We start from the raw sequence: 72,089 nt of genomic DNA, 5'->3' as shown, positions 1-72,089 counted from the left end.
TTTTAAATTTCAGCACTCATTTGTGAAACTATAGGTATATGTATGTATATGTATCTACATACATTAAATATTTCACATATATTACATGTATTTATATTATATAAGGTTTGCATATAAATATATATTTATATTTAAGCTATATGAAGTAAATAATGTACAAATATGTATTAATAAGAATTATATATATTTAATCTCTACATAGCAGTATTTTAGAGCAGGTTTCTGTTATCATGGACGAGAAAGCCTCTCTGAGGATATTAATTATATTTATTTAGAAAATTGGAACTATCAAAGGGACATTTTATCCAGAGATGGACACAATAAAGGACAGAAATGGTAAGTCCTAATAGAAGTAGAAGAGATCTAGAAGAGATGGAAAGAGTAAACTGAAGAACTGTACAAAAAAGATCTTAATGATCCGGATAACCACAGTGGTGTAGTCTCTCACTCAGAGCCAGACATTCTGGAGTGTGAAGTCAAGTGGGCCTCAGGAAGCGCTACTGCCAGTAAAGCTAATGTAGCTGATGGAATTCCAGCTGAATTCTTTGAAATCCTTAAAAATGATGCTATTAAAGTGTTGCACTCAATATCTCAGCAAATTTGGAAACCCAGCAGTGGCCACAGGACTGGAAAAGGGTAGTCCTCATCCCAATTCCCAAGAAGGACAGTAGTAAAGAATACTCAAACCACTGGACAGTTGCACTCATCTTTCATGCTAGTAAGGTTATGCTCAGAATCCTCCAAGCTAGGCTTCAGTATTACGTGAACTGAGACCTTCCAGATGTTCAAGCTGGGTTTACAAAAGGCAGAGGAACATTGCCAACATTCTCTGAATCATAGAAAAAACAAGGAAACACCAGAAAAACATCTACCTCTGTTTCACTGACTGCTAAAGCCTTTGACTGTGTGGATCATAAACAAATTGTGGAAAACTCTTAAAGAGATGGGAATACCAGAACATCTTACCTATGTCCTGAGAAACCTGTATGCAGGTCAAGAAGCAACAGTTATAACTCTGTGTGGAAAAACTGACTGGTTCAGGATTGAGAAAGGAGTATGACAAGGCTGTTTATTGACTTATTCCAAAAGAACATCATGCGAAATGCTGGGCTGGATGAGTTACAAACTGGAATCAAGATTCCCGGGAGAAATATCAATAACCTCAGATATGCAAATGATACCATTCTAAAGGCAGAAAGCAAAGAGTAACTAAAGAACCTCTTGGTGAGAGTGAAGGAGGAGAGTGAAAAAGCTGGCTTGAAACTCAGTATTAAAAAAACTAAGATCTTGGCATCTAGTCCCATCACTGCATAGCAAATAGAAGGGGATAAGGTAGAAGCAGTGAGAGATTTCCTCTTCTTGGGCTCTAAAATCACTGCGGATGGTGACTGCAGCCACAAAATTAGAAGATGCTTTCTTCTTGGCAGAAAAGTTATGACAAACCTGCACAGTGTGTTAAAAAACAAAGACATCACTTTGCCAACAAAGGTCCATATATTCAAGGCTGTGGTCTTTCCAGTAGTCATACACAGATGAGAGAGCTGGACAGTAAAGAAAGCTGAGTGCCAAAGAATTGATGTTTTCGAACTGTGGTTCTGGAGAAGACTCTTGAGAGTCCCTTGGAAGGCAAGGATATCAAGCCAGTCAATCTTAAAGGAAAGCAACCCTGAATACTCTTTGGAAGGACTGATGCTGAAGCTGAAGCTCCAATACTTTGGCCACCTGATGCGAAGAGCTGACTCATTGGAAAAGACCCTTATGCTGGGAAAGATTGAAGGCAGAAGAAGAGGGCAACAAAAGATGAGATGGTCGGATGGCATCACCAATTCAATGCACATGAACTTGGGCAAACTCTGGGAGACGGTGAGGGACAGGGAAGCCTGGTTTGCTGTAGTCCATAGGGTCTGAAGGAATCGGACACAGCTTAACAACTGAATGACAGCAAAAACTTTTGTCCTGTTTTTCTCTATTGTTGTTTAGTCACTAAGTTGTGTCTGACTCTTTTGATCTCTGGTTCGTCTGCCTTTTCTAAATCCACCTTGTACATCTGGAAGTCCTTGGCTCAAGTACTGTTGAAACATAGCTTGAAGGATTTTGAGCATAATCTTGCTGGCATGTGAAATGAGTACAATTGTATGGTAATTTGAACATTCTTTGGTATTGCTGTTCTTTGGGATTGGAATGAAAACTGACTTTTTCCAGTCCTGTGGCCACTGCTGAGTTTTCCAAATTTGCTGGCATAATTACTGCAACTCTTTAACAGCATCATCTTTTAGAATTTGAAATAGCTCAGCTGGAATTCCATCACCTCCATTAGTTTTGTTGGTAGTAATGCTTCCTAAGGCCCACTTGTCTTCACACTCCAGGATGTCTGGCTCTAGTTGAGTGACCACACCATCGTGGTTATCTGGATTGCTGAGAACTTTTTTGTTGTACGTTTCTTCTGTGTATTCTTGTCACCTTTTCTTAATTTATTCTGCTCTTGTTAGGTCTTTGCCATTTTGGTCCTTTATTGTACCTATCTTGCATGAAATCTTCCCTTGGTATCTCCAATTTTCTTAAAATCTCTAGTCTTTCCCATTCTGTTGTTTTCCCCTGTTTCTTTGCATTGTTCACCTAAGAAGCCTTTTTTATTTCTCCTTGCTATCTCTGGAACTCTGCACTCAGTTGGGTATATTTTTCCCTTTCTTGTCTCTTCTTTTCTTAGCTGTTTGTAAGGCCTTTTCAGACAACCACTTTGCCTTCTTGCTTATCTTTTTCTAGTCTCTTTAAAGGCAAAAGGTGAGGGATGGGCATGGTAAGTTGTTGCAGACTTTTCCGCACTGTCAGATCCTTTGTTCTTGAGGTCAGTTCATGGTCAGGTAGCAATGTTCCTATACATCTCTACCAAAGGAATGTTATTCTCTGTCCTGACAAGAAAGAGCAAAGTCCCAAAGCACAGCTTTTACCCTCCAAGGTCCCAGTCCTGGCTAAGAGGAGGCAGATCTGTTGGCAGCTCCTTCGGGCCAGGTTCCCACATCCTGCCCAGCTGTCATCCCTGAGAGCCAGGCATCCTTCCCAGGTGGTCTTCAGTCTCCTCAGGCAGCCCAGATGGGGAGACCAGATCTCACAAACTGTGACCCAGACAGCCGGCCACTGCTAGTAGGTCTCAGAGACAGGGATAGGGGAGCGGTTCACCACTGCCTCAAGCCCAGGGCCCCGCCAGTGGGCGGTCTTGGTGAGGTCTCTGGAGCCCTGCAGGATGTAGTCCCCAGTCTGTTCCCAGGGCCCTCAAGCTCACCTGCCTGATCCAAGGCTGGGTAAGCTGGAGGGTCTCCAGGAGAAGACCTGAATCTGCCTCTTACCTCACTCTCCACCCGATGAGCACCACACCACCGACCCTTGACCGATTCTCTTCCCCAATTGTCCCTCATTGACAGTTGCCTGGGGGGCAGGGCCCACAGCAGTGCTGACCAGTAGCTGTCAGTGCTGGGAACGGAGTCTATTATGTCTGCTTAATTGTGATATTAATTTTATTGTAATTTAGATTTGGCAATTCTAGTGCCCTTCATTCCCACCAAGCTTTGTTGTCTTTTTCTGAATATCTGAAAATTCTTAGGAAGTCTAGACTGCAGGTTGAAAGGCAAGGAGCATGTCTTTGGTTTTCATGAGGGCCTCTGAGGCTTTGCAGTGGATGTTGCAGTGAAGGTTCTGACTATGTAGACGCATCTTTGCTGTGTGCTCAGGGTTAGAGTACTGGGGCAGGCGTAGCCTGTGAGTCACTTATCTTCAGGATACTTTCTCCCCGAAATGTGTTTGTGGCTGTAAGGTGCTTGGGACACTGCTCAGATTCATTGGCCCAGTCTGAGAGTGTATAGTGTGAAAATGTCCAGTTCACAGAGTTGTGCCCTTTGGTGTATTGCGGGTTGCCTGGGCAGTCCTTGGAGTCAGTTATTCGGACAGTAGAGAAATTAGTTCAGCCAAAATGTGCATTTCCCCCAGTGTCACTGGAGTCAAATATCTTTACGTGTATTCACTGAACACTAGGATCTACATTTTTATGAGTCATATGTTTACATCCTTTACCATACTCCATTGTTTGTATTGTGTTTGTTCTTAAATGATCCTAGGGAATATTATCGACTTTATATGTTTAAAATATTTCTTCCCACTTTATCACTCATATTTCACGAGTCATTTGCTTTTCACCCTTCAGAAGTTTCAAATTTTATTGAAGTTAAATGTGTCAGTAGTTCCCTTTGTGAATTTTTAATTTTCTAGCTTTTGCTTTTGAACATGTTTGAGACTTTCTTTCTTGCTAAGAGAGTAAATCATACAAGTTTTCATCACAGGAAAAAAATCTATAACTATATATGGTAACAGATGTTGTAGAAACTAGACCTATTGTGATCATTCTGCAATATATAAAAATATATATTTTAATATATATTTGAATCATTATTTTGTACATCTGAAAGTAATATTATATGTCAATTATACTCCAATAAAAAATAAATACAAATTTAGGACTTTAATCTTCCTGGAATTTAATTTGGTAAATGGAGTAACAAAGGAAACAGTAAACATTTTATTTTTCCAAATGGTAGTTGGCCAGACTTAATTTATTGACCAGTTCATAACTTTCCCAGTGTCTTCTAGTGTCATCTCTATCATAAACCATGTTTCTGTATAATCATAAGTCTTAATATTCTGGACTTGTCAGTTTGATTTTGTTTACCTATTATTTAAGCATCAAAAGTTCTCTGATTTTATAATTTTCTGCATGGATTTGTACTTAGTTTTATTCCTTGATATCCAAATGTTTGTAGCTATTTTGAACAGATTCATTTAAATTGTTTATTTTCTAATGTTTATTGCTGATATAAAGAGATGCAGTTGACTTTGTAAATTGACTTTTTTCCTAGAATCGCTTGATAATTCTAATAATTTGTCACCACTTATTAATTCTAATGATTTAACTTTAGCTTCTTTTTTAATTTTTGCATGTACAATTTTTTTCAAATAATTATTTTTTCTTTTTTTTCTTCTGGTTGCACTGAGTTGTAATTGACATACAGCTCTGTATAAGTTTACAAAGTACAGCAGATGATTTGACTTACATACATTATTATTACCACAATACATTTAGTTAACATCCATCATCTTGTATAGATACAAAATTAACTAGAAAAAATATTTTATCCTTGTGATAAGAACTCAGGATTTACTCTCTTTCATGGCTTTATGTATAACGTACAGCGGTACTGCTCGTATTTATCATGGTGTCCATTGCAGATCTAGTTCTCATTTATCTTATAATGAAGTTTGTACTTCATTCACTTCTCACTCTTCCAAACCCCCACATCTGGTAACCACAAATCTGTTCTCTTTTTTTTTATGTGTTTGTTGTTTGTTTCATTGTTTTTGAGGTACGATATACCTGTTATACTATATTAGTTCCTTGTATGTGATACGGTGATTCAGTATTTCTATACATTTCAAAATGATCACCACAATAAGTCTCGGGTCCATCTATCACCATACAAAGATACTACTTAGTTACTGACTGCACTATAAATGTACCATGTCCACTGTACATTTCATACCCATGAGTCATTTATTTTGCACCCAAAGGTTTGTACCTGTTAATCTCCCCCATCTATTTCTCTCCTTCCCCTCTCCCCTCTGGAAACCATCTGTTGACTCTCTGTATCTATGATTCTTTCTCTTTTGTTATGTTTATTCATTTTGTTTTTTAGATTCCTTGTATAAGTGAAAATATAAAATTTGTCCTTCTCTGTCTGACTTATTTCACTTATACCCTCTAGGTCTATCCATGTTTTCACAAATGGCAAGATTTCATTGTCTTTATGGATAATATTCTACTTTATACATATACCACACCTACTTTATTCATTTGTCTCTTGATGGACAAGGCTGCTTCCATTTCTTCTGTAAATAATGCTGCAGTGAACAGAGGGGTGCATATATCTTTTCAAATTAGTGTTTTCATTTTCTTCAAATAAATACCCAGACATGGATCTGTTGGATCATATGGTAGTTCTATTTTTAGTTTTCTGAGGAATCTCCGTACTGTTTTCCATAATGGCTGCACCAATTTACATTCCCACCAACAGCGTACAAGGATTCCTTTTTTCTCCACATCCTTTTCAAAATTTGTTATTTGTAGACTTTTTAATAAGTGAGACTGGATCCCACTATGCCTTGCTGAGGAGCTCAAGGTCTCCAAGCTGGTTTTGGCCTATTGGTGGACTGAACTGTAACCCTGGAGGATTCTGGGCCTGGTGTCAGCCTGCTGGGCCAGGGCCCAGGGGATCTTAGGCGTGGTGTCCTCCCCCTGGTGGCCTAGGCTGGGGCCCACAGGGTCCTAGGGCTAATGCTGGCTCACTGGTGGGTGGAGCCATGTCCCAGGGTCTGTGATTACAGCACCCTGAGGGTCCTAAAGCTGGAGCCATCTCCTGATGGGCAAGCTGAACTCTGACATAGCTGAGTCCTGAGATCATTAGCTTGCAGGGTTCCTGGGGCACCAAAGTTGAGGTCAGCCTGTTGGTGGGTGGGGCCAAGTCCCAGCTGCTGACTTCAGAGCCCAGGGCTCCTGAGGCTAGTGCTGGCCCACTGGTGGGTGGGACCAGGTCCTGAGTCCTCTGGTGGACAGTTAGGTCCTGGGAAAACTGAGGGGTCAGAGGGTGCTGAAGCAGCCAGCCTGCTGGGGGGCTGTGTCCCTGCCTGATGGCTGCTTGGTCTGTCATCCCAGTACTGATGCTGACAGGCTGGCAGGTGAGGCCAGGTTCTGGCACTAATAAGCTAGCGCGAGGATTCCAAAATGGCCCTTGCCAGCACCAGTGTCCTTGTGTAGAAAATGCTCCCCAAAGAGCTGCTGCCAGTGTCTGTGTCCAGAAGGTAAATCACAATTGCCTCCTGTCTTTCCAGGTGGCTCTCCAAGATCAACAAGTGGGCCTGACCCAGACTCCTTTCATTTTGTGTGTGTGTGTGTGTGTGTGTGTGTAATAAAGTTTTATTAAAGTATAAAGGAGATAGAGAAAGCTTCTGACATAGGCATCAGAAGGGGGCAGAAAGAGTACCCGCTTGCTAGTGTTAACAATAAGGTTATATAATCCAAAGAATGTCTGGAGGTTGCATAATTTACATCTTAAGGTAACACTGTCCTCAGGCAAGATAAAAATGACTGCTTCTTCCCTGGATCCTGGAGCATGTGAGAGTTTGTGTGCTCAATAGAGTCTCCACCACTCTCTGGCTCTGCCGAAACTAAGCCCTGCTAACCTTCATAGCCAAAAAAGTTCTAGGGAGCTTGTCTTCCCAAAGCAGGAACCCCAAGTTGGGGTGAACCCCATGTGGGACTTGAACCCCTCACTCCTTTGAGAATAACTTTTGCAATTGTAATTATCCTCCCATTTGTGAGTCATCCACAATAGGAGGGCTGTGTCTCTGCGCCTCCTATTCTGCCTGTTGTGATTCCTTCTTTCTATCTTTAGTTGTAGATGATTCTTTCTGCTAGTCTTCAGGTCATTTTAATAAATAGTTACTTTCTAAATAGTTGTAATTTTGGTGTACCCATAGGAGGTGAGCTTAGGGTCTTCCTACTCTACCATCTTTACTAGGTACTTCTATACATGCACAATTGAATTGCCTGTAAATGATAGCAATCATAGTTCTTTCTAATTCTTTTACATTTTATTTTTTATTGTCTTATTAAATTAACTGGGACTACCAGTACAATGATGATTTGGGGTATATTTGTCTCATTCCCAGTTTAGAGGGAAAGGTTTCAACATCACTGTTTTGAATGATATTCTCTGTAGATCTTTTAATAGATATCCTTTATCTAATAAAAGAAGCTGTTTATTTTTTAATGTATTGAATATATATATTAGAATATATGACATATTAGAATTGATATTGAGAAAATGTTTTTCTGCATCTAGTGATATTTTGATATTCTTCCTTGATTGTGGTGATGTGTATGAATGCACTGATAGACTTTAGGGGAGTAAGTCAACGTTGAGTGAGTAAAAGTCACTCAGTCATGTCCAACTCTTTGTGACCCCTTGGACAGTAGCCCAACAGGCTCCTCCTGTCCATGGGATTCTTCAGGCAAGACTACTGGAGTGGGTTGCCATTTCCTCCTCCAGGGGATCAAACTCTGGTCTCCTGAATTGTAGGCAGATTCCTTTCCATCTGAGAATAATCCCTATTTCATCATTGCATCCTGGCAGGAAAGCAATGATTCAATGAAATTGAGTGTTTTGAAGATAGATAAACAAAAGTGTGGTTTAAAAGGATATGGATTAAGAGAACGAGATAGCGGAGGAGTAGATGGATGTGAAATACATCTTTCTTCACAGATACGTCAGGAATACAACCTCAGACTCAGAAGTGCATGCAGAACACCAGCTGAGAGCGAACAGGAGTACCTGACCAGTGGAAAAGAATATATAGAATCACACAAAACTTGGTAGAAGAAGGAACTAGGGGGAGAGATAGGAGTGTTAGTAGGACTGGACCTGCCCTCAGCAGGTGGGGGAGCTGAAGCAGAGGTCCAATCTCCACATCGGGGCAACTGTCTGAGTCAGAGGAGAAACGTTTAAGGCTGAGAGTGAGACAGCTGATCCATGGCAGCCTAAATGGAATGAGAATCAGACAGTCCTTGCCACAGACATACATACCCCAGACATGGACACAGGTAGTCCCTGGAAGTGCAGCTGCTGGGAGCTGGAGTTTAGGGATTGTGGAGCAATCCCAGGGCGAGGGCTGCTGTTGACTGCGGAGAGAGGGACTGAGGGGATGTGAGGAGATTGTGGTGGGAACTGCCTGCAGAGGAAAGCAGGGCAGCCACGGAAGCAAAGCGATGCTGCTGAGTCACACATAGCGGGTAGAACCATCACCACAGCCTTTCTCAGCACACACGCCAGCATCAGCAGCTGAACAGTAGAGACTGGCCCATCAAACACATGACGCACTGAACTACAGAGTAGGACCCCACCCAGGGTGCTCCGTTAAGTGACTGATGTGCTGAACTTCAGAGTAGGACCCCACCCAGGGTGCCCCTTTAAGTACCTAACACACTGACCTACAGAGTAGGACCCCAGCCAGTGGGGCCCCTCTATGTGCCTGACGCTCCAAGCAACAGAGAAAGACCCCAGGCAAGGGAGCCCTTTAGTGCCTGAGTGGGCGGAGCTACAGAGAAAGACTGGCCAAAGAGGCCTTCTGACCGCCAGCTACAAGAGGCTCGAAAAAAGACTGTGATAGGGCCATAACTCCTGTGGTGGAGGCAGTCCCTGTCCCTGCACACATGGCGCTGCCAGGGTCCCTGCAAACCAAGTAGCTATACCACTTTCATGCACAACTCTCACTGGGGCGGAGCTGCCACAGGCAAAAGAAGTTTTGCATCTATGCACACAGGGTCGCTTCGGTCATGTCCAACTCTGTGGCCCTGTAGTCTGTGGCCTGCCAGGCTTGTCTGCCAGGGGGTTTCTCCAGGCAGGCATACTGGAGCGTATTGGCCAATACTGGTTGCCATACCCTTCTAGAGCACTAGACTTCCTGCTGCCCTGGCCACCAACTCCCCTGAGTACCTGGTGCTGCCAGAACCCCTGTAACCTAAGCAGTGCACCGCCTCCACAGTTGGCCCTCACAGGGTAAACCCAAGTCCTCCAGAGCAGCCTCAGAAGCAAACCCCAGTGGATGACCCACATGCAGAGGTGGAAATAAAACCACAACTGAAACCCAGGGGTGGTGTGACTAAGGAAGAAGACCAAAAACCTTCCCACCAGCTGTATAAGCTGCAGATTAAACCCACATGATCAACTAGGCAGACTCTGTCTATGGAATATATAAAAGATCATTGAGAGCTCCCACAAAAGAAAATGCACTAGTTCTGATAGCTGTGGACATTGGAGGCAAGAACACACAGGAATAGGACCAGGTTAGAATCTGAGCTGCCCCCACAGCAGGTCCAGAGATCAGCACAGTGCTGGGGGCATCCTAGGGAGGTGAGGTGGACTGTGACTCCCAGCGAGGGAAAGACTCTTGACAGCAGTGACTCAAGAAAAACATTTATTATTCTTATGTTTTGACTTGTTCTGTAGATTCTTTTGGATTTTTTTTTCCTTTTTTGCCCCCCTCTATTGTAGTTGTCAAATTTTATTGGCATCATGAAATCTAATTAAGCTTTTGAGCTTTTCTTTTCTCAGTCACATTTTTTTATTGTTGTTATAAACCTCTGGCCTCTACATTGGGCTTTTGCAGTTCTGTGGAGTTTTCCTTTTTTTTCCCCTCCCTTTTTTGATTTTGATTTTTTAATTTTTTAAACCTGTTATTATTTTTCCTGCATTTATTCCTTTGTTTGCTTTTTCTACTGTTCTTTTCCCCTTGCAGTTAATCTTTAATGTATATAAAACTTCTTTATCTACCTTTGTTTAACTTTGCATAACTATTCTTTCTTTCTTTCGTTTCCTCTCAACATATTTGTTAGTTTTATTTTCATTGCTTTATTCCCCACTTGGCACCTTGCTTTAGTTTTGTTTTCCAGTTTGTGCTTTAGTTAATTTTGTTCTTAACTGGTAGTTATAATTTTTTATTTCCTTTGTTTACCAGGTCAATCTCCTGTACTTTATTTTTATTGGACTGTTTTGATTTTTCTTATGGGTGTGTGTATATATATGTGTGTGTATATTCCATTATTTTAATTATTATTTGCCTGATTTGTAACTGCCATTTGTCTGGGGTTCATCTTTGGGGTCTGGCTTTTGGGTATTTGTTTTCATCTCACTTAATGCCATAACAGACTACTTGTGGATTCTTTGTTCCTGACAGGAGATCAACCCCTGAGCCTTTGGAGTGGGAGCATTGACTCCAAGACCCTAAACTACCAAAGAGCTAACCCTAAGGAGTACCAAATAGTGAGAACTCACTCAAAGGAAATCACTTGAATACAAGACTCGGCATCATCCAACCACCCAGGCACCCTGTGCAGGACACCTCATCTAAACAATAAACAAAGATACAAATGCAATGATCAGCAGACAGGATTACCACCTCACTAAGCCTTGCCCATCAGAGGAAAAACAAACAACAACAACAAAAAAAAACTCAGCACAAATCTCAACCTATATGAAGATTTCACAAACCACTGGACCAACTTTAGGAGTGCAGAAATAAAAAGGAAGAAAGGATTCAACCTTGAAGCTCTGGAAAAGGAGACCTCAAACACAGTAAGTTTAAAAAAAAAAATGAAAAGGCAGAGAAATACTGCACAAATTAAGGAACAAATCAGAAACACAGAAGTCCAAATAAATGAAAAAGAAATAGGCAAACTACCTGAAAAAGAATTCAGAATAATGATAGTAAAGATTATCAAAAAACCTTGAAAACAGAATGGAGAAAATGTAAGAATCATTTAACGAAGTCCTAGAAGAAGTAAAGAATAAACATACAGAGACAAAAAATGCAATTACTGAAATTAAAAATACTCTAGAAGGAATCAGTATCAGAATATCTGAAGCAAAAGAACGAATCAATGAACTGGAAGATACAATGGTAGAAATAACTTCTGAAGAGCAGAATAAAGTAAAAAGGATGAAAAGAACTGAGGATAGTCTCAGAGACCTCTGAAACAATATTAAATGCACCAACATTCGAATTATAGGGGTCCCAGAAGAAGAAGAGGAAAGAAAGAGTCCCAGAAAATTTTTGCAGAGATCATAGTTGAAAATTTCCCCAACATGGAAAAGGAAATAGTCAGTCAAGCCCAAGAGGTGCAAAGAGTCCCAATACAGGATAAACCCAAGGGGAAACACACCAAGACACATACTAATCAAACTAACAAAGACTAAACACAAAGAAAGAATGTTAAAAGCAGCAAGGGAAAAGCAAAAAGTAACATACAAGGAAACACCATATGTTTAACAGCTGATCTCTCAGCAGACACTCTGTAGGCCAGAAGGGAATGGCAGGATATATTTAAAGTACTGAAAGGGAAAAATATACAACCAAGATTATTGTACCCGGCAAGGATCTCATTCAAAATTGATGGATAGATAAAAAGCTTTTCAGAGAAGCAAAAGTTAAGAGAATTCAGTACCACCAAACAAGCTTTACAACAAATGTTAAAGGGACTTATATAGTCAAGAAATATAAGAGAAGAAAAAAGATCTACAAAACCAACCCCAAACAATTAAGAAAATGACAATAGGAAAATATATATCAAAAAACTACTTTACATATAAATGGATTAAATGCTCCAACCAAAAGACACAGACTGGCTGAATGAATAAAAAAACAAGACCCATATATATGCTGTCTACAAGAAACCCACTTCAGACCTAAAGACACTTATAGACTGAAAGTGAGAGAATGGAAAAATATATTCCATGAAAATGGGAAGCAAAAGAAAGCTGGAGTAGCAATCCTCATATCATACAAAATAGACCTTAAGATAAAGAAGATTACTAAAGATAAAAAAGGACACTACACAATGATCAAAGGATCAGTCCAAGAGGAAGACATAACAATTGTAAATATCTATGCACCCAACATAGGAGCACCTCAATACATAAGACAAACACTAACAGACATAAAAGGAGAAACTGACAGTAACACAATAATAGTGGGAGACTTTAACATCCCACTCACACCAATGGACAGATCATCAAACCATAAAATTGATAAGGGAACACAAGTCTTAAATGATACATTAGAAGAGATGGATCTCACTGATATCTTCAGGACATTCCATCCAAATGCAGAATACACCATATTCTCAAGTGCACATGAACATTCTCCAGGATAGACCACATCTTGGGTCACAAATCAGACCTCAGTAAATTTAATAAAATTGAAATCATATCAAGCATCTTCTCTGACCACAACACTGTGAGACTAGATATCAGTTATAAGAAAAAACTGTAAGAAAACAAAAACATGGAGATTACACAATACATTTCTAAATAACCAACAGGTTACTGGATAAACCAAAAGAGAAATCAAAAAATTTAGGGAAACAAATGACAATGAAAACACAGCTCAAAATGTATCAGTTCAGTTCAGTTCAGTCGCTCAGTCATGTCTGACTCTTTGCAACCCCATGAATCGCAGCACGCCAGGCCTCCCTGTCCATCACCAACTCCCAGAGTTCACTCAAACTCATGTCCATCGAGTCAGTGATGCCATCCAGCCATCTCATCCTCTGTCATCCCCTTCTCGTCCTGCCCCCAATCCCTCCCAGCATCAGAGTCTTTTCCAATGAGTCAACTTTTCGCATCAGGTGGCCAAAGTACTGGAGTTTCAGCTTTAGCATCAGTCCTTCCAAAGAACACCCAGGACTAATCTCCTTTAGAATGGACTGGTTGGATCTCCTTGCAGTCCAAGGAGCTTTCAAGAGTCTTCTCCAACACCACAGTTCAAAAGCATCAATTCTTTGGTGCTCAGCTTTCTTCACAGTCCAACTCTCACATCCATACATGACCACTGGAAAAACTATAGCCTTGACTGGGATGCAGCAAAAGTAATTCTAAGAGGGAAGATTATAGCAATACAATTGTACCTCAAGAAACAAGAAAAACATTGAATAGAAAACCTAACTTTACACCTAAAACAACTGGAAAAAGAAGAACAAAAACAAAATTAGTAGAAGGAAAGAAATCATAAAAATCTGAGCAGAAATAAATGAAAAACAAATGAAAGAAACAACTGTAAAGATTAATGAAACTAAAATCTGGTTCTTTGAGAAGATAAACAAAGTTAACACACCTTTAGCCAGACTCATCAAGAAAAAAATGAGAGAAGAATCAAATCAATAAAATTAGAAATAAAAAAGGAAAAGTTACAACAGACAATGCAGAAATACAAAGGATTATAAGAGACTATTATGAACAACTATATGGCAGTTAGAACTGGACATGAAACAACAGACTGGCTCCAGATTGGGAAAGGAGTACATCAAGGCTGTATATTGTCACCCTGCTTGTTTAACTTACATGCAGAGTACATCATGAGAAATGCTGGACTGCATGAAGCACAAGCTGGAATCAAGATTGCCAGGAGAAATATCAATAACTTCAGATATTCAGATGACACCACCCTTATGGCGAACTAAAGAGCCTCTTGATGAAAGTGAAAGAGGACAGTGAAAAAGTTGGCTTAAAACTCAACATTCAGAAAACAAAGATCATGACATCTGATCCCATCACTTTATGGCAAGTAGATGGGGAAACAGTAGCAGACTTTATTTTTCTGGGCTCCAAAATCACTACAGATGGTAACTGCAGCCATGAAATTTAAAAAGACACTTTCTCCTTGGAAGAAAAGCTATGACAAACTTAGACAACATATTGAAAAGCAGAGACATTACTTTGCCAACAAAGGTCCATCTAATCAAGGCTATGGTTTTTCCACTAGTCATGTAGGGATGTGAGAGTTGGACTATAAAGAAAGCCGAGCGCCAAAGGATTGATGCTTTTGAACTGTGGTGTTGGAGAAGACTCTTGAGAGCCCCTTGGACTGCAAGGAGATCCAACCAGTCCATCCTAAAGGAAATCAGTCCTGAATATTCACTGGAAGGACTGATGCTGAAGCTGAAACTCCAGTACTTTGGCCACTTGATGTGAAGAACTGACTCATTTGAAAAGACTCTGATGCTGGGAAAGATTGAAGGCAGAAGAAGGGGATGACAGAGCATGAGATGGTTGGATGACAACACCGACTCAATGGACATGAGTTTGAGTAAATTCTGGGAGTTGGTGTTGGAGAGGGAGGCCTGGCGTGCTGCGGTTCATGGAGTCGCAGAGTCGGACATGACTGAGCAACTGAACTGAACTGATATGGCAATAAAATGGATAACCTGGAAGAAATGGACAGATTCCTAGAAAAGTTCAATCTTCCAAGACTGAACCAGGAAGAAATAGAAATTATGAATAATCCAATTACAAGCACTGAAATTGAAGCTGTAATGAAAATTCTCCCTCAAAACAAAAGCCCAGGACCAGATGGCTTCACAGGAGAATTCTGTCAGACATTTATAGAAGAGCTAATGCCTATCCTTCTAAAACACTTTCAAAAAATTGCTGAAGAAGGAACACTTCCAAACTCATTCTCTGAGGCCACCATCACCCTGATACCAAAACCAGGCAAAGACAACATAAAGAAAACTACAGGCCAATATCACTGATGAACATAGATGCAAAAATCCCCAACAAAATTTTGCAAATAGAGTTCAGCAACACATCAAAAATCTCAGACACCATGATCAAGTTGGATTTATTCCAGGGATGTAAGGATTCTTCAATAAACACAAATCAATCAATGTGGTACACCATATTAACAAATTGAAAGATAAAAATCATATGATAAACTCAACAGATGCAGAAAAAGCCTTTGACAAAATTCAGTACCCATTTATGATTAAAACTCTTCAAGAAATGGGCACAGAAAGAACCTACCTCAACATGCTGCTGCTGCTGCTAAGTCACTTCAGTCGTGTCCGACTCTGTGTGACCCCACAGACGGCAGCCCACCAGGCTCCCCCTTCCCTGGGATTCTCCAGGCAAGAACACTGGAGTGGGTTGCCATTTCCTTCTCCAGTGCATGAAAGTGAAAAGTGAAAGTGAAGTCGCTCAGTCGTGTCCGACCCTCAGCGACCCCATGGACTGCAGCCTACCAGGCTCCTCCATCCATGGGATTTTCCAGGCAGGAGTACTGAAGTGGGGTGCCATTGCCTTCTCTAACATAGTAAAGGCCATATATGATAAGCCTACAGCAAACATTATTCTCAATGGTGAAAAGCTAAAAGCATTCCCCCTAAGATCAGGAACAAGACAAGGGTGTCCACGTTCATCACTATTATTCAACATAGCTTTGGAAGTCCTAGCTACAGCAATCAGAGAAGAAAAAGAAATAAAAGGACTCCAGGTCAGAAAAGAAGAAGTAAAGATCTCACTGTTTGCAGATGACGTGATATTGTACATGGAAAACCCCAAAGATAGTATCAGAAAATTACTAGAGCTAATCAGTGAATTTATCAAAGTTGCAGGATACAAAATCAATACCCAAAAGTCACTTGCATTTCTATATACTAAAAATGAAAAATCAGAAAGAGAAATTAAGGAATCAATCCCATTCACCATTAAAACAAAAAGAGTTAAATAACTAGGAATAAACTTACCTAAAGAAACAAAAGAACTGTATGCAGAAAATTATAAGACACTGATGAAAGAAATTGAAGATGACATAAACAGATGGAGAGATATTCCATGTTCCTGGATAGGAAGAATCAATATTGTGAAAATGACTCTATTACCAAATGCAATCTACAGATTCAGTGTGATCCCTATCAAATCACCAATGCCATTTTTCACAAAACTAGAACAAAAAATTTCACAATTCGTATGGAAACACACAAGACCCTGAACAGCCAAAGTGGTCTTAAGAAAGAAGAATGGAGCTGGAGAAATCAACCTCCTTGACTTCAGATTATGCTACAAAGCTACAGTTATCAAGAAACTATTGTACTGGCACAAAAAGAAAAATATAGACCAATGGAACAAGATAGAAAGCCAAGAAATAAACCCATGCACCTATTGGTACCTTATTTTTGACTAAGGAGGCAAGAATGTACAATGGGGCAAAGAAACCTCTTCAATAAATGGTGCTGGGAAAACTGGACAGCCACATGTAAAAGAATGAAATTAGAACGTTTCCTAACACCATACACAAAGATAAACTCAAAATGAATTAAAGACCTAAAAGTAAGACCAGAAACTATTAAACTCTTAGAGGAAAACATAGGCAGAACACTCAATGACATGAATTAAAGCAAGACCCTCTATGACCCACCTCCTAGAGTAACAGAAATAAAAACAAAAATAAACAAGTGAGATCTGATTAAACTTAAAAGCTTTTGCACAACAAAGGAAACTAAAAGCAAGATGAAAAGACAACCCTCAGAATGGGAGAAAATAATAGCAAAGGAAACAACTAACAAAGGATTAATTTCCAAAATATACAAGCAGTTCATACAACTCAATACCAGGAAAAAAAAAAAAAAAAAAAAAACAATCAAAAAGTGGGAAAAAGATCTAAACAGACATGTCTCCAAAGAAGATATACATGGCTAACAAACACATGAAAAGATGCTCAACATCACTCATTATTAGAGAAATGCAAATCAAAACTACAAGGAGCTATCAACTCACACTGGTCAGAATGGTCATCATCAAAAAATCTACAAACAATAAATGCTGGAGAGGGTGTAGAGAAAAGGGAACACTCTTGCACTGTTGGTAGGAATGTAAATTCATACAGCCACTATGCAAGATGGTATGGAGATTACTTTAAAAACTAGGAATAAAACCACCATATGACCCAGCAATCCCACTCCTAGGCATATACCCTGAGGAAACCAAACTTGAAAAGACACATGTATCCCATTGTTCAATGCAGCACTGTTTACAACAGCTAAAACATGGAAGCAACCTAGATGTCCATCGATAGATGAATGGATAAAGAAGTTGTGGTACATATACACAGTGGAATATTACTTGGCCATAAAAAAGGAAAACCTTTGAGTCAGTTCTAATGAGGTGGATGAACCTAGAACCTATTATACAGAGTGAAGTGAGTCAGAAAGAGAAAGATAAATATATTCTAATGCATATATATGGAATCAAGAAAAATGGTACTGAAGAATTTATTTTCAGGGCAGCAGTGGAGAAACAGACATAGAGAATAGACTTATGGATATGGGAGAGGGGAGGAGAGGGTGAGATGTATGGAAAGAGTAACATGGAAACTTATATTACCATATGTAAAGTAAATAGCCAGTGGGAATCTGCGGTATGGCTCGGGAAACTCAAACAGGGGCTCTGTATCAACCTAGAGAGGTGGGATGGAGAGGGAGATGGGAAGGAGCTTCAAAAAGGAGGGGATATATGTATACCTATGACTGATTCATGTTGAGATTTGACAGAAAATAACAAAATTCTGTATAGCAATTATCCTTCAATAAAAATATTGATTTAAAAAATAACATTTAAAAAAAAAAGGATATGGATTAGAAAATGAGGAAACCACAAGAATTCTAGTAGTTCAGCCCTCTCAGTCTCTCCAGACCTGAAGGCATGAGTATTGAGAGTGGTTAAAAAACTACAATGAAGAGAGCTGATGGGAGAGGGATGCCTGACAGAAGCTGAGAAATTAATAAACCAGCTTTAGTCTCCTTTCTTCCAATCTCCCATAGTGGTTTACCACTGGCCAAACTCAGATGAAAGCTTAAGGGAAGAGAAGTTCATTGATGCAGTCCTTTTTCCCATTATACCAAGTAGGGAAGATCTGAAACAATGTTTAAATATGTCAAGTATGGTAATGTGTTGTTCTTTAGAGTTATAATATTTCTGGCTTCAGTTTTTGCACTTACATTCAGGAATGAAATTGACCTTGAATTTTCCTTTCTCATAATTTCCTTTATGCTGACCTTATAAGTTGGAATTTTAAATGTTATTCTTTTCTCTCAAAAAGTATTCCTTGGTGGTTCTTATGGTAAAGAATCCGCCTGCAATGCAGGAAACCCAGGTTGGATCCCTGGGTCGGGAAGATCCTCTGGAGAAGGGAATGGCTACCTATTGTAGTATTCTTGCCTGGAGACTCCCATGGACAGAGGAGCCTGGCGGGCTGCAGTCCATGGCGTCCATGGGGTCACAAAGAATTGGACATGACTGAGTGACTGACACTTTCACTTTTTTCACACTTTTCATAAGTTGGAATTTTAAATATTTTTCTTTTCCCTTAAAAATGTTTTTAGGATTGGCATTATTTATACCTTAAAATGTTCTTATAATTAACTGGTTGAAGACTTCTTATATCAGTTGTATTTTATTATTATTTTTACATTGGTCTAAATAAGTGAGGTAGAAATTAGTAGGTAAACAGTGTAGAAATCTCGGAGAAGGCAATGGCACCCCACTCCAGTACTTTTGCCTGGAAAATCCCATGGACAGAGGAGCCTGGTAGCCTGCAGTCTATAGGGCTACAAAGAGTTGGACATGACTGAGCAACTTGACTTTCACTTTTCACTTTCATGCATTGGAGAAAGAAATGGCAACCCACTCCAGTGTTCTTGCCTGGAGAATCCCAGGGACGGGGGAGCCTGGTGGGCTGCCGTCTGTGGGGTGGCACAGAGTGGGACGCGACTGAACAACTTAGCAACAGCAGCAGTGTAGAAATCTAGACCTCAATCTTGTTTTCAGTAAATATCCTGCTCCATTGTCCCTAATTCCTACAATGAGTCTTTGGTCAGATGAATTATCAGCACTCAAATCCAGGAAAGGGCAGTAATTAACTTCTATTGCATATGCCTGAGGGAAAAACAACTAGTGATCAACTAGGCTTAAACCCATATATCTGATCCATTATAAAGTGTCCAATCAGTTAGCTCAGTTGCTACTCGAGTCCGACTCTTTGCTAACCAAAGGACTGCAGCACACCAGGCTTTCCTGTCCATCACCAACTCCCAGAGTTTATTCAAACTCATGTCCATCGAGTCAGTGATGCCATCTAACCATCTCATCCTCTGTCATCCCCTTCTTCTCCTGCCTTCAGTCTTTCCCAGCATCAGTGTCTTTTCCAGTGAGTCAGCTCTTCGCATCAGGTGGACAAAGTATTGGAGTTTCAGCTTCAATATTAGTCCTTCCAATGAATATTCAGGACTGATCTCCTTTAGGATGGACTGGTTGGATCTCCTTGCAGTCCAAGGGACTCTCAAGAGTCTTCTCCAACACCACAGTCCAAAAGCATCAATTCTTTAGTGCTCAGCTTTCTTTGTAGTCCAACTCTCACATCCATAGACGACTACTGGAAAAACCATAGCCTGACTAGAAGGACCTTTGTTGACAAAGTGATGTCTCTGCTTTTTAATATGCTGTCTACGTTGGTCATAACATTCCTTCCAAGTAGTAAGCGTCTTTTAATTTCATGGCTGCAATCACCATCCGCAGTGACTTTGGAGCCCAGAAAAATAAAGTCAGCCACTGTTTCCACTGTTTCCCCATCTATTTGCCATGAAGTGATGGGACTGGATGCCATGATCTTAGTTTTCTGAATGCCAACTTTTTCACTCGCCTCTTTCACTTTCATCAAGAGGCTTTTTAGTTCCTCTTCACTTTCTGCCATAAGGGTGGTATCATCTGCATATCTGAGGTTATTGATATTTCTCCCGGCAATCTTGATGCCAGCTTGAGCTTCTTCCAGCCCAGCGTTTCTCATGATGTACTCTGCATATAAGTTAAATAAGCAGGGTGACAATATACAGCCTTGATGTACTCCTTTTCCTATTTGGAACCAGTCTGTTGTTCCATGTCCAGTTCTAACTGTTGCTTCCTGACCTGCATACAGATTTCTCAGGAGGCAGGTCAGGTGCTCTGGTATTCCCATCTCTTTCAGAATTTTCCACAGTTGATTGTGATCCACACAGTCAAAGGCTTTGGCATAGTCAATAAAGCAGAAATAGATGTTTTTCTGGAACTCTCTTGCTTTTTCCAGCAGATGTTGGCAATTTGATCTCTGGTTCCTCTGCCTTTTCTAAAACCAGCTTGAACATCTGGAAGTTCATGGTTCATGTATTGCTGAAGCCTGGCTTGGAGAAATTTGTGCATTACTTTACTAGTGTGTGAGATGAGTGCAATTGTGTGGTAGTTTGAGCATTCTTTGGCATTGCCTTTCTTTGGGATTGGAATGAAAACTGACCTTTTCTAGTCCTGTGGCCACTGCTGAGTTTTCGAAATTTGTTGGCATATTGAGTACAGCACTTTCACAGCATCATCTTTCAGGATTTGAAATAGCTCAACTGGAATTCCATCACCTCCACTAACTTTGTTCATAGTGATGCTTTCGAAGAGGCCCACTTGACTTCACATTCCAGGATGTCTGGCTGTAGGTGAGTGATCACACCTTCGTGATTATCTGGATCATGAACCTCATTTTGTACAGTTCTTCTGTGTATTCTTGCCACCTCTTCTTAATATCTTCTGCTTCTGTTAGATCTATACCATTTCTGTCCTTTATCGAGCCCATCTTTGCATGAAATGTTCCCTTGGTATCTCTGATTTTCTTGAAGAGATCTCTAGTCTTTCCCATTCTGTTGTTTTCCTCTATTTCTTTTGCATTGATCACTGAGCAAGGCTTTCTTATCTCTCCTTGCTCCTCTTTGGAACTCTCCATCCAGATGCTTATATCTTTCCTTTTTTCCTTTGCTTTTTGCTTCTCTTCTTTTCACAGCTATTTGTAAGGCCTCCTCAGAGAGCCATTTTGCTTTTTTGCATTTCTTTTCCATGGGGAAGGTCTTGATCCCTGTCTCCTGTACAATGTCACGAACCTCCTCCGTCCATAGTTCATCAGGCACTCTGTCTATCAGATCTAGTCCCTTAAATCTATTTCTCACTTTCACTGTATAGTCATAGGGATTTGATTTAGGTCACACCTGAATGGTCTAGTGGTTTTCCCCACTTTCTTCAATTTAAGTCTGAATTTGGCAATAAGGAGTTCATGATCTGAGCCACAGTCAGCTCCCGGTCCTGTTTTTGCTGACTATATAGAGCTTCTCCGTCTTTGGCTGCAAAGAATATAATCAATCTGAGTTCAGTGTTGACCATCTGGTGATGTCCATGTGTAGAGTCTTCTCTTGTGTTATTGGAAGAGGGTGTTTGCTATGACCAGTGTGTTCTCTTGGCAAAACTCTATTAGCCTTTACGCTGCTTCATTCCGTACTTCAAGGCCAAATTTGCCTATTGCCCCAGGTGTTTCTTGACTTCCTACTTTTGCATTCCAGTCCCCTATGCTGGAAAGGACATCTTTTTTGGGTGTTAGTTCTAAAAGGTCTTATAGGTCTTCATAGAGCCATTCAACTTCAGCTTCTTCAGCATTACTGGTTGGGGCATAGGCTTGGATTACCATGATATTGAATGGTTTGCCTTGGAAATGAACAGAGATCATTCTGTCGTTTTTGAGATTGCATCCAAGTACTGCATTTTGAACTCTTTTGTTGACTATGATGGCTACTCCATTTCTTCTAAGGGCCATGCTCAGTAAATCTTTAATCCAATTTTCTTTTGATGGTGGAGCTGTGTTCCCTCCCTGCTATTTCAGTTCAGTTCAGTCGCTCAGTCATGTCCGACTGTTTGCGAGCCCATGAATCACAGCATGCCAGGCCTCCCCGTCCATCACCAACTCTAGGAGTTCACCCAGACTCATGTGCATCAAGTCGGTGATGCTATTTACCTGGGGCCAAACTATGGTGGAGGTAATGAAGACAATGGTGACCCCCCTCAGAAGATCCCATGCATGTACTGCCACACTCAGTGCCCCCTACCCTGCAGCAAGCCACCACTGACCCCCGCCTCTGCCAGAGACTCCCGGACACCCACAGGCAAGTCCAGGACAGTCTCTTGTGGGGTCACTGCTCCTTTCTCCTGGGTCCTCGTGCACAAGGTTCTGTTGTGCTCTCCTAGAATCTATTTCCCAGTCCAGTGTAAGTTCTGGCAGCTCTATGGTGGGCTTAATGGCAACCTCCTCCAAGAGGGTTTATGCCATACCCAAGTCTGCTGCACCCAGAGCCCCGTCCCTATGGCAGACCACTGCCAACTTGTACCTCCACAGAAGACACTCAAACACAGTTCTATCTCAGTCTCTGTGGGGTCCCTGGGTCCTGGTGTGCACAAGGTTTGTTTGAGCCCTCTGAGCATCTCTGGAAAGAATGGGGTTTGATTCTAAACATGAATTCATCCCTCCTACCATCTTGCTGGGTCTTCTCCTTTGCCCCTGGACGTGGGGTATCTCCTCAAGCCGCTCCAGCGCCTGCTGTCTTACTGCAGTTTCTCTGACCTTGGACGTGGAGTATCTCCCCATGGTCGATCCAGCAAAGTGCTGCCGCTGCTCCTGACCTTGAACATGGGGTGTCTCCTCACAGCCCCTGCTCCTGACCTAAAATAGCCAAGGGACATGAAAAAAGGGTGGTGACTTAATCTGAAGATCAAGAGAGGCCATAAAGATGTTCAGTATCTTGACCTTTAAATTGATTGTTTAGAAATAACATGATTTAAGAACAGGAAACAAGGAAAGCTGTACAGATTAATACTGGTAAAGATATAAAACTGCAGTAATCCCCACCTTTTGGGGGACTCTTTACCCCCTCTCAGTGTCTATGCTGAGAGTTTTGTACTTGCCTCCTCTGTAATAAACCCTATTTGCTTTCTACCATGAGTGTCTGTGTGTTCGTGGATTCCATTCTTTGGTTCCACTGACAAGATCTTGGATTCCTGTTTCATAAGGACTTAGGGCTTCCTCAGTGGCTCAGTCATGCAAAATCTGGCTGCAATGCAGCATATGCAGGTTCAGTCCCTGGGTCCAGAAGATCCCCTGGAGGAAGAAATGGCAACCCCCTTCACGATTCTTGCCTGGAAAATTCTGTGGACAGAGGAACCTGAGGGGCTGTAGCCCATGGAGTTGCAAAGAGTCAGACACAGCTGAACTACTGAGCACATAAACAAGGACTTAACAATTTGATTAGTGTTATTGATGGGAATCTGAGTTCTTATCTGCAGAGCCAACGAATGGAATCCACAAACACACAAACAGGGTAGCAAGCAAGCAGAATTTATTAAAGAGAAGGAAGTACAAAGCTCTCAGCAAGACATGAGGAGGGTAAACAGTACCCGCCCCCCCCCAACAAAATGGGACTTACAGAAATTTTTATGAGCTTCCTTAAATCACATTATTTCTAACCAATCAATTTAAAGGTCAATATGCTTAACATCGGGCTTCCCTTATAGCTCAGTTGGTAAAGAATCTGCCTGCAATGCAGGAAACCCGGGTTCAATCCCTGGTTTGGGAAGATCCCCTGGAGAAAGAAATGGCAACCCACTCCAGTATCCTTGCCTGAAAAATTTCATGGACAGAGGAGCCTGATGGGCTGCATCCATGGGGTTGCAAAGAGTCAGGCATGACTGAGCAACTAACACTTGTGCTTAATATCTGTATGGCTTCTCTTGATCCTTGGATTAAGTCACCACCGTTTTTCATGCCCTCTGGCCATTTTACCATGAACCAGATGTATGAATTAAAGATTAATGATTACAAGTTGGTTTTCCTCAATCTTATGGAGCAGAATTTAATTATTGCCCTTCCCTGGAACCTAGACAGAGTACCTGAAGAATTATGGACTGAGGTTCGTGATATTACACAGGAGGCAATGATCAAGACCATCCCCAAGAAAAAGAAATGCAAAAAGGCAAAATGGTTGCCTGAGGAAGCCTTATAAATTAGCTGAGAAAAGCAGCAAAGCTAAAGGCAAAAGAGAAAAGGAAAACTATATCCATTTGAATTCAGAATTCCAAAGAATAGCAAGGAGAGATAGGAAAGCCTTCCTCAGTGATCAGTGCAAAGAAATAGAGGAAAACAATAGAATGGGAAAGACTAGAGACCTCTTCAAGAATATTACAGATACCAAGGGAACATTTCATGCAAAGATGGGTGCAATAAAGGACAGAAATGGTATGGATCTAACAGAAGCAGAAGATATTAAGAAGACGTGGCAAAAATACACAGAATTATACAAAAAAGATCTTCAGGACCCAGATAACCACGATGATGTGATCACTCACCTAGAGCCATACATCCTGGAATGGAAGTCAAGTGGGCCTTAAGAAGCATCACTATGAACAAAGCTAGTAGAGGTGATGGAATTCCAGTTGAGCTGTTTCAAATCCTAAAAGATGATGCTGTGAAAGTGCTGTACTCAATATGCCAACAAATTTCGAAAACTCAGCAGTGGCCACAGGACTGGAAAAGGTCAGTTTTCATTCCAATCCCAAAGAAAGGCAATGCCAAAGAATGTTCAAACTGTTGCACAATTGCACTCATCTCTCATGCTGGCAAAGTAATGCTCAAAATTCTCCAAGTTAGGCTTCAACAGTACATGAACCGTGAACTTCCAGATGTTCAAGCTGGTTTTAGAAAAAGCAGAGGAACCAGAGATCAAGTTTCCAGCATCCACTGGATCATCAAAAAAGCAAGAGAGTTCCAGAAAAACATCTACTTCTCCTTCATTGACTATGCTAAAGTCTTTGATTGTGTGAATCACAACAAACTGTGGAAAATTCTTCAAGAGATGGGAATACCAGACCACCTGCCCTGCCTCCTGAGAAATTTGTATACAGATCAAGAAGCAACAGTTAGAACTGGTCATGGAACAACAGACTGGTTCCAAATAGGGAAAGGAGTACATCAAGACTGTATATTATCACCCTGCTTATTTAACTTCTATGCAGAGTACATCATGTGAAATGCTAGGCTGGATAAAGCACATACAACACTTATATATGTTTAAAGATATTATAATCAGTGTTAAAAGACAGGTAACAATCTAGAATTACATCAAAAAATCAAAGCCAACTAATCAATTAGGAAAATGTAAACAACCAACCTCAAAATGGTCAAAGGATTTAGAACACGTCTCATTTACACTTTCTGAAGGAAAAATAAGGAATTGAAATAATGTTTAACATGTTCATTATTCAAGGAAATTCAAATTATATCAACAGTCAATCACCATTAACACCACTGGCAAAAGCTAAACCCTGACAACATCAAATATTGCTTAAAACACTCAAATACCTGGTGATATAAAAATCGTTAATTTTTAATTAACTATTTTAATTTGAATTTTCTTCCTTCTACTGACTTTGGGCTTCATTTGTACTTCTTTTTCTTATTTCTTTAGCAAAAAGCTGTTTATTTGAGATTTCCCTTATTTCTTGAGGTAGGCCTGTATCACTGTAAACTACCCATGTAGTATTGCTTTTGATTTCTCCTAAAGATTTTGGAAGCATGTATTTCTACCTTCATTCTTCTCAAGTTATTTTTTATTTTCTGTTTGATATGTTTACTGGTTGAATGGGTTTTTTCAGTAGCATGTTGTTTAGTCTCCAAGTGTTCATTTTTTTGTTTTCTTTGGGTTTCATACCATAGTTGGAAAAGATGCTTAATATGATTTCAGTTTTCTTTAACTTATTGAGACTTGTTTTGTTGCCTAGCATGTGGACTAGGTGATCTGTTCATTGATATAAGTGGACTATTAAAGTCCCCTGCTGTTATTCTGTTAGTTAATTTCCCCTTTTATGTCCGTTAATATTTGCTTTATATATTTAGGTGCTCCTATATTAGGTGCGTTTACAAATGTTATAGCCTCTTCTTTGATTGCCTCCTATACCATTATATAATGCCCTTTTTTGTCTTTTGTTATAGACTTTGCTTTAAAGTCTATTTTATCAGCTGTGAATATTGCTACCCTAGGTTTCTTTTCATTTCTACTTGCATGGAATATTTTTTCCGTCCCTTATTTTTCACATGTATGGGTCTCTCAGGTCTGAAGTGAGTCTCTTGTATGCAGTGTACTGAAAGGTCGTTTTTTTTTGTTTTTTTTTTTTAATCCATTTGGCTAACTTATGTCTTTTCATTGAACCTTGTAGCTCATTTACACTTAAGTGATTATTAATAGGTATGTACTTATTGCCATTTTATTACTTATTTTCTGGTTGTTTTTGTAGTCTTCTCCATTGTTTTCTTCTTTTTTCAGTCTTTTTCCTTGTGATTTGATTTTCCCTTGTGGTTTTCTTCAGTGTTATGTTTGGGTTCCTTTATTTTTATTTTCTTTTTTGTATTTGTTGGATAATTCTGATTTGTGGCTCAGTTCAGTTCAGTTGCTCAGTCGTGTCCGACTCTTTGCAACCCCATGAATCGCAGCACACCAGGCCTCCCTGTCCAGCACCAACTCCCGGAGTTCACCCAGACTCACGTCCATCGAGTCAGTGATGCCATCCAGCCATCTCATCCTCTGTCGTCCCCTTCTCCTCCTGCCCCCAATTCCTCCCAGCATCAGAGTCTTTTCCAATGAGTCAACTCTTCGCATGAGGTGACCAAAGTACTGGAGTTTCAGCTTTAGCATCATTCCTTCCAAAGAAATCCCAGGGCTGATCTCCTTCAGAATGGACTGGTTGGATCTGCTTGCAGTCCAAGGGACTCTCAAGAGTCTTCTCCAACACCACAGTTCAAAAGCATCAATTCTTTGGCGCTCAGCCTTCTTCACAGTCCAACTCTCATATCCATACATGACCATAGGAAAAACCATAGCCTTGACTAGACGAACCTTTGTTGGCAAAGTAATGTCTCTGCTTTTGAATATGCTATCTAGGTTGGTCATAACTTTCCTTCCAAGGAGTAAGCGTCTTTTAATTTCATGGCTGCAGTCACCATCTGCAGTGATTTTGGAGCCCAGAAAAATAAAGTCTGACACTGTTTCCATTGTTTCCCCATCTATTTCCCATGAAGTGGTGGGACCGGATGCCATGATCTTCATTTTCTGAATGTTGAGCTTTAAGCCAACTTTTTCACTCTCCTCTTTCACTTTCATCAAGAGGCTTTTGAGTTCCTCTTCACTTTCTGCCATAAGGGTGGTGTCATCTGCATATCTGAGGTTATTGATATTTCCCCCAGCAATCTTGATTCCAGCTTGTGTTTCTTCCAGTCCAGCATTTCTCATGATGTACTCTGCATATAAGTTAAATAAACACGGTGACAATATACAGCCTTGACGAACTCCTTTTCCTATTTGGAACCAGTCTGTTGTTCTATGTCCAGTTCTAACTGTTGCTTCCTGACCTGCATAGGGAGAAGGCAATGGCACCCCACTCCAGTACTCTTGCCTAGAAAATCCCATGGATGGAGGAGCCTGGTGGGCTGTAGTCCATGGGGTCGCTACGAGTCGGACACGACTGAACACCTTCACTTTCACTTTTTACTTTCATGCATTGGAGGAGGAAATGGCAACCCACTCCAGTGTTCTTGCCTGGAGAATCCCAGGGACGGCGGGGCCTGGTGGGCTGCCGTCTATGGGGTCGCAAAGAGTCAGACATGACTGAAGCGACTTAGCAGCAGCAGCAGCATATATAAAAAAGATATATAAATTATGAATATATATATTTATATATATATTAAACTGATAATTATTTAGTTTTAAACACAGTCTTAAATCTCCACTCTTTTAGTCTCCCCTCCCATGTTTTATGTTTTGGTCTCATAGTTTACATCTTTATGTATATTCCTTAACTGTTTATAGTAGTTATAGTTGATTTTACAGTTTTTCTTTTAACCTTTAGATAGCTTATTTAAAATGTTGATCCATTGCCTTTATTATATGTTTACCTTAGCCAGTTAATTTTTGCCTTCATTTATTTTCTTATTTCTTGTTATAACCCTTTCTTTTTCACTTAAAGAAGACCTTTTAACATTTCTTAAAGTGATGATGAAACTTCCCTGGTGGCTCAGATAGTGAAGAACCTGCCTGCAATGCAGGAGACCTGGATTCAATCACTGGGTTGGGAAGATACCCTGGAGAAGGAATTGACTACCCACTCCAGTATTCTTGGCTGGAGAATCCCATGGACAGAGGAGCCCGGCGTGTTGCAGTCCATGGCGTCACAAAGAGTCAGACATGACAGAGCAGCTAAGCACCTTAGTTCTGATGAACTCATTTAGTTTTTGCTCATCTGGGAAACTCTTTCTCTTTCAATTCTGAATGATAACCTTGCAAACTAGAGTATCCTTGGTTGCAGGGGGATTAATTTTTCTTTTAAAAAAATATAACACACCACGACTTTAAATATATCATGCCACTCCTTTCTGGCCTGAAAATTTTCTGCTGAAAAGCCAGCTGATAGCCTTATGGTGAGTTTCCTTGAATGTAACTCTTTTTCTTTTGCTACCTTTAAAAGTCTTTCTTTTATGATTTTAATTAGGATATGTCTCAGTGTGAGTCTCTTTGAGTTTATCTTGTTTGGGACTCTCTATGCTTCCTGGATCGGAATATCTGCTTTCTTCTTCAAGTAAGGTAATATTTCAGCCGTCATTTCATCAAATACATTTCCTGCCTCTTTCTTTCTCTCTTCTTCTTCTGAGACCCCTATAATGTGAATTTTAGTATGGTTGATGTTTTCCTAGAAGTCCCTTAAACTATCCTCATTTAGTTTTTCTTTTCTTTTGGCTATTCTGATTTGGTGATTTCCACTATCCTGTCTTTATATATCTCACATTCTTCTGTATCATATAATCTGTTGTTAATTCCTTCTAGTGTATTTTTTATTTCATTGTTGTATTCATCAGCTCTGGTTCATTTTTAATATATTTTAGTTCTTTGATGTTCTCACCATTTTCTGCCAAGTTCTGTGAGCATTTTTATGACCATTACTCTGAATTCTTTATCAGTCCAATTAGTTATTTCTGTTTCATTAGGGTTTGTCCTGCAGTTTTTTTCTGTTCTTTCATTTGAAAAAATATTCCTGTTTTCTCATTTTGTTTTACCTCTCTGTCTCTGTGAAATTAGGAAAAACTGTTACCCATCCCAGCCTTGAATGTACTTCCTTGTGGGAGAGTGTCTTTGTGCACTCTCTTTGTGTATGTACCCAGTGGCTTTGATGGGAGACCTCAATCTAAAGCAAGCACAGGCTGAGTCTTCCCTCAGAGTGCACTGGCCACCATTGCCTTGGCAGGGAGTAGGGCTGGAGCCTGAGGACTAGAGCTAGTGCCAGTTCTAGCTGGGACTTATCACCTGTGATGCTGGATGTCATGACCTTGGCAGGGAGCAAGGTTAGAGCTGGAGGGGCTGGAGCCTAAGCCTGGTGTGAGCCCCAGCTTCTCATGCAACCTGGTAATGTTTGTTGCCTTGGCTCGAGAGGGACCAGGGCCAGAATGTCTGGAACAGCAGCTTAATGTAAGCTTTGTCATCTCCCTAGCATGATGGTGTTTGCCACTTTGGTGGAGAGCAGGGCAGGAGCTGGAGAAGCTGAAGCCTGAACCTGGTGTAGGCTAGGGGCATGCTGGGGCATCCAGCAGGCAGCCAGAGCACCGTGCAGTCTTCAGTCTGCTGCTTCTGGGACCAGAAGCAAGCAAGTCTTTGTGTGCGCTCTTCAAGAGCGAAGTCTTAGTTTCCCCAGCCCTGTCTCATGCCCCAGTGGTTTCAGTCCAGCGAAGGGGAGTGTTTAGCAGTCTGCTTCTTCATTTCCAAATGTATGGCCTTTGTTTTCTCTTTTTTACTGTACCTTTCCTTGTTTGTTTTTCTATTCCTAGTTTAATTACACTTTGGTCAGAGAACGTATATGAAATATGTGTGACTTCAGTGCATTGAAATTTGCTGAAACATGCCTTCTGACCTGGCATTGGTGTTTTTCTAAACGTTCTGTGTGTGCTTGAAAAAAATATTTATTTTATAGTATACATGTCCACTCAATCAATTTTATTATATTCAAATTTTCTATTTATTCTTAACTTTTTTCTTGATATTTCAGTTATCAAGAAAGTGTGCTTTACCTTCAGGGATGAGAAATGTCTTATAACTGTGAATATATTTATTTCTCCTTATAATTTTATCAGTAAAATGTATGATTTTCTTAGTTTTTTTCCAAGCTTATTGGGGTAAAGTTGTGTATATTATTCTACAATTTCCATGAGTTCAAATAGCAAAACTAAGGAGTACTTTTATTTTGATACACAATAATAGAATTGCATGTGATCATAATAAACCTATATGGTGTTAAAATGGTAGTCTTGTTCCTTTAGAGGAAGAGACATTGAAACAGTCATTATTAATGTGTCTTTTGCTGAAACGCTGCCACAATTTCTTCCATCCCAGTACGTGTCCTTTTGCAGTGATTAAGCAATTAATTAACGCTCCCTTAGCCTCTCTGCTAAACTAAATGCCGCAGTGATTGAGAGGCTTTGAATTGGTTTATACTACTTTATCCTTCAAATCATATGTGGTTCTTATAAAATGGTGTTGTTCTTTTTGACATTATACTTACTTATTAGAAAGATCATAAAGATAGAAAAGACACATGGGTTTTGAGGTTTTTGGTTCATTGTGTCTTTATGGAATTTGATCCATTTTCTTATGAAGTTAGATCATAATTGATGTTTCCTGTGATTAATGATTTCCAGGTCTAAGAAACTACAGTAGATTCCTCTTACCAGCTAGCATTCTCTTTTGTCTGTAGATATGTTGAATAAGAGATGTAACTTTTGTTCATCAATTCCGTCTTTTCAGATTTTTTATAGTATTTCAGCTGCTACGTAGCAAGACATATATTATACTTATAAAGCCATACCAGCTTGATAGTAAAGCTTATTGTATGTCTCAGGGGCATCAAAGCAGTACAATCAGCTTTTAACCTTTGGAACAGAAAGCAGTTCTAATAATTAACTCTTATTGCATAACTGTATTTATAAAGGGACCTTCTTTGCTGTAATGCCACAGCATATTAATCTGGAAAGCCTTATGAACACTTGGGCTCATCACAGTGAAGCAAGCAACCAAGGCTGCCAAGAATGGAGGACACTGGTACTCAACAACACAAAAGAAATGGCTTTGCCCTTGAGAGAACGTTGATGAGCAGAGAAATGACATATCAATGGGAAAACTGTTGATAAAGCAATAACCATTATCCTTGAACTATTTAATCCATCAGAACAATTTTATGGTTTCTTAGTCCTTAATCATTTTAAATGACTCATAAACCTGTTGAATAGAAGTAAGATCATTTGGCTGTTATTAACTTACCTAAAAATATTTTACTCAAAGGCAACCAGATTGCATGCCAAACAGGACTATGTAATAAAAATGCATTTTTCTACTCATTCCTACAATGCCATTCAGGGACCTTTAGGTTGAGTGCAGTGTAATTCAGGTACCTTTAAGGGAATGAACAATGAACATATTGTCATTAGAGAAAAGTAGCCTCTCAGAATTACCTTTCTAGAATATATTAGGTTACACTATTTTACTACAGTATTCAATCAGTTGCCTAAAAACTTAAGTTCAAACTCTTTTAATTTAGTTTTCAAGTCTCTGAATACTATGACCACAATTTACCTCTCCAGCTAGATTTCCTGTTACTCCACTGTGTATTCTGATCTAGCGTTCTGTTGTATTTTCTGTTTCCCTTTCCCGTCAGATAATTCTGTATCTCCTTGTACTGCCTATACTGATTTCTCACTCTGCAATGCTTTTTCACCATGTTCCCTTGCTCAAATGAAACATTAGCTTTAAATCTTGCTGGTTTCTCATGATTCAAATGCATAGCACAATGCTTGTATTCTCATTTGATGCTTATTTCACTGTTTTTTCCAAAGATTTGAAGGCCTTTATGAGTAATTGATGTTGTGTTCCCAAAGCTTAGCAATAACTAGCATTTATTTATTGACCATTCTGTACAGGATACTATTTGCTTAGGATACAAATATGAAAAGACATTGTTCTTATGTTTGGTGTTTAGTAAATATATGTGTAACTGAATGACGAGGAAGGGATCTTAGTTCTCAGTCACTGATAATGAGTTGCCATCATCTTAAATACTGCATAGTTCTAGAAAATCTTATAAACATTTTTATAAGGGGTAGAAATTTTTAAATATTCCATTTGGGAGTTCTTGTAAAGAAAATACATGCAGTTGGGGTGTACTGAGATGAAAGAGCCTTGGATCACTAGTTTGGAGATTTCCTATAACTGCTTTGTAACATAATTTAACAAGTGAAATTATCATTCATTTGGCTTGAGTCTTAAAGAAAAGAACCTGAAGACTTTTTCCCCATGGAAGACTGAATCTTATCAGTCCCATACATAGTATTTTGGGAATTTATAGCTCTTAGCACTTGTGAATTTTTTTTTAATTGTAAAAAAAATTTTTTTTAATTTTTTACTTTAAAAAAACTTAAATTTTTTTATTAAAAAAAAAAACTTGAAAAAATTTTAAGATTGTGATCACTATTCACTTTTTCCTGAAAGCTGAATCATTCATTGAGGAAGCTGCCTGAGATATATGAGATTGTAAAGTTGAGTGCCAGACAACATTGAGAAGTTAGTTTGGGGATATAGTATTGAAAGTTTTACTAAGGAATTTGAATTTTTAATTAGCAGTAGTGATATGGGAAAAGCTTTTTCAAAAGTCCAGGCTGTTGTTCAAAGTATCCAAAAAGAATTTGAGTAAGGAGCACAAAGGAAACAGACACACATACACACCGAGGAGCAAAAAGAACAAAGAAGCAATTTATTCCGGACAAAAGTGAAGGGACACACAGAGAAGAGTGTGGGCATCTAGTAAGTGAGGAGCACCCTGAGGGCTGTTGACCCCCTTTTTAAATCTTATTTTTAGCCCTTTGAATGGGTAGGGGTTTTTTTTTGACCAGGGGTGGAATATTCACTGAGGGGAGGGTTGATGTGTATCCTGGATTGCGCTTGGTTGCATCAGCTCCCAGTCTTACACATTTGTCCCTGAAACCATCTTATGTGTGCTTGAAGCTGTTTTCCCTTACTAGCTGAGCACCACACGTGGATGGTCATCCAGGATCATCAGCAGCCTGCGCGTGTTTATTGTGTGTGTCTCATGGTTTTCATGGTCAGAATTTCTTGCTCAGATGCTGCAGAGTTTCTGTGTTAGATGCCATTCCTTCCTGTGTCAGGACCTCACTAAGTACAAGGCAAGGAGGTGGCTTTGCCTTCTGCCTAATGTCTGTATCTGAGGAGGCTGTCCTTGGGCCTGGCCCTGTCTTTCCTGCCTCAGTAGCAAAACAGAGAGAGTTTGAGTAGTCGGATGACCTCCTGTCCATATATGCAAAGCATGTCAGTGTGCCAAAAGAAAGATTAGCTACACAAAGTAGTGAATGGAGAGTCAGAGACCAGATATGAATATAATTTTATAGTTGGCAACAGACGATGAGAATCACAGTGAGAGCTACTTTGGAAATTAAAAAAAAAAAAATCACACAGCTGTTGGAACCCTTTCAGAGAATTAATCGATAAAATCTAGTGATTGGTGAGAGTCACAGGGAGAGGAATGTAATAAAAATGACAGGCCTGAGTGCCTGAGAGTGCCTTTTATCAAGAGAGACAGCACAGGAGGAGGAAGAAAATTAGGGAACAGGAGTTTATCAGTCAGGGTGACCTAACTTATGTTATGTTAATGTTAACCTTTAAATCTCATTGAATTAAAATAGCAAAGTTTCATGGCTTTACATTGTCACGTGACCATTTTGGCCTGGCTGAGGGTTTTGCTGCACATTTTCCTCATTCAGACAGATCAGCCACTGTCTAAAAAGCTGCGGTTGCTGTGGCAGAAGAAAAGAGAGTGCTACTTACTCCAGCAAGTAAATATTCTGGCCTAGAGGTGACACAGGTCATTTCCAATCACAGCTCATTGATCAGACTAAGCGCAACCACTAGGGGACTGGCTGCAAGTTGAGTCTTCCAGGTAGTCAGAAGGAAAGGGAAAGGGTAGAGGGGCATCAGTGAGAAGCTTGTTAGGTCTCCTGAGAAGCAGACCTCAGGATGCAATTAAACAGGCAAATTTTGTTTGTCAGAGGAAATAGGAAGGAAGGCTGAGAAAGCCATCAGACTGTCATTCACAACTTTCCACTTTCTGAGGAAAGCTCCCAAGACTATCAGGGAGTTCTGGAGTTACTCTTCTGCAGAAGAATCCTGCGGAGAAGGCAATGGCACCCCACTCCAGTACTCCTGCCTGGAAAATCCCATGGATGGAGGAGCCTGGTGGGTTGCAGTCCATGGGGTCGCTGAGGGTCGGACTAAACTGAGCGACTTCACTTTCACTTTCCACTTTCATGCATTGGAGAAGGAAATGGCAACCCACTCCAGTGTTCTTGCCTGGAGAATCCCAGGGACGGGGGAGCCTGGTGGGCTGCCGTCTGTGGGGTCACACAGAGTCGGACATGACTGAAGTGACTTAGCAGCAGCAGCAGAAGAATCCTGTGTTTCTTAGAACAAACCTCTCCTCCTAGCCTTGCCGTGCTCAATCGTTGGTTTGGGGCAGCCTGGGAGAAGGGCTACAAATCCACGCATGCAGCCGTGGAGCTGAGAGCACAGAGCTCTGGCCCTTGGTCAGTTGGGGATCTTCAGATGGCATGTCCTCATGGTAGCCACAGTAGCCCCCCTCATGGCTATCTCTGGAGTTGATAGAGTTTGATTTACACATATTTTATCTGAGATTCTGAGTCAGGGAATGTAAGTAAGGACAGTATAGGATGGCAGCTTTATGGTAGTGATATCCAGCAGAAAGGTGATGATAGCATATGCAGCTTAGACAGAAGCTCTGGGGTACTAATTTGAAAGCCATAAGGATAGGGATGCGGATTAAATTAATGAAAAATGTGTTCACAATAGCAAGGGGGAAATTCCATATACTCCTGAATACAAAATTGAGCCTGAGAGCACTAGAGTCTCTTGCTCAAGATGTTGGTCGCATGCCTGGGAGATGGAGGGACGTCTTAGGTAGCTGTTCACATGTCTGCTTAGACAGGGGCAAGCATGTCTGAGCAGAGGAAATGAAACTGGACTTCCAGGTTCCTTGGGGCCAAGGAGGAAGGAAAGAGTATGTTTACCCAGGTCAGTGGAACTGTAGACAGGAGACTACCAGCAATGGAAAGGTTCTCCAAGAGCCCAAAGCAAAGTCCTCAGAAAGCAAACATCAGCTTTAACTCCTTTCAGGTAAAGCTTTTCTTTCCATAGTACCAGTCAGGTAAGATAGACCCTGGGCTTTCCCCTCGCCTCTCCTCAGTTTTGAACTTGGTGTATGAGAAACTGTAATTACCACTGAGGGAGAAAGGGTTCACATCATAAGATGGAGTAGAAAGGAAAGGCCTGGACCTTCCATCTCCTGCTTCCTCTCTGCCAAAGACTCCATCTGGAGGAGGAGAGATTTAGTCTTGAATGAAACTAGAAGACTTATTGCACTGGATTGGACATTTCAGATTTCAAATAGAAAACTTGCTGCTTAAAGTAACTCCAATGCTTTCTAGAACCAAAGAGTGCCTATGGGATCTGTCTGAGTTTTAAGAACAGGGTAAGAACTAGCCCCACTGAACAAATTTTATGCTAACATTTAGGACATAAAACTAAACTTGTCTTCATTACATCTTACTACTTTTGCTTTTTAAATAAATATTAAATAAAAAAGGCATCATAAGTAAGATCTGATGATTGGGGCAGCTTTGACTGCTATTTCCTAAATCATACAGGAAGGCAAAGTCTCTCAAATGCCTTGCTCCAAATAAGAAGACAGTTATGCATCAGTGAATTTTTTTTCCAGATTTATTTTTCTGGATGATTTTTCTCAATTGAATTTAAGTTCACAGGTTGTGAACTCAGGGTCATTGCCATACTTAGTTGTATCCTGATGAAGCTGAAACTAAGATCTCCATCTGCCTTCTTTTTTTCAGAAGCCGTGAAGTTTCTGCTACAGCCCTTGGCTTAAAAGAGTAACCAGATGCCTAGAATGTAATTGTGCCCGGGATGATTTATTAAGTACTAGGGATTGGCTTTTTCTTTAAGTTAGTGGCTGTTTTTCAGTTGCTGGGAATCTTTTGTGTTTTATTAACTCATTGGACTCCTCAAAAATTCAGACATATTAGAAGATTGACGTAACCTAATTCAAGATCGAGGACACTGCAAGAACATTCACACCAGGGGGACAACACCAAGAGTTCACTGTTAGAAGAATTTCTGATTCTACCCAGTCATCAGGAACTTTCCTGACTGAGAAGAAGTTGAACAGAGTAAGAATTTGGATAAAACTTTTATTTTTCTAGGTATTAATTCATAATAGTTTGTTGGACACTAACATAAGAATTTGGAGTTTCTACTTCTTTTGAACTTTAATCATTGGATTCTAATTTCCTTCAGAAAGGCATTTATATCTTTATATCTCTGTGAGACCTTTTGATTTTATTGCCAAACAGTTGGTGTTGGGCAAGGCCGGAAGTAATTTTGCTTAAAAAATAGAATAGAGAGTGAATTGTCTACATTAATTCCTAAGTAGCTCTGGGGTTGATTTAATTAATATGTAGTAGCACATTTCACTGTCTTTTGGGAGCAAAATTTTACTGTTCAAATATGGTCCAAAAAGGATGACCAAAAGGGCAAATTGTCTTAATAAGTGAGAGTAGATGATTTCAATAGACTGTTGGTCTATTGAAATAACTGGTTCCTCAGGAGGAGTCCCTGGAGGGGTATGTTCCCACCCCTGCTTATGCATAAACTCGTTTAAGCCTAAAAGCTAAAGATGACAGAAAAGCTGAGGAGTGGTAGGGAGAAACTCTTGATGTCTGTTGCCAAGTATAGAGATATCCTTCCCCTCTGTGCTCCTTGCTTCTCCTTAAAAGAAGAGAATGGACTACCCTCATGGATGAGTTTGGAACAAGAAACAGGGCATGCTTGGCCTACCACTTTGATCCCTGAGATTTGTTTCTCTGTAGAGACATGGGCTGCCCTTGGCTTTGTGGAAGAAGGACTGTCATTATTTGCTGCTGCTAGTTACTCGGGGGTATCTCGGGACAAGGTTGTTTTGGAAGCTCTTTGTTTTCCAAACCCATGTCTCCCAACCCAGTTTCATTTACAATAAACTCTGCCTAATATTTTGGTTCTTGGTTGACTTGCATCTAGCAGGAAGAAAGAAATATTATTTACTAGCGTCATTCAAACCTTGTCAAAGTTATTCTTGGTAGTGATACAATGTGTAAACCAACTGGTTGATCAGTGCTGGGAATGCTTAGGTGAAATTGGTGAATGTTTAATTTTTGGAACATTTTCAAATACTGTTCCTTATTTTCAGAGGTTTCTAAAGAAAGACATTCAAATTCTTTGGTTTAACAAATAAAAGCTTAAGCATAAGGACAATAAAAGTCAAAATTACTCAGGACTTTCATAAGTGCATTTCTCAAACTCAAGGATGGTTTTGAGAGACCAGCTTTCTGAAAAAGGAAATGTATGAAGACTTTGTTGTGTAGTTGTGCGATGTCTGTGAGCAGGAGGAGGCATCAGTGATTGGAAGAAGAATATGAATGAGGCTTAGTGTAAGAATGCAGCTTTGTGTGAGTGTATGTGAATATCTTTGTGGGCATGTGCGTGAGTATGTGTGTGTGTGTGTGGCTAGGAGTATGGGTGAATGTGTATGGTTGTAGGTGTGTGTGGTGTATTTTTGCATGGAATTCTGCATGTGTGCACTAATGTGTCGCCAGGTTATTGTGTGGGTACATATGTGTGTACATGCACATGCGTGTGTTTGGGCATATGGGTAACAGTGGCTGGATGAGTGGGTAGACATATGTCTAGGTGTGTACAGATGTGTGTTTGTGTGTGTATTGGTGTGAAAGGTACAAAGTGTGCAGCAGGAGGCAGAGGAAACAAAAAATTCTTAGAGAATAACAAAATAACTGGTTCCTCAGGAAATTTCAAGATAGATTGTAAGGAAACATCAAAAAGGTCTTAACTTTTCAGAAATTTACACTTAGAATTTCACCTGAAAGATTAGAATTTTAGTTAATCTGTTGTTATTGTTTAGTCACTCAGTCGTGTCCAACTCTGCAATCCTTTGCGACCTCTTTGTGACCCGTTGCAACTTCTCTGTGACCTCTTTGCAACATGCCAGGCTTTCCTGTTCCTCACCATCTCCCGGAGCTTGCTCAAATTCGTATCCATTGATTCGGTGATGCCATCCAACCATCTCATCCACTGTCATCCCCTTCTCCTCCTGCCTTCAATCTTTCCCAATATCAGAGTCTTTTCTAATGAGTCAGCTCTTCGCATCAGGTGGCCAAAGTATTAGAGCTTCAGCTTCAGCGTCAGTCCTTCCAATGAATATTCAGGATTGATTTCCTTTAAGATTGACTGGTTTGATGTTGCAGCCCAAGGGACTCTCAAGAGTCTTCTCCAACACCACAGTTCAAAAGCATCAATCCTTTGGTGCTCAGCCTTCTTTATGATCCAACTGTTACATATATACGTGGCTACTAGAAAAACCATAGCTTTGACTATATGGACCTTTACTGGCAAAGTAATGTCTCTGCTTTTTAATATGCTGTCTAGGTTGGCCATAGCTTTTCTTCCAAGAAACAAGCGTCTATTAATTAATGACCGAAGTCACCATCCACAGTGATTTTGGAGCACAGGAAATAAGTTCTGTCACTGTTTCCATTGTTTTCCCATCTATCTGCCATGAAGTGATGGGACTGGATGCCATGATCTTCATTTTTTGAATGTTCAGTTTTAAGCCAGCTTTTTCACTCTCCTCTTTCACTCTCATCAAGAGGCTCCTTAGTTCTTCTTTGCTTTCTGCCATAAGGATGGTATGATCTGCATATCTGAGATTATTGCTATTTTCCCCAGTAATCTTGATTCCAGCTTGTGATTCATCCAGACTGGCATTTCACTTGATGTACTCTACATAGAAGTCAAATAAGCAGAGTGACAGTATACAGCCTTGACATACTCCTTTCCCAATTTGGAACCAGTCCATTGTTACATGTCCAGTTCTACCTGTTGCTTCTTGCTCTACATACAAGTTTCTCAAGAGGCAGGTAAAGTGGTCTGGTATTCCCAATTCTTTAAGAATTTTCTATAGTTTGTTGTGATCCACAGAGTCAGAGGCTTTAGCATAGTCAATGAAGCAGAAGTAGATGTTTTTCTGGAATTCTCTTGCTTTTTCTATGATCCAACGGATGTTGGCAATTTGATCTCTGGTTCCTCTGCCTTTTCTAAATCCAGCTTGAACATCTGGAAGTTCACGGTTCATGTACTGTTGAAGCCTAACTTGGAGAATTTTGAGCATTACTTTGCCAGCATGAGAGATGAGTGCAATTGTGTGGTAGTTTGAGCATTCTTTGGCATTGCCTTTCTTTGGGATTGGAATGAAAACTGACCTTTTCCAGTCCTGTGGCCACTGCTGAGTTTTCCAAATTTGCTGGCATATTGAGTGCAGCACTTTCACAGCATTATCTTTTAGGACCTGAAATAGCTCAGCTGGAATTCCATCATTTCCACTAGCTTTGTTCATAGTGATGCTTCCTAAGGCCCACTTGACTTCACATTCTAGGATGTCTGGCTCTAGGTGAGTGATCACACCATCATGATTATCTGGGTTTTGAAGATCTTTTTTGTATAGTTCTTCTGTGTATTCTTGCCCCCTCTTCTTAATATCTTCTGCTTCTGTTAGGTCCATACCATTTCTGTCCTTTATTGTGCCCATCTTTACATGAAATGTTCCCTTGGTATCTCTAATTTTCTTGAAGAGATCTCTAGTCTTTCCCATTCTGTTGTTTTCCTCTATTTCTTTGCACTGATCACCAAGGAAGGCTTTCTTATCTTTCCTTGCTGTTCTTTGGAATTCTGCATTTGATGCATATATCTTTCTTTTTTTTTTTTCCTCTCAATCTATGCATTTTTTATTTTATTTTTAAATTTATTTATTTTAATTGGAGGCTAATTACTTTACAATATTGTATTGGTTTTGCCATACATTGACACGAACCCACCACGGGTGTACATGTGTTCCCCATCCCGAACCCCCCCTCCCATCTCCCTCCCCATATCATCCCCCTGGGTCATCCCAGTGCACCAGCCCCGAGCATCCTATATCATGCATCAAACCTGTACTGGCGATTCATTTCACATATGATAATATACATGTTTTCTGCTTTGCCTTTCACATCTCTTCTTTCCACAGCCATTTGTAAAGCCTCCTCAGACAACCATTTTGCCTTTTTGCATTTGTTTTTCTTGGGGTTAGTTTTGATCACCACCACCTGTACAATGTTACAAACCTCCATCCATAGTTCTTCAGGCACTCTATCAGATCTAATCCCTTGAATCTATTTGTCATTTCCACTGTATATTTGTAAGGGATTTGATTTAGGTCATAACTGAATGGCCTGGTGGTTTTCCCTACTTTCTTCAATTTCAGTCTGATTTCAGCAATAAGGAGTTCATGATCTGATCCACTGTCAGCTCCCAGTCTTTTTTTTGCTGGCTGTATAGAGCTTCTCCATCTTTGGCTGCAAAGAGTACAATCAATCTGATTTCGGTGTTGACTATCTGGTGATGTTCGTGTGTAGAGTCATCTGTTGTGTTGTTCGAAGAGGGTGTTTGCTATGACCAGTGTGTTCTCTTGGCAAAGCCCTGTTAGCCTTTGCCCTGCTTCATTCTGTACTCCAAGACCAAACTTGCCTGTTATTCCAAGTATCTCTAGACTTCCTACTTTTGCATTCTAATCCCCTATGATGAAAATGACATCTTTTTTGGGGTTAATTCTAGATGGTCTTGTAGGTCTTCATAGAACCGTTCAACTTCAGCTTCTTCAGCATTAGTGGTTGGGGTGTAGACTTGTATTACTGTGATTCTGAATTATTTCCCTTGGAAATGAACCAATGTCATTCTGTTGTTTTTGAGATTGCACCCAAGTACTGCATTCTGGACTCTCTTGTTGACTATAAGGGCTAGTCCTTTTTTTTTTTTTTCATCAGTGCAGCTAGACAAAGCCTAGTCAGAGAACCTTATGGATGGCTGTGTGGTTTCTGGGTGAACTACACAATTGCTTCTGGGAAGGGTGGGAGTAGGAACTGAAATCCAGCTGTTTATTTGCTGAACCATGGGTCCTGCCCCCAGATAGGGCATCTTCTTGGAATTTTCACCTAGATGCCCTGAGGTCCTAAACAGCACAACACATGGGATTTTAACACTTTATTTTCACATGTGTGACTTCAGTGCATACCAGCCTCTTTCTGGAACAGTCCCTCTCATTTCAGTTCAGTTCAGTCACTCAGTCATGTCCGACTCTTTACGACCCCATGAATTGCAGCACCCCAGGCCTCCCTGTCCAGCACCAGCTCCCAGAGTTCACTCAAACTCATGTCCATCGAGTCAGTGATGCCATCCAGCCATCTCATCCTCTGTCGTCCCCTTCTCTTCCTGTCCCCAATCCCTCCGAGCATCAGAGTCTTTTCCAATGAGTCAACTCTTCGCCTGAGGTGGCCAACGTACTGGAGTTTCAGCTTTAGCATCATTCCTTCCAAAGAAATCCCAGGGCTGATCTCCTTCAGAATGGACTGGTTGGACCTCCTTGCAGTCCAAGGGACTCTCAAGAGTCTTCTCCAACACCACAGTTCAAAACCATCAATTCTTTGGCACTCAGCCTTCTTCACAGTCCAACTTTCACATCCATACATGACCACAGGAAAAACCATAGCCTTGACTAGATGGACCTTTGTTGGCAAAGTAATGTCTCTGCTTTTGAATATGCTATCTAGGTTGGTCATAACTTTCCTTCCAAGGAGTAAGCATCTTTTAATTTCATGGCTGCAATCACCATCTGCAGTGATTTTGGAGCCCCAGAAAATAAAGTCTGCCACTGTTTCCACTGTTTCCCCATCTATTTCCCATGAAGTGATGGGACCAGATGCCATGATCTTCGTTTTCTGAATGTTGAGCTTTAAGCCAACTTTTTCACTCTCCTCTTTCACCTTCATCAAGAGGCTTTTTAGTTCCTCTTCCCTTTCTGCCATAAGGGTGGTGTCATCTGCATATCTGAGGTTATTGATATTTCCCCCAGCAATCTTGATTCCAGCTTGTGCTTCTTCCAGCCCAGCGTTTCTCATGATGTACTCTGCATAGAAGTTAAATAAACACGGTGACAATATACAGCCTTGACATACTCCTTTTCCTATTTGGAACCAGTCTGTTGTTCCATGTCCAGTTCTAACTGTTGCTTCCTGACCTGCATATAGGTTTCTCAAGAGGCAGATCAGGTGGTCTGGTATTCCCATCTCTTTAAGAATTTTCCACAGTTTATTGTGATCCATACAGTCAAAGGCTTTGGCATAGTCAATAAAGCAGAAATAGATGTTTTTCTGAAACTCTCTTGCTTTTTTGATGATCCAGCAGATGTTGGCAATTTAATCTCTGATTCCTCTGCTTTTTATAAAACCAGCTTGAACATCTAAATGAAAGGCTGACCTGGCATCTGAGAAAGTTGGAAACGCTTACTGACAAGGAATTTGAAAGCCTAAGAAGACATTTATCCTCGGTCAAGGAATATGTATATGCTGCCTTTGAATTCCTTCTAGAGATTCTATCACCTTTTTCCTAGATTTTCCCAGATACATTTTATTTAATAACAGTCTATGAGTTTTTCATTTAGAGAAGAAACTCTGGAAAAGTAAAACCCCTAAGAATATAGAAATGAGTTTCTGGTTGCAAAAAAGCTTCATGGGAGTGTGATGTTGGAGAATGGATGGGCTGCTGGATTTTCCGAGGGCCCGTGACTCCCACTGTGACATTGATTTGTTCCTCCTAGGATATACAGATTCCATGTATTTTCTCTGGAAGTCCTGAGGAAGACACCTGATAAGTCTACCATTCAGGAAAGCTGACTTCACATAAGAGATGAGTGGAAGGTTTGTAGGCTAGAAAATGAATATGATAATGTAGCCAAGTATTGTTAGATGTGTCAAAGTAAGACCAAGTATTTTGAAATGTTGAGCATGGAGAACTAATGCCTCTAGGAACTCTAAGGGAAGATTACAGTTGAAAAACTGAGCCAAAGGTGCAATAGATCATCCCAAGGAGGTGTTTACCTTTCCCAGCCTTCCCAATGTGCTGAGCCTAGTGCAAAGAAAGTTTCCAAGCTTCATTTATCCTTTTATAGCACATTAATAAAGTGATTCACTTGTTTGTCAGCACTTTTTACTCTATAAAGCCTCAAATTGACATCAATCATACATGCCAAGGTGTACAGAATAATAAATGCACTTTCCTCCAAATCTAACTGCTCTTGATTCATTCAGCTCCTTTTAATTTATTTTACCTATGCCATATATTCTAACTCCTTAATGGGACCAGCTTTCTGCATGGGTAAGCAGTTACATGAAGGACACAGGATTGTTGCTTTCACCTCCCCCTTTCATCTTTCAGCTTTTCTTTCACTAGTATGTCACTGGCATATTAATTTCTGTTGTGAATTATGTCTATGTCTGTGTTGAGGAACTCGAGGCTGCTGCATGATGTAGTATAAGAAGGTGACTATATCAATATTGGACACAAGTTTAGGGCTGAGTCCTCACTCTACCAATTGCTAGCTGTTTGACCTTAAGCAAAAGTTTAAATCCACTGAACCTCAGCTTCCTTATCTTTGACACTGCTGTAATAATTCCTAAATTTCAGGGTTATTTTGAAGATCAACCTGTGTATGAGAATTATGGTACATATGTGGCTCAATACCTGACACTATGGTAGAAATATATATGTAATTAAATTTGTAGAAACTTCCCCTTTTTTGTAAATGTAATAGTGGACGTGCCCCATTTTTACAAACACATTATTCCCCCTGGAATTTTACTTAAAGTGTATAATGCTGTTCTGTGTCCCATATAAATTTAGTAATTCTATCACTTTAACTGAAATGCTATTATTTAATTGCTTTGCTCTACCTTTCATTCTAAACAGGGGAATGTTCCTCTCTGTGAATCCATATCAAAGCACTCATCACATTGATTAATAATTTATCTATTTATATCACCATCTCTCATCTTACTGTTAGCTCTTTGAAGATGTTTATTTTTTTCTGCATCCTTTTTTCCCCAGATTCCTAAATCAAATATTTACTTAATGGATCATTATTTTTTAAAAATTGTTTCTTGCTTGGGTCTATTTCACATAAGGCACAAGGTACAAAATAGATAGGTGGACAGATTTATGTATAATATATTGACTCTCACAATAGCCAAATTTATTAATCTTTAATAGCTTCTGATTATGTGATGTCAGGAAGATTCAGGGAGGACATCCTTTAGAAAAAAAAAACAAAGCAAAAATAACAACAAAACCTCCCCTGGAAAGAAAGCAGGAGATCCAAGGTTTTAGGAGGATGGGTTCACTGAACAAAAAATATGCAACTGGTATTTAATGATAAAGTCTGCAGTGTTCTGCTCATGGTGGGAAAGACAGCCCTTTTTTCACATGATTGTCTTACTCTCAAGGATCTTGACGTATCTTCATATATCAGCACTGCATAAGTTAGAGATAAAGATTGCTGTGAGAGAGGAAATAATAAGGGAGAAATGCTCCAAGTTGCACTGACTTGGGGAGATAGAACTTGCCTGGGGACCCTGGGCTTGTGGCGCTGAGGGTGACGGATGCTATGGTTTACCTCATGGATGTGATCAGGGTAACAGGGCCATCGGTCCTTTCAGCCTTCCTCCTCATTCAAATCTCATTCTCTGAGTGTAGGTATGACCATGTAAGTCTGTTCAGTAGTTTTTTAACTCAATGTTACTAATTTGCTGTTTTGGTTTTAGAGAATATAACATGCAATCTTGACTTACTGTAATATTGGTTAGAATTTTAACTCTCTTTAAAATCAGAGAACCTGAGAATCCTTCAAGGGCACTTTTTCTCTTCCTAATACATGCCATAGTTCTTTAATTCTCCCTTTATATTTGTATGAAGATTTATTGAAGTATTAAAGTAATAAAATGTACAAAAATCACGTGTACCACTTAATGCATTTTTACAAAGGGAATATACTCATGGAAACAGATTTAAAATCAAAACAGCACATGAAATCCGGAAGTGTTTGCCCCTTTGAATCACTACCTTACCTTTTCTCCCTTACATCAAGGGAAATCATCACTTCTAACATGACTTCTAACATTATAGCTTAGTTTTTCTTCTTTTCAACTTTTATAAATAGATTTATACAATTTGTACTCTTGTGCCTGACTTCTTTTATTCATACTATGCTTATTAGTTTTATTATGTGTAAATGTAAGTCACTCATCCTCACGTTGTGGTATACCATTCAATACAATACTATACTTAATATATCTGTTTCCTTATTGATGGACATATTGGTTTTATGAACATTTCCAGGTTGAAGTAGTTATTATGACTAGTGCTGCTCTGAATATTTTAGTACATATCTTTTGTTGGCCTTATATTTCTTTGAAAGTGAAGTGAAAGTGAAGTCGCTCAGTCGTGTCTGACTCTTTGTGACCCCATAGACTGTAGCCTAACAGGCTCCTGTGTCCATGGGATTTTCCAGGCAATAGTACTGGAGTGGATTGCCATTTCCGTCTCCAGGGGATCTTCCCGACCCAGGGATTGAACCCGGGTCTCCCACATTGTAGACAGACGCTTAACCGTCTGAGCCACCAGGAAAGTCATATTTCTTTGGGGGAAAATTTTCAATAATGCATTCAATATCTTTATTAATCTAGGATTTTTCAGGTGCTCTGTTTATAATTAATCAACTTGGCTAAATTTTTTTAGGCATTTGTTCATTTCATGAACACTTTTAATGATCTTGAATAAAATTTCCCCTCTTTTTCTTGATCAATCTTGTTATAGGCTCATCGGTTTTAAAGGACCAGTGTCTGGTTTTGTTGATTCTTTTTTGATTTTTCTCTGTAGTTGATTTCAGCTCTTTTTGATTATTTCTTCACTTCTCCTTTTTTAGGTTTAATATACTGGGTTTTTTCTAATTTATTGAAATTGAATCTTAGATCATTACTTTTAACTTTTTTTTTTTTCCTCTTTAATACATGTCTAAGGATTCTCATTTCCATCTAAAGGCTGCTTTAGTTGCACCCACAAGTTTTCATTTTTGGTATCTTCTTAGTAATTCAGTTCAAAGTATATTTAAATTTTGGATTTGATATTCTTTTCATACCAGTGAATTATTTAGAGTCTATCTTTCAATTTCCAGCAATTGGTAATTTTCTAATGATCTTTTTAATTTTTTTTTTTTGCTTAATTTCACTGTACAATCATGAAATCATTGAGACTGGCTTTATGTTAAATTCATGACTAATTTTAGAAAAAGAGTTAAGCAGACAAGCTTTGGAATCAGATATCCTGGCTTCACAGTTAGCCTCTGCTGTTTTCAAGCTTTGTCAAATTATTTAACACCTCACCATTTGGTTTTGTCATAATAAAACATATATTAATATTACTGTATTAGTTTGTTAGCACTATCATAACAAAATGTCACAAACTGAGACACTTAAACAATAGAAATGTGTCTTCTCATGCTTCTGAAAACTAGAAGGCCAAGATCAAGGTGCCCGCAGGTTTGGATCACTCTGAGCCCTCTCTCCTTGACTGGCAGATAACCACCCTCTTGCTGCGTCTTCACATGGTCATCCCTCTGTGTGCATGGGCACCTCCTGCCTCTTCTTCTTATGAAGACACTAGTCATCACGCATTAGGTGGTGGTGGTGGTGGTTTAGTAACTAAGTCGTGTCCGACTATTTGCAACCCCATGGACTGTAGCCTGTCAGGCTCTTCTGTCCATGAGATTTCCCAGGCGAAAATAGTGGAGTGAGTTGCCATTTTCTTCTCCAGGGATCTTCCCAACCCAGAGATCAAACCTGGGTCTCCTGCATTGCAGGTGATCTCTGCATTTGAGGAAGATTCTTTACTGCTGAGCCACCAGGGAAGTCCATAATGCATTAGGCTCCTACCCTAATGGCCTCTTTTAACTTCACCATCGCATTGAAGATCTTTTCTCCAAAAAAAAAAAGTCATGTTCTGAGGTATTTGGAGTTAGAGCTTCAATAAATCAGTTTTGTGGAAGGAACACAATACCTACCTTATAACTTGTTATAATTACATGAGATAATATATACTACATGGTTATATTAGTTGCCTGGCCCATGATAAGCATTCAAAAACATAATTGATTTTGTATGTTTATATGTATTTGGGTTTTCACATGTGATCTTATGTGAGTTTATTTTTATAGTCAAATTTGTTGGAGTGACATACATCTTTGTTCTTAATTATGTTATTCATATTTTACATTTTAATTTCTGAGGGTTTTAAATTTTATTTCACTTTATTTTCTATTACTGTCTGGCTGTGGTTTAACTGCCTTGTGCATGTGCATTTTCTTTCTCATAATTTTAAAGAGTAATAATTTTTTTCTTCATATATTTTTCTTCATAATAACAAACATCTTTTATAGAAGCAGTATAAAAAAGAAATTCTCAAGACTATGGAAACGTTCTATGTCTGTGCTGTTCAGTGCAGTAGCTATTAACCACATGTTGAATATCAAGTACTCAAAATGTGTATAGTGTGAGTGAGAAAGTGAAATTATAATATGAAAGTGAAAGTGGCTCAGTCCTGACTCTTTGCAACCCCATGGACTATACAGTCCATGGAATTTTCCAGACCAGAATACTGGAGTGGGCAGCCTTTCCCTTCTCCAGGGGATCTTCCCAACCCGGGATGGAACCCAGGTCTCCTGCATTGTAGGTAGATTCTCTACCAGCTGAACCACCAGGGAAACCTAAGAATACTGGAGTCGGTAGCCTATCACTTCTCCGGGGGATCTTCCCGACCCAGGAATCAAACTGGGATCTCTTGCATTGCAGGCTGATTCTTTACCAGCTGAGCTAATATAATTCATTGTAATTAATTTAAAGTTAAATACTCACATGTGACTAGTGACTACCATATTGAACAGCAGAGATCCATGGTATACTCATTCTCTATTTCATTAAATAGTATTCACCACCTCCCATCTATGAGTAAACTTCCACTTCCTCCCATCTTTCTTATTTTCTCCTCTCCTCCACTTCCTAATTTTTCTCATTGCTTTTTCTTAGCCATTTTGGTGTTGTTTTTAATTCACTTAAATGTATTTATGTCTTGATATGGTAGTGATCAGTGCTCTTTACATATTCCAATTCTCTTATTCCAAAATAAGAAGCTTTTCCAAAATTTGAAACTTTTCTGATAACTTTGTGTTTTAGTTAAGTTCCTGGGATGAATTCTGGCTGATGAGTTGTGAGTAGAAATTGAAATTACCAATCTGAGACCCTTTCCTCTACCATGAAGTCTGTTAATGTTTCAGGTTGTAATTCACTCTTATTTTGTCAGAGTGAAGATAATATAGAATAGTGTATCACTGTACCCATGATTGGCATTTAGCATGAGTGTGAAGTAAACATTCATTATGTTAAACCATGAGATTTGGGGACTAGTTGTTCATGTATCATAACCTAGTCCAGCTTATCTTGACTGATAAACTCTGTTCCTTGATTTATCAGCATGAAATCTGTTGACATTTCTATAGAAGAAATCAATTTATTTGCCAAGCTGTCAGTTTTCTCTTCTTTCTCTTTTCCACATGTTGTTAGTTATATTATTAAGTAATAATATTGTTTAAAATGTTGTTCTCTCCTGAGCTATATCTTCACAGTGACTTTATGCTTACAACTAAATGCATGCGTTTTGCCATAGTCCCTGTATTTATCTTTTATTTAGGAGAAACATGGAATGATTCTTAGAAAGCAGTAAGAATTACTTCACTCTTGGTTACTTAATGGTGATAAAATAACAGAAGGCAGTAAGACTAAAACATTAAAAATTGAGAAGCCATAGGGACACTGTGTGGCAGTATTCCCTTAGTGATCTCCGAGACAGAGAATAACCTACTAATTTTTGGAAGAAAGCTTCATGGAATTATATTCCTTGATTATTCGAATGTGTGCTTAAAAGACAATTGTCTGGGTATAAAATTTTTGAGATAACGCCCACTTTTGTTCTCTAGAGATGTGTAGGTATTTCTCTAAGTTATCTAGCTTTGAATCAGTTTGAAACTCCCAGCTGATGTTTTTGCCTTGATTAGTAATTTAATTTTGTTTTCTGAATATCCAGACTGTCCTTCATTTTTTAAACCAAATAATTTTATTCATTTGTGTTTCAATGTTGATTGTTCTGTGTTTGTTTTCCTGTGAGAAACTAATACCTTTTAATTCATATGTTCAACTGTTCTTTTATTTATGGAAAATTTTATTGATGTATATTTTTACTTCTAAATTTTTTGTGTTCTATTAATTCAGTTACCCTCTTAGGAGACTAATTTATACTTATTAGATCTTGCATATCTAACACATTGTCTAATAATTTTAAGCTCCTAATTTGAATTTTTCCTAATTTGAATAAAGAAAGCTGAGCACCAAAGAATTGATGCTTTTGAACTGTGGTGTTGGAGAAGACTCTTGAGAGTCCCTTAGACTGCAAGGAGATCCAACCAGCCCATCCGAAAGGAAATCAGTCTTGAATGTCTTTGGAAGGACTGATGTTGAAGTTGAAACTCCAGTACTTTGGCCACCTAATGCGAAGAACTGACTCATTGGAAAAGACCCTGATGCTGGGAAAGATTGAAGGCAGGAGGAAAAGGGGACAACAGAGGATGAGATGGTTGGGTGGCATCACCAGCTCTATAGACATGAGTTTGAGCAACATCTGGGAGTTGGTGATGGACAGGGAAGCCTGGTGTGCTGCAGTCCATGGGGTCGCAAAGAGTTGGACACAACTGAGCGACTGAACTGAACTGAATTTGAATTTTGTTGTGTTCACTTTTCTCAATCTATGCATTATAAATCTCATGTATTTTCTGAATTTTCAATTCCATTTCAATTTACTCCACACTTATTATTTCAGCTCTGCCAGTTCCTATTTTATCTTTTATTTTTTCAATAATTTCTCAGAATTCCTGGTTATTTCATCAAGTTCTTCAAGTTAATAGTGATACAATTGGTCATGATTTTAATCTGAGCAGTTTCGTAGATTACTGTATATACCTAACTCAGCTGATACTGACCACATCATCCTTTATAACACTCACTATAACCCGAATTTCCTATGTTCTTGTTTTTTTACCTATTCGTTACATGTCTTCCCAATATAATTAAAGATTATTGCAGACAGAAACTCTCTTTGTCTTCACATGTAACACAATATCCTATAAGCTTAATCCAGACTAACACATATTAGGCAATGAATGAATGGGTGCCTTCTCAGTAAATCCTAACTATGTGTGTGTGTGCGCTTAGTCACTCAGTTCTGTGGCCCCATGGACGGTAACCTGCCAGGCTCCTCTGTCCATGGAATTTTCCAAGCAAGAATACTGGAGTGGGTTGCCACGTCCTATGCCAGGGGATCCTCCCAACCCAGGGAATGAACCTTCGTCTCTTGCTTCTGCTGCATTGACAGGTGGATTCCATACCACTAAAGCCACCTGGGAATCCACAATCTTAACTATATTGAGATTCATTTTGATGCATAAGAGTCACAATACTTCCCAAACTATTGTTAAAGATTTGAAGAATATCAAATAATCCACAACATGGAGAAAGATTGTTACTTATCTTATTTTTAAAACAGTACTTCCAAATATTAATATAAAAGTTTCAGTCGGTGTTGAAGCATTGCATTAAGGAGGAATATTAACACACTTTTGTGGAACTCTAGCTAATGGAATGTTTGATACGGCAATTCTAGGTACAACAGTTTTCCTCAAGAGGTCCATAAGCCAAAACTTCGGCCTGGTGGACTCCCCTACCTACACAAATTGAAAAAAACATAACTACATCTCTATTTTATGAAAAGTGAAATCCAATATCAAATCCTTATATTTTTCCATATACCATTTTTTCATATCATAAAAATGTGAAAATACTTTTTTAAGTAAAAGTAACTTTTTGGAAATCTACTCCCTGTCAAGTACTGGTATAAATACTTTCTTATCTAAATAATAATAATAATAGTTTAGTCTATAATCAGTGTAGGTTACTGGTAATATGAAAATTAGAATAACCTATTTTCTGTGGGCACAAAGCTAGCAAATAGAAGCATAGGATTCAGGCATACTTATGAATTAAAACTTGGTAAATGGCCTTTTTAAACTAGGTTTAAGTTCTTAGGTTTAAATTTTCTTCCAAAAGAATATTGATTTTTATATATATTATTGACATCAGTGATTATTAATGGTTAGTAAACAGGTTTCTTTTATGTAGGCTAAATAACCTTCTAGTTCAAATATTAAATCTGTACTTTAAAAATAGCTTCTATTTGCTCCTATTGGCTCAAAACTTTGTTAGCTCAAACCCAGTGCTCTGTGACAATGTAGAAGGGTGGAATGGGCTGGGAGATGGGAGGGAGGTTCAAGAAGGAGAGGACGTATGTATACCTATGGCTGATTCATGTTGATATATAGCAGAAACCAATATAATGTTGTAAAGCAATTATCCTCCAATTAAAAATAAAAAAATTTAAAGTATTTAGGAAAAAATAAATATAGCTCCTATTAATCTTAAGTTTTTCTTTTTTTAATGTAGAATGTTGGATCTACTTGTTGCTGTAATTTTTTTTTAATATTTACTATTTGCGTCAGGTCCTAGTTGTAGTAGTTGGCATTTTTGTGGCATCGTGTAGGGTCTTTCGTTGCAGCACACAGGCTCCCTAGTGTGGCATGTAGGATCTTAGTTCTCTGACAAGGGATTGTACCCACATCCCCTGCATTGCAAGGCATATTCTTAACCATTGGACCACCACAGAAGTCCCCTTGTTGCTGTAACTTAAGAGCAGTAGCAGGGGTCATAGTTATGCTTTTTGGAATAAGGAAATTTGGAATCCATACCATAAAGTAAATCCATCCACACTTTATCCATACCATAATGTTCAACTGTATTCTTCTCTCAATAAGAATGTATTTCTGGCTTTCAGATCTTTTTCTTCACCCATTGACCTGCATGGTAATTTCCGTAGGGCTTCTTTAATTGTTTAGTATACTGTTTATGTGTTGGATAGATATAAGAATATTCCAGGCAGTATTAGATATGTATTTACTATTTTATTTTATAAAATTATTTTTCTAAATAATGTGGGTTCATAAAAATGCTCAAACATTTCAAAGTATCTGCACTAAGCAGTATATAATGTTTGTAAATGTTTACTAGCTAACATTTTTAGATCAATTATTATCAGCCCATATCAGTTCCAATGTATGTTATCAAGGCACTTGATTAATCCAAACTGTTGTGTAAATCATCCCCTTGTAATAAGTACAGGCTACTTTTGCATACAGTGAACTGTACATGTAATTTTAGGACTGTCTAGAACTTGTCTGGTTTCTGAGGGGTTCATTAGCCTCTCTGCTTTGGTTGTTACTGTTTCCCAGATATCTGGTACAGTCTCCTGGGAAGGGCATGTGGGCATGATCCTTGAATATCTCTTCAAATTTTGTCTCTTATCCTTCTTTCCACTGGCGCTGGCACCTTCTCAAATATTCCCTTTTGTAAGTTCTCAGTTCAGTTCCGTCACTCAGTTGTGTCCGATTCTTTGAGACCCCATGGACTGCAGCAGGCCAGGCTTCCCTGTCCACCACCAATTCCTGGAGCTTGCTCAAATTCATGTCCATTGATTCTCTGATGCCATCCAACCATATCATCCTCTGTCGTCCTCTTCTCCTCCTGCCTTCAACCTTTCCCAGCATCAGGGTTTTTCCAGTGAGTCAGTTCTTAGCATCAGGTGGCCAAAGTATTGGAGTTTCAGCTTCAGCATCAGTCCTTCCAATGAATATTCAGGACTGATTCCTTCTAGGATCAACTGGTTGGATCTCCTTGCAGTCCAAGGGATTCTCAAGAGTCTTCTCCAACACCACAGTTCAAAAGCATCAATTCTTTGGCGCCCAGCTTTCTTTATAGTCCAACTCTCACACCCATACATGACTACTGAAAAACCATAGCTTTCTAGACCTTACATTTATTCTAGCTTTGAAATAAAGTAAGCACAGCTATTCTGACACCAGAGATAATGTTTGTGACTAGAGATCAATGCTGAGACTAATGTTTCTTTGGGTTGAAAGAAAAAGAGAGGAAGAAGAAGAAATATACACACATACACAAACCCTTTTCCTCTCTGACACTTTTAAGAATTCCTTATTCCAAATAGCCCCACTATGAAGTTTAAACAGCTCTTTTAAATGATGGTCAACCATAATTGTATTTTTAAATGATTTGAGAGAAGAAGTATATTTCTTAAATATGAATAAACATAATTTGAGTTTCACTTCTGAAGATATGCAGCCCACAGTTCCCCAGCACTATAATCTCAAGCACCTAAGAAACCAAAGATTTTAAAAATTTGCTTTCTTTTTATTTCTTAAATATAACTGGTCTACCTTAAATGTCATCTCATTAGAGTTATACAGAGAAGGATTTAGCTTTCATAGTTGACTTTGGATTCTAGCAGTCAACTTTTTCCAAACCATTTTTGTCTTTTTCAGTCTTCTTAATAGATCTACTCAGTTGAGTGAAATGAATGTCAAAGAATAGTCAGACAGAATGATAGCTTAAATCTACAAGCTAAACAAATTCTGATAATTTCCATTTGTGTTGGCTCTATCAGAACACTGCTGCCTTCTGGTGTTCATTTATAACACTTTTTTGTTGCTTCCAGAAATGCCTGGTTTACTCTTTTCTGATTCTGAGTTGCCCAAATGCCATATTCACATTGTTAACTCTCCATTCCCTATACACACTGATCGCTTCTACTGCATGTATTTTTATAATTGGATTTAGTTGCTTTACAGGAGAAGGCAATGGCACCCCACTCCAGTACTCCTGCCTGGAAAATCCCATGGACGGAGGAGCCTGGTAGGCTGTAGTCCATGGGGTCGCTAAGAGTCGGACACAACTGCGCGACTTCACTTTGACTTTTCACTTTCATGCATTGGAAAAGGAAATGGCAACCCACTCCAGTGTTCTTGCCTGGAGAATCACAGGGACGGGTGGGTTGCCGTCTCTGGGGTCACACAGAGTCGGACACGACTGAAGCGACTTAGCAGCAGTTGCTTTACAATATTGTTAGTTTCTGCTATACAGTGAAGTGAATTAGCTGTTCAGTTCAGTCACTCAGTCGTGTCTGACTCTTTGTGACCCCATGGACTGCAGCAGGCAGTCCCTGCTGTCCAAAACCAACTCCCAGAGTTGATTCAAACTCATGTCCATTGAGTCAGTGATGCCATCCAACCATCTCATCCTCTGTCATCCCCTTCTCCTCCCACCTTCAGTCTTTCCCAGCATCAGGGTCTTTCCAGTGAGTCAGTTCTTCTCATCAGGTGGCCAAAGTTTTGGAGTTTCAGCTTCAATACTAGTCCTTCCAATGAACATTCAGGACTGATTTCCTTTAGGATAGGCTGTTTGGATCTCCTTGCAGTCCAAGGGACTCTCAAGAGTCTTCTCCAACACCACAGTTCAAAGGCATCAATTCTTCGGCACTCAGCTTTCTTTATAGTCCAACTCTCACATCCATACATGACCACTGGAAAAACCATAGCCTTGACTAGACAGACCTTTGTTGGCAAAGTAACATCTCTGCTTTTTCATATGCTGTCTAAGTTGTCATAACTTTTCTTCCAAGGAGTAAGCATCTTTTTATTTCATGGCTGCAGTCACCATCTGCAGTGATTTTGGAGCCCAAAAAATAAAGTCTGTCACTATTTCCACTGTTTTCCCATCTATTTGCCATGAAGTGATGGGACCAGATGCCATGATCTTCGTTTTCTGAATGTTGAGCCTTAAGCCAACTTTTTCACTCTCCTCTTTCATTTTCGTCAAGAGGCTCTTTAGTTCTTCTTCACTTTCTGCCATAAGGGTGGTGTCATCTGCATATCTGAGGTTATTGATATTTTTCCCAGCAATCTTGATTCCAGCTTGTGCTTCATCCAGCCCAGCGTTTCTCATAATGTACTCTGCATATAAGTTAAATAAGCAGGGTGACAATATACACAGCCTTGATGTACTCCTTTTCCTATTTGGAACCAGTCTGTTGTTCCATGTCCAGTTCTAACTGTTGCTTCCTGACCTGCATATAGGTTTCTCAAGAGGCAGATCAGGTGGTCTGGTATTCCCATCTCTTGAAGAATTTTCCATTCCCATCTCTTGAAGAATTAGCTATTATGTATACATATATTTCCTCCTTCTTGGACCTCCTTCCCACCCTCCCCTCATCCTCCTATCTAGGTCACCACAGAACACTGAGCTGAGCTCCCTGTGCTATACAGCAAGTGCTCACTAGCTGTCTAGTTTACACATGCTAGTGTGTATATCCCACTCCAGTATTCTTGCCTGGAGAATCCCAGGGACTGGGGATCCTAGTGGGCTGCCGTCTATGGGGTCTCACAGAGTCGGACACGACTGAAGTGACTTAGCAGCAGCAGCAGTGTGTATATCAGCAATTCCACTACTGGGATACCCTGAAAAAAACAGAATTGAAAAAGACAGATGCACCCCAGTGTTCATTGCAGCACTAAAATAGCCAGGACATGGAAGCAACCTAAATGTCCATTGACAGATGAATGGATAAGAAAGATATAGTGTATATACACAATGGAATATTACTCAGCCATTAAAAGAAACAAAATTGGGTCATTTGTGGAGACATGCCTGTATTTTTTACTTTCCTTTAGAGGACTTTCTTTGGCATGCCTAACCCCTTCTTGGAGCAGATCAGAATGTTGGGAAGTTGATATCCCCAAGACAGACTCAGCCAGTGAAGGAGGCAACTGAAGATACCAGTTTCCTCATCCTTCAGGTGACCTTACTGAGGGATGATCTCATTATCTCCAAGGTCTGTTTGGGGTAAAACTCAATTTAATTTACTGGTTTTATTGGGTTGCCTTTAAGAATGCTCAGTACATTTGGTCAAGGTCTTGAATTTAAAAAAACCTTCATTTTAGATTAATAGTGCTGGGGTGTGAAACAGATAAATGTTTTGGTTTTGCCAGTTTGCCTTTTAAGGACTGTCTTGCTGGAGCTCTCATACTCTAGAATATAAATTAACCCCCACCTAGCTTGCTAATTTTGGAATCTGGATGTTAGACAATTCATATTTAGGGCCTCCTCAAATTCATGCCTTTAGGTTCTTTTGGACAAAAAAAAAAAAAAAAAAGATGAATTGGTTTGACCCCTCTGCTAAGTGAAGCCCCAAAACTCAAGAGACACAACACACATACATGTAGACACATTTACCATGAATGCATCATTCATTCTCATCTGCATTGGCTGCTGTTACTTACAGAGCACTTGCAGGCGAAGATCAACACATCCCTCAGAGAGTAGCTCCAAGGTCAGCCCCTGATAATCCTGCCAAGCCAGGAACCTCTTCCAGGTCCTTTTCTCTCAGAGGCGGGAGTAAGAAAACAGGATGCTGGGGCCCAGAAATGAGGAGCTTCAGCCCTGCAAATTGTCTACACTTTGTTTTATCTGCTAAGGGGATGAGGAATGTCGTTACTGCTGCTGTGACCACTCCTCTCTTCTGTTGCACCCAAGACAGATTAGATACAGTATACATGGTCTTGCTGGTTGTTGAAACACTGACATTCTTCTTAAATGACTTGTAAAGAAGTGCTGCCCCGAACTCTGAGTAACACCCTGCTCCAGTGTCAACCCCAGACTTCCATAGTCCCCAGCCATGAACAAGTTAGCCTGGTGCATCAGGAAGTCTCCAGATCCTTCTGGTGCCCTTAATGTTTAGAAGTACCAATTTGAATGCCTCTCTGAGTTATGTCCTCTTTGGCTTTCAGGATAGTGCAGAATATTTCAGGATACTGTAGAGGATCTATTGCTTTCCATCTGGAAATGTCTGATTTTTCACTAAAGAATAAATACTGATCAAGGAAAACAGCGAATGCATAGAACAATATTCAGTAGCATTTTATACAGTTAATTTAAGACTTTTCAAAATTCTGACACAGTATATAATCTTGTAAAATGCTTTCTGATTTCTTATTCATTCAGTGCAAGCCCTGAACTTTGGGAAAATCAGAACTTCTTCATTGGTTCTCCAAAGTGTAGCAAAAGATGCAACTCTGATATGCAGGCATGTTAATTAATTATATGACTATCTCACCTTGCTCAATAGCCCCCATTCCCATTCAGGTGTTGTTGTTTAGCTTTAAGTCATGTCCAACTCTTTGCAACCCCAAGGACTGCAGCATGCCAGGCTTCCCTATCCTTCACTATCTCTCAGAGTTTGCTCAGATTTGTGTCCATTAAGTTGGTGATGCTATACAATCATCTTGTCCTCTGTCGTCCCCTTTCTCCTCCTGCCCTCAACCTTTCTCAGCATTAGGGTCTTTTCCATTGAGTCAGCTCTTCGTATGAGGTGGCCAAAGCATTAGAACTTCAGCTTCAGCATCATTCCTTCTAGTGAGTATTCAGGGTTGATTTCCTTTAGGATGGACTGGTTGGATCTCCTTGCAGTACACGGGACTCTCAAGAGTCTTCTCTAGCACCACAGTTCAAAAGCATCAATTCTTCAGCATTCAGCCTCCATTCAGTAGCAAACACTAAACCGCCTTCACCACAAAACAGCCCATTCAAGATGACTCATTCTTTTTCATTTTAAAATACGTTTTATTGGGTGGTGGGTGCTTAGTCTTTCAGGACACCTTTCCTTTTCTTTCTGTGAGGTTTCTTGACACAAGGAGTTCGGGTAACACTATGATGTGGGAGGATATATGTCTAGACCTCAGGTAGGCCTCACTGACTTCAGACTAGGTGTGTGTTTGAATGGCTAAACCCCTGAGAGTCAGTGCATTTTCCATCTGCTCTCCAGCCACTTTCCACCCCATTTATTTTCTCCCAAAACCTCTGGAAGGCAAAGCATTTCTTAATTATTAGCTGCCTGCCAGCTTCCCCATTCTCCCTCCAACCCCTTCCCCATCCACAAGGCAACAGAGGAGTGAGCGCCTGAACATGTCACACACAGTGTCAGCTCTACTGTGGCCAATCCAAGGGCTACAGGACCACTCGGAGGCTTTTTTTGTTGTTGTTGGCTATAGCCTGAAATGGGAAAGCAGTATGTTCTCACGACTTTCCACTTCCAGCTATCTTATTCCCTGTCCCACCATCTTTGGTCCAGGAGCATCTGGCTCCATCTCAGGGACTCAGGGAGAGTTACCCTAATTTCATCTCCTCCAGAGCTCTCAAAGTCCTCTGTACACTAGAAAGGCTTCTTCATCCTTTATGTCCAAGACTTCCCTTATATCCTTTCTTCTCTGTATATTAAGACCAAGAAAAAAAAAAAAAAAACCTCTGACACCTTTGTTTTGCTTTTGCAATGTAAAAAGATTTTGAAATTTCGAAAACATATTCCTCCCAGAAAAGCTTGGTTCTCAAGACTATCATCTGACTGTAAACTCAGGAATAATTTAATTTTGAAGCTCAAAGTTGAATAATGACTTACTTGTTCTAGGAAGTCTCCAACAACTCCCTGAAATAATGACTATTACTCATATAATGGGTGGGGAGTCATAAAGTGAATGAAAAATACACTGGATTCAAAACTATTATCCCTTTAAAAAATGTTATTTCAGACAGTGTGTTTTAAAATAGACTCTTATTCACATATCCTTTGATGAATAACCCAAATAAAACAAAGTATGTGAAGCTGACAATACTTAACTTTATAAAGTTACACAGCATATAAATGTTTTGAATAAAAGAGGCAAATTTATATTCTTTTCTGCTAATCTTGGCTGTTATTGCTAAAAAGTGTAATATACAAATGCATTCAAGTTTGTCCTTGAAAAATTAAAAGAACATCGTTTTGTAAACCCTGAACCCTGTCTTTACACACAAAAATGATGACTCTAGATGTGGTCAGAACAAGAGTTTTAACAAAAAAAATAAGAGGGCACAAATTCTAAAATTTTGTTTTCTCTAATGTGTATATCTGCATTAATGCTTTGATGTTCATCTACCCCAGAAATGGGTGTTGTTTAAACCACATTTACAGACACTTATGCACTCCTTGTTTATTTCAGCCTGACTCACTGCTTCTGGAGTAAGGAATGGGGACATGAGAACTGGTCTGCTTCACAGCTGCTGTGTGGATGAAGTCAGGTAATATGTGAAAGGGGTTATGCTTCAGTGGAGGCCTGCATCCTGGTGAGGCACGTAAAGATCTGACAGAGCGTTCACATTTATTCAGCACCTCCTATCTGCCAAATGCTTTTGAAGAAGAGAGAGAAAGATTTCACATAACCTTAAAGACCAAGAATCCTTTTTAACCTAGAAGTTGGAAATATAAACAGAATGAAAGGAGAGAGCTGTCGTTAGTTGAGGGTCTGCTGTATAGGTGTTATGCCTACATTATCTTATTTAATCCTCAGAGCAATCCCATACAACAATTTTGTTTTTCAGATGAGACCTGTAAGAGTTAATGGACTTATTAGGACCACATTGGTGGTAACTGACAGGTCAGAGAAGCCCCAGCAAGATGATAGGCACTGGAGCGGTGGCTGCATGGTGCTGGAGGGACTTTGAGGAGATACCCCACGTCCAAGGGCAAAGGAGAAGACCCAGCAACATGGTAGGAGGGGCGAAATCATGTTTAGAATCAAACCCCATACCTGCCAGAGACATTCAGAGGGTTCAAACAAACCTTGTGCACACCAGGACCCAGGGAACCGGCAGAGACTGAGGCAGAACTGTGTTTGAATATATCTTGTAGAGGTACAGGGCAGCAGTGGACTACCGCAGGGGCAGGGGCTCTGGGTGCAGCAGACTTGAGTATGGCATAAACCCTCTTAGAGGAGGTCACCATTGACCCCACCATAGAGCTGCCAGAACTTACACAGGACTGGGGAAATAGACTATTGGAGGTCACAACAGAACTTTATGTGCACCAGGACCTAGGACAAAGGAGCAGTGACCCCACAGGAGACTGACCCAGACTTGCCTGTGAGTGTCCAGGAGTCTTGGGCAGAGGCGTGGGTCAATGGTGGCCTACTGCAGGGTCGGGGGCACTGAGCGAGTGCATGGGACCTTTTGAAGGAGGTCGCCATAATCTTCATTATCTCCACCATAGTTTGGCCCCAGGTAAAAAACAGGGAGGGAACACAGCCCCAGCATGGAAAGAAAATTGGATTTAAGATTTACTGAGCATGGCCCATCTGGTGATGTCCATGTGTAGAGTCTTCTCTTGTGTTGTTGGAAGAGGGTGTTTGCTGTGACCAATGCGTTCTCTTAGCAAAACTCTATTAGCCTTTGCCCTGCTTCATTCCATATTTCAAGGCCAAATTTGCCTGTTACTCCAGAAATTTCTTCACTTCCTACTTTTGCATTCCAGTCCCTTATAATGAAAAGGACATCTTCTTTGGGTGTTAGTTCTAAAAGGTCTAGTAGGTCTTCATAGAACCATTCAACTTCAGCTTCTTCAGCATTACTGGTTGGGGCATAGGCTTGGATCACCATGATATTGAATGGTTTGCCTTGAAAATGAACAGAGATCATTCTGTCATTTTTGAGATTGCATCCAAGTACTGCATTTCGGACTCTTTTATTGACCATGATGGCTACTCCATTTCTTCTAAGGGATTCCTGCCCACAGTAGTAGATATAATGGTCATCTGAGTTAAATTCACCCATTCCAGTCCATTTTAGTTCGCTGATTCCTAGAATGTCGACGTTCACTCTTGCCATCTCCTGTTTGACCACTTCCAATTTGTCTTGATTCATGGACTTAACATTCCAGGTTCCTATGCAATATTGCTCTTTACAGCATTGGACCTTGCTTCTATCGCCAGTCACATCCACAACTGGGTATTGTTTTTGCTTTGGCTCCATCTCTTCATTCTTTCTGGAGTTATTTCTCTACTGATTTCCTGTAGCATATTGGGCACCTACCGACCTGGGGAGTTCCTCTTTCAGTATCCCATCATTTTGCCTTTTCATACTGTTCATGGGGTTCTCGAGGCAAGAATTCTGAAGTGGTTTGCCATTCCCTTCTCCAGTGGACCACATTCTATCAGACCTCTCCACCATGACTCATCCATCTTGGGTGGCCAGGCATTGGCATGGCTTAGTTTCATTGAGTTAGACAAGGCTGTGGTCCGTGTGATCAGATTGGCTAGTTTTGTGTGATTATGCTTTCAGTGTGTCTGCCCTCTGATGCCCTCTCACAACACCTACGGTCTCACTTGGGTTCTCTTGCCTTGGATGTGGGGTATCTCTTCATGGCTGCTTCAGCAAAGTGCAGCCGCTGCTCCTTACCTTGGACGAAGTCGCCCCTCCTACCTTGAGCATGGAGTAACTCTTCTCTGCCCTTCTGCGCCCACACAGCCACTGTTCCTTGGATGTGGGGTAGCTCATCTCTGCCACTGCCCCTGAATCTGGTGTGGGGTAGCTCGTCTAAGCCTATGCCCCTGACCTCGGGCATGGGGTAGCTCCTCTCAGCTGCACTTCTGTGCTGTCGGTCACAGCCAGTGCTCTTCTGCGCAATCTGTCACAGCTGGTGGGCCCTGCTATTTAACTTATATGCAGAGTACATCCTGAGAAATGCTGGGCTGGAAGAAGCACAAGCTGCAGTCAAGATTGCCAGGAGAAATATCAATAACCTCAGATATGCAGATGACACCACCCTTACGGCAGAAAGTGAAGAAGAACTAAAAAGCCTCTTGATGAAAGTGAAAGAGGAGAGTGGAAAAGTTGGCTTAATGTTCAACAGTCAGAAAACTAAGATCATGGCATCTGGTCCCATCACTTCATGGGAAATAGATGGGGAAACAGTGGAAATAGTGTCAGACTTTATTTTTTTGGGCTCCAAAATCACTGCAGATGGTGATTACAGCCATTAAATTAAAAGATGCTTACTCTTTGGAAGGAAAGTTATGACCAACCTAGACAGTATATTAAAAAGCAGAGATATTACTTTGCCAACAAAGGTCCGTCTAGTCAAGGCTATGGTTTTTCCAGTGGTCATGTATGGATGTGAGAGTTGGACTGTGAAGAAAGCTGAGCACCGAAGAATTGATGCTTTTGAACTGTGGTGTTAGAGAAGATTCTTGTGAGTCCCTTGGACTGCAAGGAGATCCAACCAGTCCATCCTAAAGGAGACCAACCCTTGGTGTTCATTGGAAGGACTTATGCTGAGGCTGAAACTTTGGCCACCTCATGCAAAGAGTTGACTCATTGGAAAAGACCCTGATGCTGGGAGGTATTGGGGGCAGGAAGAGAAGGGGATGACAGAGGATGAGATGGCTGGATGGCATCACCAACTTGATGCACATGAGTTTGAGTGAATTCCTGGAGTTGGTGATGGACAGTGAGGCCTGGCGTGCCGCGATTCTTGGGGTTGCAAAGAGTCAGACATGATTGAGTGACTGAACTGACTGACTGAGCATGGCCCAACCCATCAGAAGACCCAGTCAGTCTCTCCCATCAGGAGCTTCCATAAGCCTCTTATCCTTCTCCATCAGAGAGCAGACAGACCGAAAGCCACAGTCACAGGAAACTAACCAATCTGATCACATGGACCACAGCCTTGTCTGACTCAATGAAACTATGAGCCATGCCATGTAGGGCCACCCAAGACGAACAGGTCAAGGTGGAGAGTTCTGACAAAATATGGTCTACTGGAGAAGGGAAGGGCAAAACTACTTCAGTATTCTTGCCTTGAGAACCCCATGAACAGTATGAAAAGGCAAAAAGATAGGACATTGAAAAATGAACTCCCCAGGTTGGTAGGTGCCCAATATGCTACTGGAGATCAGTGGAGAAATAACTCCAGAAAGAATGAAGACATAGCACCAAAGCAAAAACAATACCCAGTTGTGGATGTGACTGATGACAGAAGCAAGGTCTGATGCTGTAAAGAGCAATATTGCATAGGAACCTGGAATGTTAGGTCTGTGAATCAAGGCAAATTGGAAGTGGTCAAACAGGAGATGGCAAGAGTGAACGTCGACATTCTAGGAATCAGTGAACTAAAATGGGCTGGAATGGGTGAATTTAACTCAGATGACCATTATATCTACTACTGTGGGCAAGAATCCCTTAGAAGAAATGGAGTAGTCCTCATAGTCAACAAAAGAGTCAGAAACGCAGTACTTATATGCAATCTCAAAAACGACAGAATGATCTCTGTTTGTTTCCAAGGCAAACCATTCAATATCACAATACGACTGAGCGACTGATCTGATCTGATGTCGTGACCAGTAATTTTGAAGAAGCTGACGTTGAACGGTTCTGTGAAGACCTACAAGACCTTTTAGAACTAACACCCAAAGAAGATGTCCTTTTCATTATAGGGGACTGGAATGCAAAAATAGAAAGTGAAGAAATACCTGGAGTAACAGGCAAATTTGGCCTTGGAATACAGAATGAAGAGGGCAAAGGCTAACAGAGTTTTGCCAAGAGAACACACTGGTCATACCAAACAGCCTCTTCCAGCAACACAAGAGAAGACTCTCCACGTGGACATCAAGAGATGGTCAACACTGAACATAGATAATATTCTTTGCAGCCAAAGATAGAGAAGCTCTATACAGCTAGCAAAAACAAGACTGGAGGCTGACTGCAGCTCAGATCATGAATACCTTATTGCCAAACTCAGACTTAAATTGAAGAAAGTAGGGAGAACTACTAGAGGATTCAGGTATTACCTTAATCAAATCACTAACAGTGGAAGTGACAAATAGATTCAAGGAATTAGATCTGATAGACAGAGTGCCTGAAGAACTATGGATGGAGGTTCATGATATTGTACAGGAGACAGGGATCAAGACCATCCCCAAGAAAAAAGAAATGCAAAAAGTCAAAATGGATGTCTGAGGAGGCATTACAAATAGCTGAGGAAAGAAGAGAAGTGAAAGGCAAAGGAGAAAAGGAAAGATATACCCATTTGAATGCAGAGTTCCAAGAACAGCAAGAAGAGATAAGAAAGCCTTCCTCAGTGATCAGTGCAAAGAAATAGAGGAAAACAATAGAATGGGAAAGACTCGAGATCTCTTCAAGAAAATTACAGATACCAAGGGAACATTCCATGTAAAGATGGGCACAATAAAGAACAGAAATGGTATCAACCTAACAGAAGCAGAAGATATTAAGAACAGGTGGCAAGAATACACAGAAAAACCATACAAAAAAAAAGAACTTCATGACCCAGATAATCACAATGGTATATCAGTCACCTACAGCAAGACTTCCTGGAATGCAAAGCCAAGTGGGCCTTAAGAAGCATCCCTATGCTTGTAGACTTTTGGATCACAGACCCAGAGGGATGGTACAGGGAGGGAGGAGGGTTCAGGATGGGGAACACGTGTATACCTGTGGCGGATTCATGTTGATATATGGCAAAACCAATACAATATTGTAAAGTTAAAAAATAAAATTAAAAAAAAGAAGCATCCCTATGAACAAAGCTAAGTGGAGGTAGTGGAATTCCAGTTGAGCTATTCCAAATCCTAAAAGATGATGCTATGATAAAGTGCTGCACTCAATATGCCAGCAAATTTGGAAAACTCCCAGTGGACACAGGACAGGAAAAGGTCAGTTTTCATTCCAATCCCTAAGAAAGGCAATGCCAAAGAATGCTCAAACTACTGCACAATTGCACTCATCTCACATGCTAGTAAAGTAATGCTCAAAATTCTCCAAGCCAGGCTTCAACAGTACATGAACCATGATGTTCCAGATGTTCGAACTAGATTTAGAAAAGGCAGAGGAACCAGAGATCACATGCCAACATCGAAAAAGCTAAAGATTTCCAGAAAAACATCTACTTCTGCTTTATTGACTATGCTAAAGCTTTTGACTGGGTGGATCACAACAAACTGTGGAAAATTCTTCAAGAGATGGGAACACCAGACCACCTGACCTGCCTCCTGAGAAATCTGTATTCAGGTCAGGAAGCAACAGTTAGAACTGGACATGAAACAACAGACTGGTTCCAAATAGGAAAAGGAGTATGTCAAGGCTGTATATTGTCACCCTGCTTATTTAACTTGTATGCAGAGTACATCATGAGAAACGCTGGGCTGGAGGAAGCACAAGCTGCAATCAAGATTGCCAGGAGATGTATCAATAACCTCAGATATGCAGATGACACCACCCGTATGGAAGAAAGTGAAGAGAAACTAAAGAGCCTCTTGATGAAAGTGAAAGTGGAGAGTGAAAAAGTTGGCTTAAAGCTCAACATTCAGAAAACGAAGATCATGGCATCTGGTCCCATCACTTCATGGCAAATAGATGGAGAAACAGTAGAAACAGTGACAGACTTTATTTTTGGCGGCTCCAAATCACTGCAGATGGTGACTGCAGCCATTAAATTAAAAGATGCTTGCTCCTTGGGAAAAAACAATGACCAACCTAGACAGCATATTAAAAAGCAGAGACATTACTTTGCCAACAAAGGTCCATCTAGTCAAGGCTATGGTTTTTCCAGTAGTCATGTATAGATGTGAGAGTTGGACTATAAAGAAAGCTGAGTCCGAAGAATTAATGCTTTTGAACTGTGGTGTTGGAGAAGACTCTTGAGAGTCCCTTGAACAGCAAGAAGATCCAACCAGTCCATCCTAGAGGAAATGAGTGAATATTCATTGGAAGGACTAATGCTAAAGCTGAAACTCCAATACTTAGGCCACCTTATGCAAAGAACTGACTCATTTGAAAAAACCCTGATGCTGGGAAAGATTGAAGGCAGGAGGAGAAGGAGACGACAGAGGATGAGATTGTTGGATAACATCACCGACTCCATGGACATGAGTTTGAGTAAAATCTGGGAGTTGGCATTGAACAGGGAGGCCAGTGTGCCGCTGTCCAGGGGGTCGCAAAGAGCTGGACACGACTGAGTGAGTGAACTGAACTGAACTGGCGGTAACTGACAGACTGAGAGTGGAACCCATGTCCATTGGATTTCAATGTCAGGCTTTTTAACTACACCAAAATGAGTCTAAACATGCATTTGCTTGGGGTTTTGTTGCTGTTGTTTTCCATTTGTTATTTTTTATTGGAGTATAATTGCTTTACGGCATTGTGTTACTTTCTGCTGCATTTGTTGTTTCTCACCTTGGCTACGTTGGTACATTTTTTGCCTGAGAGGTCAGTTAATCAAGATGATTCCATAGTTCATGGGGATGCCAGCATGGTTGTTGACTGATCTTGTGGAGACTATGTGAGAACTGGAACTCAATATTCCTTAATAAAAGTCCTGGGAAATTGCTGTTAATACTAATAACTAACTGGGAAATCTTAGAGGCTTTAACATAAGGAATTGATTTTTTTCTCCAGATTATCATGGCTTATCTGATAATTTTTGTTATTTTACAGAGTACAATATCTAATTTGTGCTCACTGATAGCTATACTCAGAATATGCCTGGACCATTATCCAGCACAAACATGAGTTTTTGTATGGCTTGGCCATGTAGAAACTATGGCTATGCCATAAATATACTAATGGAGATAATTATTTCTGTATTTCAGTCGTGTTTTAAACCTCTAGTAGGTTATATATTATAATACATTAATTTAAGACACAATAAACCATTAATTCATACATGATATAGTATCTAATTAGAGCAGAAAGATGCCACATGCGTTGGGAAGTATATAGGGTTTGAGTCTTGCCCAGAACTCTTTTTTGGACTGATTTACAGATGTAAACTTGGAGAAGGCAATGGCACCCCACTCCAGTACTCTTGCCTGGAAAATCCCATGGATGGAGGAGCCTGGTAGGCTGCAGTCCATGGGGTCGCTGAGGGTCGGACACGAATGAGCGAATTCACTTTCACTTTTCACGTTCATGCATTGGAGAAGGAAATGGCAACCCACTCCAGTGTTCTTGCCTGGAGAATCCCAGGGATAGGGGAGCCTGGTGGGCTGCCATCTATGGGGTCACACAGAGTCGGACACGACTGAAGTGACTTAGCAGCAGCAGAGATGCAAACTTCTGCGAGTTAAAAAAAACTTTTTTCCTCTTCATCGTTTTTTCATTTAGTTTGGAGATGGTGTACTTAGGCAGATAAGTTTCATGTCAGAAGATGACAGAAGCAAAAATAGTAGGTAGAGGAAGAAAATAAGAAGAGTCAGTAAGAAGGAAACACCTCACAATGAGTCCCAGCTCAGACTAAAGGAAGACATTCTGTATAGAGTCAGTGTTGTCATTCTTACCTCCACCTTACCTTGCACCGTAGAAGAAAGAGAGAAAAATCCAGAAGAAAATTATAATGCACCCAACTTTACCATTCAGAAAGATTGTATTAAAATAGTTGGCTACACCTATAGCTTGATAGTTTTCCCCTCAGCTGATCACTTTAGTAGACCCTAAAAGGTCCTGTAGTAGGTTTCCTTTTGTAAACGTCTCTGTCTGGGGTGGCATCTGGAAGAGGAGAATTACACTTCAGGTTTATAACCTTACTGTGCAGCTTTTCTGAAAAGTCACTTAGCTTTATTTACACCTGCCTTGAAAAAATAAGCACTCAGACAGCAATAAACCAGATGGAATCAATAATTTACATATCTCCAGGGGAGTCTGACAAGAAGCAAAAGAAGAAGAAATGATTGACTCTTTTACAGAGATAATCTGATTTTAACATGTATGAGATACCCATATTTTGACTGAATTTAACCGATTCTGGTTTTGTTTTCAATTAATTGCCTATTACTGAGCACCAGTACACGGTGATAGAAAGGAAGAAGGGAAGAGAAGGTGAGAGGGAGGGAAGAATGAAGAAATGAATCAGAAAAACTTAATTGAGTGTATTCCTTGCTCATGGTGAGTCCTTTCCTTGCCAGGAAATTTTCCGTCCCTATGACTTAGTTGCTTTGATCTACTCACTATAACAACTAGATAAAATAGCATGATTTCCCACCCTGTAAGAAAATAAATATGGCCATTTAACTTGTTCATGTTGATCTCTAAATAATGAATTTTATTCATAAACATACTTTCAGTTGAGCTATTTATAAAGATAGCTGTAGATGTGTTATAAGCAGTACTGAAGAACTAGCTCCTGCTTTGTGGAGAGAAAAAATTCCCTGCTCTTATTCTGGAGGGTCACTGTTTCTTGTTTTGGTTTGTCAGTGTGTTTTGTTTTGTTTTGTTTTTTCATTTCTGTGTTTCACTCTCACCCTTAACTGGTGTTTCACTCATCATAAATTGATTCATCTTAGCAGAAGGAGAGGCTGTGTCTCCAACTACCACTCTCTTATTCATATGGAAATGATGTGTTTCTCCTGTTGTGGCTCCAGGTGCAACGCATAGGGAATAGGTCTTCAAGTTATGTTGTACTACAAATTTAATCCCCGGGTTTACACTGTGTTTTACCAAAAATCAGGACACCATTCTTTGGATCTAGCTATTTTTATTTTATTTAAAGATTATTTCCTTTTTGTTTACCCTTAATAAAATTTGTCACATCAACAGAGAATGTAGTTGAAAACAGGGGGAGGAGCCAAGATGGCGGAGGAGTAGGACGGAGAGAACACTTTCTCCCCCACAAATTCATCAAAAGAGCATTTAAACGTCGAGTAAATTCCACAAAACAACTTCTGAATGCCGGCAGAGGACATCAGGCACCCAGAAAAGCAGCCCAACTCTTCAAAAGGAGGTAGGAAAAAATATAAAAGACAAAAAAAGAGACAAAAGAGGGAGGGACGGAGTTCCGTCCCAGGAAGGGAGTCTTAAAAAGAGAGGTTTCCAAACACCAGGAAACCTTCTCACTGCCGAATCTGTGCCGAGATTTGGAAGCCCAGAGGGCAAGATAAAAGGGAGGGAAAAAAAAAATAAACAATTAAAAATCGCAGATTGTGAGCCCTACGGCGCAGACGCCTGCACACGGCATTAGCAAGCGGGGGCTGTGCAGGGAAGTGCGGCGCGGGCTGTGTCCCTAAGAGTAAGAATCGGGCCGAATGTCCTGAGTGCTATCTGAGCGAAATAATTTGGGCTAGCAAACCAGACTGTGGGATATCTACCACGCGAAAAGCCAGCCCTAGCCTAAGACATCGCCAGGCCCGCGCACAGACCAAAGGACTGAACAGAGATAGCCGGCTGCAGACCTTCCCCCTCCGGTGACAGGCAGCCAGAGCCGGAAGGGGGCAATCGCAGCCCCAGAGAGACACTATCTATAAAACTGTAAGCAGGCTTCTTTGCTAACTAAAACTTCTTGGGGGTCTGGACGGTCAACATCTGCCTGAGAAGGTGCGCCAGTTTTACACCCAGATAACCGAGTGGCGGGGAGGCGATAAGTCGCAGCATTGGCGCCCGCCAAACACCTCATCACCTGAGCTGCTCGGATCTGGGAAGGGCACAAAACGCAGGCCCAACCGAGTCTGTGCCTCTGAGGACTACCTGAGTGCCTGAACCTGAGCAGCTTGGACCTGGGAGCTCAGCCCAGGGCCGGCCTCTGATTGTTCCCGGCGGAACAACCTAGAGCCCGAGCAGTGTGGGCAGGGAGGCTACACGCGCCGTGAGCAGGGGCAGACCCAGTGTGGCTGAGGCACTGCGAGCGCACGCCAGTGTTATCTGTTTGCAGCATCCCTCCCTCCCTCCCCACAGCACAGCTGAACAAGTGAGCCTAAATAAAAAAAAAAAAAAAAAAAATAGTGTCCTCCACCGTCCCCTTTGTGTCAGGGCGGAAACCAGACACTGAAGAGACCAGCAAACAGAAGAAGCTATAACAGAGGGAAACGCCTTGGAAGCTACAGGCCATAGATTAAAACCCTGTGGTTACTACGGATTACATAGGAAGGGGCCTATAGATCTTGAGAAATATAAGTCGGACTAAGGAACTAGCCAAAAATGAACTGAACCCACAATACTCACAACAAAACCAGAGAAAGACCTAGATATATTTTTACTATTTTTACGATCAATCTTTCTTTCTTTTTTTTTTTAATTTTTTTTTTTAAAATTTTAAGTCCTCTATTGTCGTTTAATTTTCACTTTTATAACTATTACTTTGCAAAAAAAAATTTTAAAAAGGCCCTATTTTTTTTTCTTTTTCTTCTTCAGCAAACTTCATATATATATTTTATAATTTTTTGACCGTGTTTTGTTTTGTTTTGTTTTGTTTTTCTTCTTTTCTTTAACATTGTATTTTTGAAATTCCAAACTCTACTCTAGATTTTTAATTTTAGCCTTTTGGTATATGTTATCAATTTTGTACCTATAGTTTTTTTCATAATTTCTGTGACTTTTTTTTTCCTCTGTTTCTTTCTCTTCTTCTTTTATATAACATCGTATATCTGCAATTCCAAACTCTACTCAAGATTTTTAATTTATGCTTTTTGGTATCAATTTTGTACCTGTATTTTCTTTATAATTTTTGCGACATTGTTTTTGTTGGTTTGTTTTCTCTCTTTATTTTTCTTCTTCTTTTTTTTTTAACGTTGTATTTTTGAAATTCCAAACTCTACTCTAGATTTTTAATTTTTGCTTTTTGATATTAGTTATCAATTTAGTACCTGTAGTTTCTTTATAATTTTCGCAACCTTGTTTATTTTTCTTTGTTTGTTTTTTCTCTCTTTCTTTTCCTTCTTTTTTTCATTAACATCACATTTTTGAAATTCCAAACTCTACTCTAGGTTTTTAATTTTTCCTTTCATGTATTTGTTACCAATTTTGTACCTTTAAGAACCCAATCTTCAGGACCCATTTTTCACTAGGGTACGAGATTACTGGCTTGACTGCTCTCTCTCCCTTTGGACTCTCCGTTTTCTCCACCAGGTCACCTGTATCTCCTCCCTAACCCCTCTCTACTCTACCCAACTCTGTGAATTTCTGTGTGTTCCAGACGGTGGAGAACACTTAGGGAACTGATTACTGGCTGGATCTGTCTCCCTCCTTTTCATTCCCCCCTTTTATCCTTCTGGCCACCTCTGTCTCCTGCCTCCTTCTTCTCTGCTCTGTATAACTCCGTGAACATCTCTGAGTGGTCCAGTTGTGGAGTGCACATAAGGAAGTGACTACTGGCTAGCCCACTCTCTCCACTATTGATTCCACCTCATCTCATTTGGGTCACCTCTAACTCCCTCCTCCCTCTTCTCTTCTCCATGTAACGCTGTGAACCTCTCTGAGTGACCCTCACAGTAGAGAAACTTTTCATCTTTAATGTAGATGTTTTATCAATGGTGCTGTATAGAAGGAGAAATTTTGAAACTACTGTAAAAATAAGACCGATAACTGGAAGTAGGAGGCTTAAGTCCAAACCCTGACTCCAGGGAACTCCTGACTCCAAGGAACATTACTTGACAGGAGCTCATCAAACGCCTCCATACTGACACTGAAACCAAGCACCACACAAGGGCCAACAAGTTCCAGGGAAAGACATACCAAGCAAATTCTCCAGCAACAAAGGAACACAGCCCTGAGCTTCAAGATACAGGCTGCCCAAAGTCACCCCAAAACCATAGACATCTCATAACTCATTACTGGACATTTCATTACACTCCAGAGAGAAGAAATACAGCTCCATCCACCAGAACATCGACACAAGCTTCCCTAACCAGGAAACCTTGACAAGCTACCTGTACAAACCCACACACAGCGAGGAAACGCCACAATAAAGA

The sequence above is a fragment of the Bubalus kerabau genome, chromosome 1 (assembly GCF_029407905.1).
Source record: "Bubalus kerabau isolate K-KA32 ecotype Philippines breed swamp buffalo chromosome 1, PCC_UOA_SB_1v2, whole genome shotgun sequence".
NCBI classification, from domain to species: domain Eukaryota; kingdom Metazoa; phylum Chordata; class Mammalia; order Artiodactyla; family Bovidae; genus Bubalus; species Bubalus kerabau.
This window is presented reverse-complemented; position numbering follows the sequence as displayed.